The 72,089-nt window shown below is 41.3% G+C and overlaps 1 protein-coding gene across 1 annotated transcript; it reads left to right on the top strand.

Moving 5' to 3' along the window:
- Positions 1-14,579: 14,579 nt before the first annotated feature.
- Positions 14,580-64,813, top strand: fam168b (family with sequence similarity 168 member B). The gene is made up of 7 exons (XM_048542038.2): positions 14,580-14,710; positions 43,255-43,339; positions 43,992-44,072; positions 48,339-48,481; positions 50,812-50,989; positions 56,825-56,956; positions 59,519-64,813. Exons 2-6 carry the CDS (start codon positions 43,270-43,272, stop codon positions 56,935-56,937), a joined length of 585 nt encoding a protein of 194 aa, XP_048397995.1. The 5' UTR covers positions 14,580-14,710; positions 43,255-43,269; the 3' UTR covers positions 56,938-56,956; positions 59,519-64,813.
- The last annotated feature ends 7,276 nt before the right edge of the window (positions 64,814-72,089 follow it).

Raw genomic sequence — 72,089 nt, 5'->3', positions numbered from 1 at the left:
GGTAATTCCTGGGAAAAGTGAATAATTTTCACATACCATTTGGGAACATGCTTATTTCCTGGCAGTGCTAACGCAGACAAAGTGTCAGCACTGCCATGTTTCTCTGAGTGTCTGTACCTAACCTCACACATAAGCTGATAGAGCCCGAGCCAACCTCTCCAGGTGTGATGCCGCCATTGACGGTATTCTCATATAAGGGACAAAAGTGAAGGTTTGCAGCTTGTGACTTATCGGCAGCACATTGTGCCTGCATAAACAAAATCACTGAATTTCTTAACACCAAACTCAATGCTTGAACATTCAGCAAGATATCTGACAGAACAACATCAACCCCATTGGTTGACACTGCATTCACAATTTTGGGTTGAAATGAGTCAACACTTCTATCCTTTTTAGGGCTTGCAAAGCCTTCTCAAATTCCTGAGTCCATTTTCATCCATCGGCCTTTTTACAGCAACCAATGCAGGAGTTTCAGCACAATTCCCAGATCTGAAAAAAAACTTGCCACTGTAATTTACAAGTCCCAAGAACAGTCTCAGTTGACATGCACATTCTCCGGTTTAAGGGCCTTTATGATAGTCTCCTTCTTCTTGGCATCTTGTGTAATCTCTTATGGCTGATTACATGGCTCAGGAAGTCAAAGGAGTATTTTAGAAAGCTTGCATTCTCGTTTTTTTTTATTTCTAGGCTGTGATCCTGCAGCCTTTTTACGGAATTATCTTGGCTGTTCAAATATTCATTTTTGGAATTTTTCAGTGACCTAGACAGAATGACCAAAAAGATTGGGTACCCTATGAACACAGTCCACCAATTTCTCAGCAACAAACCCAAACAAACAGGCAAAACGGGCCCAGAAACCATAACCACTCTCCCCTACATCAAAGACATTTCCGAAATGACTGCCAGACTACTCGGACCTCTTGGCATCAGGGTAGCCCACAAACCCACCAACACACTAAAACAGCAGCTAATGAACTTAAAAGACCCTATACAGACAACAAACAAAACGAACGTCATCTACAAAATACCTTGCAAGAACTGTGACAAACACTACATTGGACAAGCAGGCAGAAAGCTAGCCACCAGGATACATGAACATCAACTAGCCACAAAACGACATGACCCACTATCACTCGTATCCTAACATACAGACGAAGAAGGACACCACTTTGATTGGGACAACACATCCATCCTAGGACAAGCCAAACAGAGACATGCACGAGAATTCCTAGAAGCATGGCATTCCAACCGGAACTCCATCAACAAACACATTGATTTGGTGCCAATCTACCATTCCCTGAGAAAAAGAACAGGAAATGACATCACCAATGCAGGAAATGACATCACCAACCCAAGGAAACCTAACCAGATAAATAGAAAGCGGGACATAACAGCAGCGCTTCGTCGGAGGCTCACTGATGATGTTACCTAGAACGGTGATGAAATGTCTGAAAACTAACCTTCCAGCTCAGCGAACAATCTCACATCCAGGACCTAAACATCATCCAACAACATTAGACACCTGGAAATCCATTAAAAAAAGAGGTCCATGGCCTTCTGAAATAAAGCCAGTGCTCACACGATGCCAAAAGGCAGCCACTTGTAGCGAAACAGTCACCTGTGTGTCACTACAATCAAGAGTGGCGGAACTCCTTTGCATGTCCCATCTGTAAGTAAGCATGCAACAGATCTGTTTTTGAGAATGTCTTTCCGCCATCCACACCACTGAACAGATCCTAAATGCATTGGAAGTGGGCATTGATCCGCACATTTGATTAGGGTAACTGTGATTTTAAAGTCATCATAAATACTCGTGACATCATCTGTTTATAAAACTGAGATGACTGGAGTTACCCATTCATCAGTGGTTACTGGTTCCAACACTGTCAGGTTCACCAGCCATTCCAGTTCTGCCTTCACTTTCATTGACCTGGTTATCAGAAAAGACCATGGCAGATTCAGCCCAACTGACCCTGCAAAGTCCTCTTTATTAACATCTGGGGGCTACTGCCAAAATTGTGAGAACTGTCTCATAGACTAGTCAAGCACAGCCTGACATAGTCATATTCACGGAATCATACCTTCTAAACAATAACCTAGACATCACCATTTCTGGATATGTCCTGTCCCACCAGCAGAACAGACCCAGCAGAGGTGGCTGCACAGTGGTATAGAGTCAGGATTTACCCTGCAAGTCCTCAACATTGACTCCAGACTCTATGAAGTTTCATGGCTTCAGGTTAAACATGGGCAAAGACACCTCCTAGATAATAAAATATGAGGCTGGATGAACACAGCAGGCCCAGCAGCATCAAAGAAACCTCCTGCTGACTACAACATACCATCTTCCCTCAGCTGATGAATCGGTACTCCTGTACAGTTCTGTCCGGTACAGTTACAACACTGGTATCTAACCAGCAATGTGAAATTTTGCCCAAATATGTCCTGCGCACAAAAACAGGACTGATCCAACCCAGCAATTACTGCCCCATCAGTCTACTCTCAATTATCATTAAAGTGATGGAAAGTGTCATCAAAAGTGCTATCAAGCAGAACCTGTTCAGCAATTACCTGCTCAGTGATACTCAGTTTGGGTTCTGCCAGTGCTACTCAGCTCCTGACCTCATTATAGCCTTGGTTTAAGCATTGACAAAAGAGCTGAATTCCAGAGGTGAGGTGAAAGTGACAGCTCTTGATATCAAGGCTGCATTCGATCGATTGTGGCATCAAGGAGTCCTAACATATCTGGAATCAATAGGTATCGGAGGCAAATTCTCTGTTGGTTGGAGTCATACCTGACACAAAGGAAGACGGTCATGTTTGTTGGAGGTCAATCATCTCAGCTCCAGGACATCTCTGCAGGAGTTCCTCAGGGTAGTGTTGGAGGCCCAACCATCTTCAGTGCTTCTTCCATGACCTTCCCTCTATCAAAAGGTCAGAATTGGGGATATCACTGAAGATTGCACAAAGTTCAGCACTATTCAAGACTCATCAGATACTGAAGCAGTCCATGTTCCAAGGCAACAAAAACCCGGACAATACCCAGGCTTGGGCTGACAAGTAGCAAGTGACATGCGCACACAAATGCTAGGCTCTGACCATCACCATTAAGAGATAAGCTAACCACCATCCCTTGACATTTAATGGTGTCACCATCAGTGAATCCCCCACAATCAACATTCTAGGGGTTACCATTGACCAGAAACTAACTGGACGCATCACAGTAACACAGCAGCTACAAGTGCAGGCCTGAAGCTTGAAATACTGCAGCGACTAACTCTTGCCTGACTCTTCAAAGCCTGTCCACTATCTACAAGGCACAAGTCAGGAATAGTCCACAGTTGCCTGGATGAGTGCAGCCACAACAACACTCAAGGAGCTTGAAACCATCCAGGCCAAATCCGCCTGCTTGATTGGCACTACATTCACAAGTATGCACACCTCCACCACTGACGCTCAGCAGTAGCAGTGTGTACTATCTCCAAGATGTACTGTAGAAATTCACCAAAGATCCTCAGACAGTGCCTTCTAAACCCAATACCACTTCCATCCAGAAGGACAAGGTGAGAAGATATACGGGAACACCATCACCTCCAAGTTCCCCTCCAAACCATTCGCCATCCTGACTTAGAAATATATTGCCATTCCTTGACTGTACTGGGTCAAAATTCTGGAATTCCCTCCCTAATAGTATTGTGGGTCAAACCACAGCGGGAGGACGCAGCGGTTCAAGAAGGCAGCTCACCACTGCCTGCTCAAGGGAAACTAGGGATGCACAAGAAATGCTGGCCAGCCAGTGACACCTATATCCCACAAAAATGAATAGACCAAAAAAAAATCCACCCAGCATCGTTAATGAACTGGGCTGCTTTGCTGGTGGCCAATTCCTTTAATGGCAGCAATTTAAAAAGTTGCCTTGAAATCCAGGTCTCTCTTGGTTGTAGTTTTCGTTGGATGTCTTCATGTCAGAAGCCACAAACCAAACGGTTCTGCAAGGCCCTTTACTGGAACCCTTTGACCTTGCAATGTTGTACGAACCCCTTTAAAGCAGTGACAATTGCAATCATCAGTAGCTTTTGTGCAAAGTAGTATGCTCATAGTATGTCTTCACTGTGGGTTTCTTTGGTTACATCAGATCCCTCAGAATCATGAAGGTCTTGTTCCCAATGTTACTTAAGAAAACCCAGTACCGTTGTACATTCAGCCTCATTATTCACCTTTAACAAGCATCAAAGCTTTCAGTGTACACAGTTCAACATTCTGTCTCTTCAGCAAATGTCCCATCTCTTCAATACTGCCCACCATTCTGTATTCCAGCCAGTTGAGTCTACTTACTGTTTGTAACCCAGTCACCTCAGTGAACACTCCCCAACATCAACCCCAGCCTCACCAATTGTATTTGTGTCCTGTCATTTCATAGCAATGTCTCCAGCCTGAGACCTCTCCTGGCCGTTCTCTATTACATCTTCGGTAAACTCCCAGGTCGGCGGCAGCCCAAGACCTCTCACGATCACCGTACACAGCCTGCTGAATACTGTTCTTCCCTGGTATCAAAATAAGCGCAAGGGCCCAGTTCCATTGACATTACTGCTTCAAACACTCTCAAGGTCACCAGCTATTCCAGTACCAACTTCCCTTTAGGCTGCACGGCACATAGTAGTGGGCTTACCTTCAGGCTCGTCAGATGTGCTGCTTGCTTCAAGTGAAGTTTAATTTCTGCTCCTTTCATTTCCCACAGGATTCCCTTGAAGACATATTTTTACCTGTCCAAAATCTCTTGTGAACTTGTTTTTCAGTATGCCCATCAAGTAACCATGCCTAGTTTATCTTTAATTTCTGTAACCAAGGAGGTCCAAATAATGCAGAGTGGTCGTCTTTACATTACGTACACAGGCAGTTCACATCGATCCCTCAGCTGTACTTGAACCAGTGCTAGCAGCACCACTCATTCCATGTATGTCTGTATGTAATTTTGGCAAGCTTCAAGGAGAGTGCTGTTAACTTGACCTTGTACAATGATTTGGGAATCAGAAACACTGCTGCACCCATATCAATTTCCATTTTTACTGTCTTACACTACAATCTGAGAAGAACACTGAACAATCAGCATTTCCCCATAGCAACAGGATGTTTAACCAAAACCTTACTGACTCTGGGCCTTCTGCATCTTGCGTTGACCCAGTTTACTCCCACTCTACTACCTGGTTGGCGGCATATACCTTACAACCTGTCCCCTGAATTGTCTCCTTTAAACACCTTACTCTTCTTGAGTTGTGGCTGTCAATTTTGTGGAATATGGTCCACCTGTTTACATCTGCAGGACAGGGCTTCTCAGGTCTGACATGCAGACTGCTTCTGGCCACTCTTTCCACATTGACAGAGCTCTACTGTTCATACTACAATCTGCTGAGCTTCTGCCATGCAATGCACATTGGCATCACCAATGAACTGGGCTGCTTCACTAGTGGCCAATTCCCTTAAGGCTACAATTTAGACAGTTGCCTTCAAATTCAGGTCTCTCTTTGTTAGTAGCTTCCTTTGAATGGCTTTGTGTCCGATGCCACAAACGAAACAGTCCTGCAAGGCACCCTCTGGCTTTCAATTTTCAGCTAACATCTTCAAGACAGCAACAAATTGGGTGATAAACCCTCCTTCATGCAATACTGTTTTACGAAAACAGAAATGTTCTGTAATCATCAGCGGCTTTGGTGCAAAATAACTCACTTCTTAGTCTGCCTTTTCCATGGGTTTCTCCGGTTGCACTAGACTCTGCAGCGAAGGTCTTGCTTCCAACGGTACTCATGCAACCCAATACTATTCTGCCTTCAGACACCTTAATTGCCTTTAAATATGCATCAAAACATTTCATGTACTTTGTCCAAATTCTGCCACTTCTTCAAATATCCCATCCCTCCAATACTGCCCACCATTTTGTATTCCTGCCACTCCAGTCCAATAGCCATTCGTAACCCAGTACCGTCGGTGAATGCCGTGGCTGGCGGTCTGTATCTTATGATTTGTCCCATGAATCGACTCCTTTAGACAGCCTTCTCTTCGAGTTATAGTTGTCAATTTTGGGGAATATGGCCCATTCATTTAACCTGTAGCACAGGGTTTCTTGGGTCTGAGATGCCGACTCCTCTCGCCACTCTTGCCACACCAAGGCATTCTACAGTTGGTACTGCACTCTGCTGAGCTTCTGACATGTTATCCGCCCGGCATCGCTAATGAACTGGGCTGTTTTGCACATGGCCACTTCTTTCAAGGTATCAATTTAGAATGTTGCCTTGAAATTCAGGTCTTCTTTGTTAGTAGCTTCCATAGGATAGCTTGCAGTCAGAGGCCACAAACAAAATGTTCCTGCAAAGCACCTTGAATGAACCCTCTGAATTTCCAATGTTCCGCTAACCTCTTTAAGGCAGCGACAATTTGGGCAATAATCCTCCTTCATACTGTACCCTTTTATAAAAACAGACACGTTCTGCAATCATCTGTGGCTTTGATGTAAAATAATGCCCCACTTTTTGATATGTTTTCGCTGTGGGCTTCTCTGGTTGCACGAGACCACTCAGAATTGTGAAGATCTTGGTCTCAATGGTAGTGAAGAAAATCCAGTACCACTTATACCTTCAGCAACCTTATTTGCATTTACATATGCATCAAAATATTCGGACCAAACAGTACAACATTCTGCATCTTCATCAGATATGCCATCCCTCCAATATTGCCCACAATTTTGTATTCCCGCCACTTGAATCAAGTAAATATTTGCAGCCCTCGGTAAACACCTTCCACACCAACCGCAAACTTGCTGACCGTATTCATATACCGCTCTTCCCTAGTAATATCTGCAGGCCAAGACTCCTTGTGACTACTCTCCACAACAAGCTGGTAAGCTCCCAGGTGAATATTCCCCTCTTCAGCCAATGGCTGCAGGCCAAGATCCCTCACAAACACCGCATGCAGCCTGCTGTGTAACATTTTTCTCTGGCATCAGCATAAGCCCTAGCGCCCTCATGACTGATTCCCTTGATGTTACTGCTGCCAAACTCTCGGGTTTGTGCAACATTCCACTTCCATCTGCACTTCAGGCTGGATGGTGCATGGCAGTGGGCATGCCTGCAGACTCCATGGATGAGTCTCGTGCTTTAACTGAAGTTTAATTTTTGCTCCTTTCACTTCCTCCAGAATTCACTTGAAGACATCCTTTTACTTGTCCAAAAGCTCTTGTAAACTTGTTTTTGAGTCTGCCAGCCTATTAACCATGCCCCAATTTAACTAGAATTTCTATGACCAGGACTGTCCATATAATGCAGAGTAGTAGCCTTTACATTACATACACAGACATTGTGCCACATTGGTTCCTCAACTGTACTTTCACCAGTGTACAACCCTTCAGTGGCACCATCTGTTCCCTATATATCTGTAATATAATCTTGGCAAGTTCAATGGTAGAGCCTTGAACTTTATAAATTGATGTGGGAATCGGAAACACCAATACACCCACATTGACTTCAAACTTTACTGTCATACCCTCTAATTTGGTAAGAACGCAAAATGATCGGCTTCACCCCAAAGGTCAGGACGTTAATCCAAAACCCTACTGACTCTGGACCTTCTCTGTCTCACGCCAACCTAGCCGATCCACTGGATCTACTACCTGGATGACAGCATTACCTTATGACTTGTCATCTGAATTGCCTCCTTTAAATCACCTTTTCTTACTTGAGTTGTAGTTGGCAATTTGGGGAATATATCAGAAGATATCATGGTCAATTCAATTACACCTGCAGCACAGGGCTTCTCCGGTACGATATGTTGGCTCCTTCTGGCCACTCTTTCCACATCGACCACACTCTATGGTTGGTACCACATTCTACTGAGCTTCTGACACAGTGTCCACCTGACATCGATATTGAACTGGGCTGCTTCACAAATTAGAAAGCTGCCGTGAAATTCAGGTCTCTCCTCATTAGCAGTTTCCATTGAATGGCTCTGTATCAGTGACCACAAGTCTTGCAAGGCACCTCAGTTGAATCCTCTGGCTATGCAATGTTTCCCTAACCTCTTAAATGCAGCAACAAATTGGGCAATCGACACTAGTTTGTGCTGTACCTGTTTATAAGAACAGAAACACTCTGTAATTGTCAGTGCCTTTGGTGCAAAATAACTCCCCAGTTTCTCCATGGGTTTCTCTGGTCACACCAGACCCTTCAGAGTTGTGAAAGTCTTACTGCCAATGGTACTCAAGAAAACCCAGTACCATTATACATTCAGACAGACCTTAAATATGCATCAAAAAAATTGATGTACACTGTCCAACATTCTGCCTCTTCATCAAATATCCTGGGGCTGTTCATAAGCCCATTCCACTCAGTCAACACGCGCTGCAGAGATGGGAACCTCGGCAACCATATTCACTAACCATCCTTCCCTATCGATGTCCGCAGCTCAAGATCCCTCATGATCACTCATAACCACAATTTGGTTAGTTGTGCTCTTCAGACAATGGCTGTGGCCTTAGACCCCTTATGATCACTGCACACAGCCAGCTACACACTGTTCTCCCCTGGCATCAGCATCAGCTCGAGTGCCCTGGTGACCACTTCCCTCAATGTTACCTCTACAATTCTGCGCTGTTTTCGGACTCCATACAACATCCTTCCTCCTGACAAAACAAAGGCATTTACTCACAGTTTTGGCCCAAGTCCCAGCTTCGTCAACAGTTCATATGTTTATGGTTCACTAGAGACCAAAATTAATCACAATGTAGAAGGGTACACTTGAACAGGGAATACTTAATTGTGTGTCCACTCAGTCCCAGAGTCCGTCCTAGACAGCCGCTCTGTCTCCTGCCACCAGGTCACCCAACCCATTCTCATAAACTAGCAAAACACACCCAAATACATACATAATATTCCTCACCTTTTATTTCCACAATCTCCATATCAATATATACACATCCAACAACTTTGATTATTACACAAGGTTTGTAGCAAACAAAGATACATCGTCATGTATATGTACAAGAAAAAAGGAAAAAGAAAATGACCCTCCCACACTTTACTCTGATACGATCAGTCTCTTTGGGGATGATGATTCCTAGAAACCATCTCCAGATCTCAGGAACCTTTTCTGATGTAGTTGCCTGGGTTTCCAAAATATCATGTGGCTCCGTAGGTATGTCTCTGATTGACTCTCATTGCCCTGGCTGTTCATCACAGCATGGTATGGATCTCACATGTCTGATTCTGTGATTTTCCTGATATTTTTCAAACTCATCCACCAGAAAACATTGTCACTCACAACTTGTTCAGAGTTTCTGAACCTGGCAAATTTTTAATCCAGTCCATCTATCATTGCTGACATTGATATCGATTACATGATTGCCATCACGGGCTAGTTGGCGTCAGTATCCATGACTAACAGTAACATCCATCTACTGGTCCTGCAAAATCGCCATGAATTCGCAGCCACAGTGATTTTTGCTGCTCCCATGGGTGAAGGGGGGGGGGGGGTGAACAATGGAGGTCCCTTCATTCTTACAGCATGGGATTCATGTGATCCCATTTTCTTGACAATCTGGGAGCTCATATTCGACCAACAAAAGTCGGCCCTGGATATTTCTTTCATCTGCACCACACTGATGAGCACATATTCCAGCACCTTTCCTTTTATGAGGGGAAGTATAACAACTCTCATTCCAGACAACCATCTGACAGGCACATGTCCCACCTCTGGACAACTGAGGTCATAAATCTGGATGATCTCTGTGACAAGTCCATCCTCTCCGAAACACGTTCACCACAACAGTCAAGACACAGTAAATGTGGGTAGCTTTCTGCACCTGAGTCACTGACACTGGTACCTTGTCTTCCTGGAGAAAGCATACAATTTTCAGGATCCAGTTAGGAACATCCTTATTTTCCGGTAGTACAAACCTAGACAAAACATCTGCATTGCCGTGTTTTTCTGACTGTCAATATCAGATCTCATACGAGTAGGTTGATACAGCTAGAGGCCACCGCTACACTTATGTTGGCATCATTGACAGTATTCCTGTACAAGAGACAAAAATGGAGGTTTGTGGCTTGCTGTTTGTCAGCAGCACAAACAGCCTGCTGTAAAGGAAATGGGTGAACTTCTTAACACCGAGCACAATGCCTCTTCATTCAGGCAAATGTGCAACAGTACAGCGCCAACCCCGTAAGTTGGCAGTTTGGGTCAAAATGAGTCAACACTTCCATCCTTTTTAGGGCTTGCTAAGCCTCCTTCTCGTCCTGAGTCCTTGTCTGCCAGTTGTTCTTTTCCCCACCAACTAATTCAGGGGTTTTAGCACAATTGTCAGAGCTGACACAAACTTGCCATCGTAATTTACGAGTCCCAAGGATGATCTCAGTCGAGATACATTCTCTGATCTAGTGGCCTTTATGACAGGCTCCATCTTCTTGGGCAACTTGTGTAGTCCCTTACCACCAATTATATTGTCCAGCAACTTGAAGGTGTCTTTAAAAAGAGACTCATATTTCTCTTATTTAACTTTTAGGCCAGGTTCCTCAAACCAGTAACCAAAATATCATCCAATAACAGTGGACTACTAGCAATCCATTCAAAATTTGGTCATGGCCCTCTGAAATACAGCCAGTGCTGGTGTGATATGAAAAGACAGCTGCTTGGGGCAGGAAACATTCACCTGTGTGTCATCACTGTCAGCAGCAGCTGAGGCTCCTTCACAAGTCCCATCTCTAAGCAGGCCTGCAACAAATCTATTTGTGAGAATTTCTTTCCCCCAGCCAGTCCACTGAATAGATCCTAAACACATGGAAGTGGTTATAGATCCGCACGTTGGGCTGGGTTGACTGTGACTTTAACATCACCATAAATCTATTGAGCACCATCTTTTTACAAGATTGGGATGACTGAAGTGGTCCATTCACAGGAGGTTATTGGTTCCAGCACTCTCAGGTTCCAGCTGCAGTTCCAATTCCATTTTCACTTTAGGCCAGATGGTGTACGGCAGTGGATATGCCTTCAGACTCCTTGGATGAGCCTCCTGCTTTAACCTAAGTTTAATTCTACTCCTTTCATTTTCAGATTCCCTTGAAGACATCCTCTTACTTGTCCAAAATCTCTTGCAAACTCATCTCTGAGTCTGCCAGACAATTAACTATGCGCCAGCTAAACTTGAATTTCTATGACCAAGAATGTTCAAATAACACAGAGTAGTCGCCTTTACATTACATTGGTCTCTTAACTGTACTGTCACCAGCGCACAGCCATTCAGTGGCAGCACTTGTTCCACGGACATCTGCAGTTTAATCTGAGCGAATTTCAATGACAGTGCCTTGAAATTTACCCTTTACACTGATGTGGGAATTGGAGACACCAATACAATCATATTAACTTCAATCTTTACAGTATTACCCTCTAAATTGGGAAGAACTCAGAACAATCAGCTTCACCTCATAACGATTGGATGTTAAACCAGAACCCTAGATTCTGGGCCTCTGTGTCTCGTGCCAACCCAGCTGACTCCCAGTCTACTCTCTGGCTGACAGCATGTACTTTTAAGTCTTGTCCCCTGAATTGTCTCCTTTGGAAACCCTTCTTCTCCTTGAGTTGTAGTTGGCAATTTTAGGCAATGTAGCCTATTCATTTACACTTGCAGCACGGGGCTTCTTGATTCCAATATGTTGACTACTTGTGGCCATTCTTGCCACTTATATGGTATTCTACAGTTGATACCGCATTCTGCCTAATTTCCACTACTCCATGCACTGAGCATCATCACTTAACTGAACTTCTTCACTCGTGGCCAATTCCACGGAGGTAGCAATTTAGAAAGCTGCCTTGAAATCCAGGTCTTTCCTTGTTAATAGCTTCCATTGGATGGCTTTGTGTTGGAGGCCATGAACGAAACAGTCCTGCAAGATTTCTGAAGTAGGGTTTATGCCCAAAACTTCAGCTTTCCTGCTCCTCTGATGCTCCTTGGCCTGCTGTGTTCATCCAGCTCTACACCCTGTTATCTCTAGTCCTGCAAGTTCATTTGAAGGAAGCCAGCAACTTTTCTATGTTCCACTAACCTCTTTATGGTTGCGACAAATTTTGAGATGGACTATTCTTCATGTCATACCCGTGTAAAGAACAGAAACATTCTGTGATCATCAGTGGGTTTGGTGCAAATAAATCCCCAGTTCTTGGTATGTCTTATCTATGGGCTTCTCTTGTTGCACCACACTCCAAAGAACGATTTAAGTTCTTGCTCCCAATGATACTCGAGAAAACCCAGTGCCATTACGCCTTCAGCCACATTATTTGCCTCGAAATGTGCATCAAAACATGTGGTGTATAGTGTCCAACAAACTGTCTTTCCATAAAATATCCCATCCCTCCAAAATTGCCTGTTATTTTGTTTACCCTGTCAGGAACTTTTCTCACTACTTGAGTCTTGCAGTCATTCGCTATGTGAGTGCTCTTCGCTCTCTGCTCCCTCATCAAATAGGTTAGTGTACCACTCATCCCTAGCATCACCTGCTGCCTGAAAGCCCTCATGATGCTCTCTGAGATAACTTCATTAAGCTCCCGGGTCGGTACTGCCCAGTTTAATTTTTGGCTGCAGCAACAATCTCATTATGGCCATCGCTCTGGGCATATCATTCTTTCTTGGGAGCGACCACATCCTGACTACCCTTGTGACCACTTCCTTCAATGTTACCTCCACAATTCTGTGCTGTTTATGGAGTCCAGAAGACGTCCTTCCTCCTGACAGAAAAGTAACAGCATTCATGCACAGTTTGTGGCCCACATCCCATTCCCATTGCCAGTTATTGTGTTTGCAGTTTACCAAATGACACAGAGTCTGATTAGGGATGTAGATATATTATGTAAATGGGCGACAACTTGGCATTCTGCAGGTAGAGTAAAGGAACTGTGTATTATTTAAATGGCAAAAGATTGCAGAAACCTGCAGAGTGATTTGAAGTTTCTTCCACAGTAATCGCAAAAAACTAGCATACAAATTCAGCATGTAACAGGGAAGGCAAATGAAATGGTGACTTTTGCTGCAAAGGGAAAAGTTAGATCATAACTGGAATACTGTGCATAGTTTTGGTCCCCTTAAACAAGGAAAGATATAGTGGCACCGGAGGCAGTCTGGAGAAGGCTCACCAGCTCATCCTAGGTATGGAATGATTTTCTATCAGGAGATATTTAGTAGGTTAGGCTTATACTCACTGGAAATTGGATTGAAGAATGAGAGGCAACTCACTGAAACATATACAATTTTTAGCGGTATTGATAAGACAGATGCTAGGAGGTGCTTTTCACTTGAGGGAGTTTAAGAGTCACAGGGCACAATCCCAGGATAATGGGCCACTCAGCTAAAAAAGAGATGAGGTGACATTTCCTCCTTCATGTTTGCATTTTTGGAATTTTTAACTGCAATTACAAATAAGGCTAAAATTGACAAAATTTTAAAAAGGGTATCAAGGTCTATGGAGATAAGGCACAAAAGCAGAATAACAGGTTATCAGCTCAGCCATAATCTCATCGAATATTGAGCAGATTCAGGTCTTTTGTCTTTTACTGTTACTGAAGTAAATCCGTTGTGGTTTGTTTTTGCCCTGGTCAGTCGGATAAATTGGGCTTTGCTGGTCTCAGTCTTAATTTTACATGTTTACACTTCCTGTAACAATGTGTGAGCAATGGCGCGTGATTACTGGCGCACCATTCCCAACTAAGTTCTGACAGAAAGAAAAATTATTCTGTTCTGATTAGCTGGTAACACAACACACAGGGGACACATTTTTAAGGTTTTAGAAATGGCAATAAAAGGGGGTTTGTCAGGAAGAACATATTTTTTTAAATGCAGCCTGTAGTAATAAGCTGGAAAACACTGTCCATTTGCATGATGATCGAGGATTTGAATAGAAAACGGGTCAAATTTTGGGGATTGGGGGGAAATCAGGCTGACTGGATTGCCATACAGAAAGCCGACATGGCTCAACGAAAGCAAAATTGAATTTTTTGTTAAAAAATGCTGATATGAACAGTTGAGTGGCCAAACAGTCCCCACCAGTGACTGAAGTCATCGGATAATTACAGCTGCTCATCAGTTTGTCCAAAAATTGTCGCCATTCATTGAAGTCCCGAGTTGTGATATCTCCTCGTCTCCTTCCATTTGCTACAGCGTAAAGCCTAGGGCTCTGGAGGTGCAGTGGTAGGGGCAATGCCTCTGCGCCAGGAGATCCTGGGTTTGAAGCCGCACCTGCTTTAGAGGTGCGTCCTGCCATAAACTACACGAAAACAAAACTCATCGGTTTTGTACCGTCTACTATATCCCTGTAAAATTTCGGACAAAATTTCACACTGAGGCCATCAGCGGTAATTGTCGTTCGTTCCTTCCCCTCTCTCCGCAGGCGATTCAAGACCTTCTCGATCCTTCTCGTACTTTCTGTCACTATCACGTCTGCGGGGTGGGGGGGAATGTTATTGTCACCGCCGCCTCCACCTCACCCGCCCCACCTGACGTCAGCGCGCCGCCGGCGAAAGGACCGGAAGTGGTGTGGGCGTGGCCAAGCTTGGGCTGGCCGGAAGTGGTGGCGGGGAGGTGAAGGAGAGGGAGGGGGTGGTTTGCAGTTGTTGCGCAGCGTCGCTGATGTGAGGTGGAGACAGAGACGAGAGTCTGCATCGCTGGAATCGTTCAGTCAGGGTGGGTTGTTCTCTTGTCCGGCCGTGGCTCCAACCGCTGACACCTCAGGGATCCGGCCTTCTCCCTTTCTTTGCATTCGCCGTCGTCGCTTTGATCGACCCTTTGACACCCGGGGCCTGGGTAGCCCGCCCCCTCCTTCGCCACCTTCGCTCTTCCCCCACCCCCTCCCCCAAATCACCACCTTTTCCTTGGAAGGTGGGCCCCTGGGGCTCTGCGGATGGCTAATTCCCCGGGGACGGGGTGGGGGTGTTGTTTCTTCGAGCCCTCCTATCCTTTGCGGGCCTTGTTTTGGGTGAAGAGGCTGTTGTTTCGGGCCTCGTCTATGGCGATGGTTATTGTGGGCGGGGGGAAAGGAGGCGGGTGTTTCCTTTGCAGTGTCCGCGCTGCCTTCCTCCCTCCCAGCGTCTGGTTGCAGACATTGACAATTGACTGCTTCCTGACTTGTCACGTACAGCTTTGGCCTCACAAATGGTTCAGACTGGCTGATGTATTTATTGGGGGGTACGGGAGTAGGTGGCGAGGAATTGAGATTTGGGAAGATTGCATTGAAAAGGGGTTTTCAGTTGATGCTTGATTGCCGACCTTGCCTCCCCCGCTTTTTAAAAATTTGCTACACTTTGCTTTGTTATTGTCGACAGCTCTTAATATCTTGAGCCTCGCATCCCTTGTTGAAATACACAACGCTATTTTGATTGTCTCTGGTTTTGAAGGATCACCACTTGCAATAGCCACAAAAAAAACGACTGCATTTGATGTTGAGCAAATGGGCGGCACTGTTACCTCACAGCAGGTTCGATTCCAGCCTCGGGTGATTGTGTTTAGTTTGCACGATCTCCCTGAATGTGCGTGGGTTTCCTCCAGTTTTCTGCCGCAGTCCGGAGATGTGCAGGTTTTGTGGATTGGCCGTGCTCTATTGCCCATAGTGTACACAGATGTGTCAGTGAGGGGGAATTAGCCATTGCAAACGCAGGGTTATGGGGATAGGGTAGGTGAATGGGTCTTGGTGAGATGCTCTCGATGGGCTGAGTGACCCGCTTGTGCACTGTAGGGATTCTCTGCAACTCGGTTAGTTGCGTGACCTGACATTAATTTGGCATGTGTGTCGAAAGCACTGGAAATAGTAGTTTGGCAGCATCCGTAGAGAAAAACAATTATGTTTCATCAATGTATTTGAAATTTACACTCAATCTCCACTGGAATTATATTTACTTTTATTTTCCATTTTTGATTCAAGCAAAGGGATACAGTAGCTTGTAAAGCACTTCTGTGTTTAAATTTTGTATTGCACGCATCAGTTGCACTTAGAGCTGCTGAGTTGTGATGTGTACAGTGTCGTAAGGTTCAGTTGGGCTTTTGACAATTTATCTCAATGCATAGAGAGGTGAATGAGCTAAATCACTGGTAGCTAGGTTTGTTGATAAACTCAGATAGAGATCAAAGTGAGGTGTGAGCAAGACATCTGCAGCAGGGTATAGGTAAGCATGTGGGCAAAAGTTTGGCATATAATTTGGGTAAATGTGATTTGTCCGTTTGGCAGGAAGAATAGAAATGCAACTCTGGACTAAGATTGCAGACATGAAAGACAGAGGGATCGGGGTGTCTTGGTATGTGAACCCCAAACTTAGTGTATAGGTAAATCAAGCAATTCAGGAAGTAAATGGAATGTGAGGGCAGTGGAATGTGAAAGTAGGCTTATATTGCTGCAGCACTTTGAGACAGCATCTCAACTACTCTTTACAGTTAGGAGCTTCTTATTTAGGAAAGGATTTAAATGAGTTAGCAGTTCAGCAAAGGTATCTGGAGTGGCAGGGCTTACTTCATGGAAGACTGGACAGGCTGGAAATGTTTCTCTTGGAGTTTAAAAGACTGAGTGGTGCTGTGATTGAAACATTTGAGATCTGAAAGAGACTGTTCAGGGTGGATGCTGAAAGCGTGTTTCCTTCCTGTGGGAGACACTCGAATGAGGTGACACAGTTTACAAATAAGGGGCCTCCCATTTTAGATAAAAATGTCTCATTTCCATGATCAGTTGATTGAATTTGCAGAACTCTTTCCAAAGAATGGTACATGAGGCCTTTGAATATTTTCAAGGCAAATATAGATAGATTCCTTTGTTAATCAAAAGATTCAAGATCCTTAGGGGTTGATGACAAAATAGAGTTGAGGCCTCAATCAGATCAGCCGTGATCTTATTGAACAACAGAGCAGGTTAGAGGGGCCAAATGGTTGTCTACTCCTAGTCAAATCTTTGTCTCTATATAAAAGGTAAAAATTGCTAACAGTCTGGAAAAATGTATTTCGAATATGCTGTGCCTGAAAACAACAAAAAAACCTTCTTAATATTCAAAATCTAAGCTCTTAATTTGCTGGCCCTAATTCCAGTTGGGAGACTTTGGTTTGTCAGCCCATTGTACAACTTCCACCATTCCATTTGATCATGGCTGTACTGCCTCTTAACTCAATTTATGTTCATATCCCATGATATCCTTATTTAACACTGTTTATTAATTTGAGATGGGAATATTTGAATGGCCCATTGTTCACAGCCTAGGCAATTCTAGTTTTGTCATTGAGTTACTATTGCATTGCTTATTGCTATTGACCATTGCATGTGTTGCCAAAATTTGTTGTAGAGCAACAATGTCAGGAGTTTCTGGGTGTAACTGGGGACACAGTACAAAGGCTCATACCAAAGAAAAGAAAGATTATCCGGGGGAGGGGGTTAGACAGCCGTGGCTGACAAAGGATGTCGGGAAATGTGTCAAAGAAAAAGAGCCTATAAAGTGGCCAAGAACACTGGGAAATCAGAATATTGGGAAGGCTACAAAAACAAACAGAGGATAACAAAGAGAAACATAAGGAAGGAGAGGATTGCATATAAAGGTAGGCTAACCAGTAATATTAAAAAGATAGTAAAAGTTTCTTTCAATACATAAGAAACAAACAAGAGACCAAAGTAGACATTGGACCACTCCAAATTGATGCTGGAAGGCTCATGATGGGAGATAAGGAAACAGCTGAAGAACCTAAGTACTTCACAGTGGAAGACATGAGTAGTATCCCAACAATTAAGGAGAGTTGGATGCAGAGTTCACTTTGGTAGGCATTACAAAAGAGACAGTGCAAGAAAAGCTAAAAGGTCTAAAAATTGATAAATCTCCTGGCCCCGATGGGCTTCATCCTCTAGTTCTGAGGGAGGTGGCTGAGGAGGTAGCAGAGGCGTTGGTTGTGATCTTTCAAAAGTCACCTGGAGTCAGGGAAAGTCCCAGATGATTGGAAAATCGCTGTTGTAACCCCATTGTTTAAGAAAGAATCGAGACGACAAAAATGGAAAATTATAGGTTGATTAGCCTAATCTCGGTAGTTGGTAAAATTCTAGAATCCATTGTTAAGGATGAGATTTCTAAATTTTTGGAAGTGCAGGGTCGGGTTAAAACAAGTCAGCATGGATTTAGTAAGGGGAGGTTGTGACTGACAAACATGTTAGAATTCTTTGAAGAGGTAACAAGTAGGTTAGGCCAGGGAAACCCAGTGGATGTTATCTATCTTGACTTCCAAAAGACCTTTGATAAGGTGCCTCACGGGAGGCTGCTGAGTAAGCTGAGGGCCCATGGTGTTCAAGGTGAGCTACTGGCATGGATTGAGATTGGCTGTCTGGCAGAAGGCAGAGAGTTGGGATAAAAGGCTCTTTCTTGGAATGGCAACCAATGACAAGTGATGTCCTGCAGGGTTCAGCGTTGGGGCCGCAGCTGTTCACCTTAATATGTTAATGATCTGGATGAAGGGACTGGGGGCTTTCTGGCGAAGTGTGCCGATGATATGAAGTCAGGTGGACAGGCAGGTAACACTGAGGATGTGGGGAGGCTGCAGAAAGATTTGGACAGTTTAGGAGCGTGATCCAGGAAATGGCTGATGAAATTTAATGTAAGCAAATGCGAAGTTTTGCACTTAGCAATAAAGAATACAGGTATGGACTATTTTCTGAACAGCGAGAAAATGCATAAAGCCGAAGTACAAAGGGATCTGGGAGTGCTAGTCCAGGATTCTCTAAAGGATAACTTTCAGGTTAAATCTGTGATTAAGAAAGCGAATGTAATGTTGTCACTTCACCTCAAGAGGGTTGGAATATAAAAGCAGCAATGTGCTTTTGAGACTGTATAGAGAACTAGTTAGGCCCCATTTAGAATATTGTGCCCAATTTTGGGCCCCACACCTCAGGAAGGCTATACTGGCCCTGGAGCGTGTCCAGCTGAGATTCACATGTATGATCCCTGGAATGGTAGGCCTAACATACGATGAGCGGCTGAGGATCCTGGGGTTGTATTCTTTAGAATTTAGAATGTTGAGGGGCGATCTAATAGAAACATACAAGACAATGCATGGCTTAGAAAGGGTGGACGCTGGGAAGTTGTTTCCGTTAGGCGGGGAGACTAGGACCCGTGGGCACAGCCTTGGAATTAGAGGGGGTAAATTTAAAATGGAAATGAGGAGCCATTTCCTCAGCCAGAGAGTGGTGGGCCTGTGGAATTCGTTGCCACAGAGCGCAGTGGAGACCGGGATGCTAAACGTCTTCAAGGCAGAGATTGATAATTTCTTGATCTTGCCAGGAATTAAGGGCTATGGGGAGAGTGTGGGTAAGCGGAGTTGAAATACCCATCAGCCATGATTAAATGGTGGAGTGGACTCGATGGGCACTTCCACTCCTATGTCTTATAGTCTAAAACCATCAGTAGTTTGATTTTGCATAGATCATGTTGCTGTTTTCAACTAAGTTGTTTGGTTTTTCTGCAGTTCACGTACATGTACTTCCACTCACCATTGTGCACCACTGAAATCCCAGTGACACTGTCTATAAATCTTTGTAAATTTGAGATTCAAATTTCTCCTTATCCTCATAATTAGGAAGTTTGTGTGGCAAGAAAATGAGCTCTCAGTTCGTACATCTGTCATTTGACTGGTGACTTTTTTTGATGTAGTACAGTCAGCAAAGTGAGGGCTAAATTAACTTTGTGATAAACCTCTTTTTTTTGTTTTGTGTGCTTCAGCCTGTCTTCCCCAGAGAGCTAGATGTTCAAAGCACATATACCAGTCTTGGATAATAGTGTTTCCTGATGTATTTTAGATGATGCTTGGATTAACTTGACCATGTGTAAAATGTAGATTAGTGGATTGCAGCCTTTCTGCTTTCTCAGCATTACCTGTCCCTCCACTTGTCTTTGTGTCATTTGCAAACTTAGCAACAATGGCCTCAATTCCTTCATCTCAATCATTAATGCATAATGTGAATGGTTGCAGTTCCAACCCTGACCTGTGATCTGTTACTGGCTGCTGTCCTGAAAAACCCCTGTTTATGCCACTGTCTGCCTCCTGCCAGTCAACCAGTTCTGTATCCTTGCCTGTACCTTGCCCCTAACACTGTGGGCTATTATCTTATTTAGCAGTCACTTGAGTGGCAGTTTATCAAAGGCCTTCTGGAAATCCAAATAGATCATGTTCACTGGCTCTCCTTTGTCTAACTTGCTCAGTACCACCTCAGAGAATTCTAACAGATGTCAAGCATGAACCTTCTTGACAAACTTGAGTTGACTCAGTCTGTTGTACCTTGCACTTCCAAGTACTCCCCAATCTCTCAGTTAATTATGGATGTTAAAATCTTGGCAATAACCAATATCAGCCTAACTTGCCTATAATTTGCTATTTTCTGTCTCCCTCTCTTAAACAGAGGTGCTACATTAACCATTTTCCAGTCTTCTGTGACCCTCCCTGACTCCAGTAATTCTTGAAAGGTCACCCCTCAATACCTGTGCAGTCCTCTCCAGAACTCTCGGGTGCAGACCATTTGGTCTGGGTCATTTATCTTTCTGATCTTTCAACTTCCCAGCTCCTTCTCCCTTGTGATGGTCTGCCTCTGATTCTCTTGAAGTTTTGGTATGCTACTGGCATCTTCTGCCACAAAGACTGCAAAGTACCTATTCAGTTCCTCAGATAACAAGGTGTAGAGCAGCATCAGAGGAGCTGGAAAGCTGTCGTTTTGGGTCTGGATCCTTCCTACTATCTCTGTTCAGTTCTTCAGCCATTTTTGTTCCCCATACTATTCCAGTATCTTTTTCCATTTGTATTGGTTGCATTTTTGTTGCTGTCGGCTTTCCACTGACTACAGAGGTGCAGTAAATAACTAATGTTCAGCATTAATGTAATGGAAATTTTTTGAAAAAAGATTTACGAAAGGTAACATTTAAACTATGATTGACCGTTGTGGTGTGACATTTTGTATTGCATTAATGCTAAATGTGTAGTGGACCATAGGTTTTCATAGAATCCCTACAGCGTGGAAGCAGGCCATTCAGCCCAACAAGTCCACACTACGTTTTTGAAGAACATCTCACTGAGATACATCCCCCTACCCTTTCCCTGTAGCCTGACATTTCCCAGAGCTAATCCATTGAACCTACACACCCTGGACACTACAGGCAATTTCGCAAGGCCAATCCACCTTACTTTTGACTGCCATGATTGGAAACGGTACTGCTTGTGCAAGTGGCTGGCATTAAATTTTGAAATTTGCAGCAAAAAGAAATGGAAAATAGCAGTTGATCCCGTCAAGTACTTTACTACCGTAGGAATTTTTACCTGCTGCTGGAGGCAGCTAAGAAATTCCCTGTATATGGCTTGCATATCTGTGCCTTGAGCCCTGATTAATTTCAGCAGCTTCATAGCGTTATATGACTGTTTGTGTTTACCTGCTAACATCGATGAAATAACCAAGGAGCATGAACTTTGTGTTTGTGTTACAGGCCGTCTTTAAGGTACACAATTGCAATATTGCACCCTTCCAACCTATTTTCAATTATGTACTTGATTGCAGCTGATGCAGAAGGATTGCACAGTTTTAGATTGTGACTCAACATACACAACAGTTGAGATTCAGATTTGATATTGATGTGCATGGCTGAGTGGTGTACAAAGTGTTTGTAACATCAACACAATGCTTGTATTGCAGTGAGAGGGGTTATCTACTATTTTTGAAGTTGTCTGCAGATTGCTTCACTTGTCCAGTCTTGGACTCACTAAGCATTAGTGCTGCCTGTATTCCCCAAGACACTGGTATAACCTGAATCTAGCATGCACCTTGGATTTGATTAAACACAGCATAGCATTGTGTGTTGCCTTGCCTTAGCGCCGACTTCGTATCGACGAAGATATAGGCATCTTAATCTTTTTTGGCACCTTTGTTAAAGAAAAAATGAACAATTTTGCAGTACTGTCGTGATGAAACAAGATGTGATCTAGTTTATACATCGGTGATTTGTCCTCCAAAACTTGTTTAAAGTGACTAGGCCCTTGATAATACAAGTTGTAGCAATTATTCCTTTGTGCTGTCCTGTTGTATCATCTCGCAAATCTAGTGAGCTGCTCTCACTAGAAAATCACCAGTCATTGCTGAGCTTGCATTTCATCCGTTCTGCACAGTGTAATTGGGAGGAGTAAAGCTAAAAATGTCTTAATGAGGGAGGGGAGTGGAACCTCCATAATTACACCAGCAAAATGTGTGAACAACTTCATTTGTTTTTATGGCCCATATCAGTGTATGTTGGACAGTAAATCAGGAATGCTATTTTCTGTGTTCTTTGTTCAGAACTGTAATAAAACTTTAAAATTACTAATTTGTGTTTTTAGTATTCTTGTACTTGACATATAATTTAATCAGTCATGACCTGGCAGTCATGTGGAAAAGTTTCATTTGTTTTATTGAAGTCGCAGTGTGCATGTGACAACAGTAACTAACATTTGGAGTATATTGGTTTCTGAAAGACTTCGGAGCACTTGGAGATCGTTTAATGGGCAAGCATGTAATACTAAAGTTTATGATTGTACTTCCAACCCCTCCCCACCATTACTCGAATCGTTGGTCAATGCCAAGAAACAAACTTTGGAGCATTATAAAAATTCCAGTCCATGAAGTGTATGCTGGTCTAGTGTGAAAATGGGTCACTGAAAGCAAGTCGCCGCACAGTGTTTAAAATGTGTGAACCAATAAATAGCAAGAATCAATGGGTTTTTAAAATCTTCTTGGTTTTTTTGTACGGACATGGGTCATCAAATTAACCAGTTCCATTGGCTAACTACTGAGAAACAGTGATACCACAAATGTTGCAGTTTTAATTCGGAATTGTTAAAAACCCTTTGCGTATTAGCACAAGCATTGTACTTTTTTTACAACAAAAAGAAACATAGGAAACACATGTTTGTGAGGGAAAATTGCATACTGAATTTCTGATTCATTGAAAAACCTTGAAAATCATCAAATTCACCAGGTCAAAAAGGTTCAATTATGAGGAAAGATTGAAGAGGCTGGCTTTGTCTTCCTTGGAGCAGGGGAGACTGAGGGGTGATCTGATTATGATATACAAAATTACAGAGGCATGGCCAGGGTAGATAGTGAGAATTTCTTGCCCTATGGCAGACATGTCTAAGACCAAAGGGCATAAGCTTAAGGTGAGGAGCAAATGATTTAGAGGAGATTGGAGAATTTCTTTTTTTCACCCAGAGGTTTGTAGATATGTGCTGCCAAGGAGGGCGATGGAGGTTGGTGCGCTAGGAACATTTAAGAAACATTTAAGAGCACTTAAAATGTCAAGGTATGGTAGCCTATGGACCAAATGCAAGTAAATTGATTAGTGTAGTTTGAGGTTTGTTAATCACATTTGCATGGTGGGCCAAAGGGCCTGTTTCAATGCTGCATGGACTCTGATTCTAGATAGCAAAGGCTTCTGGAACAAAAGAGTGAAAGAGTAACCAAATAAATCATAGTCATAATTTGAAAAAAAAACTACCTTGTCTCAATTTGCAACAGTTAGCTACAACACAGCTATTATAAATTTAGCTAAGTGAAATGTGGAATGGCATGGTGGCTCAGTGGTTAGCACTGCTGCCTCACAGCACCAGGGACCTGGCTTCAATTCCATCCTTGGGCCACTATCTGTGTGGAGTTTGCGCATTCTCCCTGTGTCTGCGTGGGTTTCCTTCGGGTGCTCTGGTTTCTTCCCACAGTCCAAAGATGTGCAGGCAAGGTGGATTGGCCATGCTAAATTGCCTGTCGTGTTCAGGGACGTGTAGATTAGGTGGGTAATAGGGGGATTGGTCTGGGTGGGATGTCTGAGGGTCAGTATGGACTTATTGGGCCAAAGGGCCTGTTTCCACACTCTAGGGATTCTGTGATCTAAATAGCACAGTATATTGGCTTCAGGCCAGATTGGTTAGAGCAGTGATTGTATGCCTACCACCCAGCACTGCCAAACTTCAAAAAAAAGTGAGGTGGCTGTCCTTTTGCATTGTTCCATAAAACAAGTAACTGAAGTTGCTTTAGTCCCAGAGGACCATTGGGTTGCTACCTTTAGGTCTAGGTGACTGCTGGCAGTTTAATTTGAGAGCCACCAAGCCTCGGTAAGAGGATAAGTTGAGAAGATGTGACTTCTGTGGTAACTAGTTCCACACACACAAGTAATTTCTTAAATGACTGAGAAAGTTTCATGGGACATTATGTCCTTGAAAACAGAGATTACTTTTAAAAGTAGTGTTTAGACTTAGTGATGATTACAGGTCTGAATTAATGACCAACCTAATGATAAGTGACTCCTAAATCACAGTGACTGTAAATAAATTGAACTTGATAATATATTTGATGATTTAAGGGTGAGCCACAAAGTAAGGTTTTCTGTTTTTGGTATTCTAGCCTTCAATCATTATTACACAAGAAATCCACCTTGAACCACAAAATCCAGAAATATCCCCTTGTTTTTGAAGCCCCGCACGGAGTTCTCACTAACTAAATTTAGCTAGGTAATTTAGTCGTTTTAATACCGGAGTAATAATCCAGAGGCTGAACTTCAGGCAGATTGTGAAATTGAACTCAATCACTGGACTATCACTGAATTCTTAAATGTATCTGGGGGGCCTTCAGGACAGGAAAACAGTATTTAATTAATCCATTTTATTTTCTGTACGTGTTAATAACATTTTGTTAAGAAATGTATTTGAGTACCGAAGTCACTCTGGATCTTGTCTGTTTGAAGTGTTAGACCTTTTTAAAAGTAATCTCCTATCTCTTTTCAAGCCCAAAGGGGGTGCCTTTGCCATGGTTTCCTCATTTCTCTAACCTATTTGTATTACCTTTGTAATGTTATGTTCACATCTACATTCCCTAAAATACTGTCCAATGTTGTCATTGACAAATTTGAATATGTGGTTATTTCATCACAGTTGTTAATTAAATGCTGTAAATAGAGGCCCCAGCTTGTTTAGGGTCACATTTACCATTTAGACTACCTGCTAATTCTGTGTACATACTGTCAATAGTTTGCCCTCAAATCTGTGGACTTAAGCTTCGACTAACAGTCTGAGATATTTTATCCAAGGCCTTACGGGAGTTCATTAAAATCATATATGTAGACATTCCTGTGCTCACACTTCAGGCACCTCTACAAAAAAAACTTCTTCGTCAGACGTGAAATACTCTTTTGCGTATATTTGTTCTGTGATTAGATGAATAATTTCATCTCATTCATTCACTGTCACCAGAAGTATTGATCAGCAATTTCCCAAAAACTGATGTTAAACTAGCATGTTTATGATTTCTCTCTTCCATCCTGTCATCTTTTCTTAAATAGCAAAGTGTTATGCACAATTTTCCTATTTAAGGAAACAGTTCTTGAATCAAAAGAACTTGGGAATATAGTCGATAGAATGTCAATGAAATTTAAAATTTTCTGATGGAAACCATCTGGTTCTGAGATTTTGACACTCTTTAGTGTTTTTTTTTTGTAGTTACGTTGTTAATTTTAGAGAGTGCTGTCGTGATTCTGTAATAGTGCCCTTCAATCTTCTGGCTTGTTGACTGCATTCTCTACCAAAATATTGATGTGACATAGTCTTTCAGCATGCTATTTATTAATTATCATTGATAATATTACTGATAGCTTAAGGGCCCAGGTTGTTCCTGATCATCATCTTCCAAACGTAATAGTTAAACTTGTCTTGCTTTGATGTTGCTAACAAGTTTCTTCTATCCTCCCTTTTTGTAGCTTTTATGATCTGTTTTGATACCCTTTGATGTGATTAGTGATTTTCCCATTAGCTGGTTTCAAATTTTTACTTTGCATGTGATTTGCTTAGGTACTGTGTTTTTTCATCTCTTTGTCTGGCTTTTTTGGTAAATAGAGCTCTTCTGTTATTTGAAGGTAAGGGAAACACTATGAGGAAGAAAACTGTTTTGAGTTAATCTCAAATCTGTTTCAAGTATACCTGCATGGACAGTAATTGTAAGAGTTGTAAGAAATAGGAGCAGGTATAGGCAGTTTAGCCCAGCTTAAGTCAGTTCATTCATGCAACAAGATCATGGCTGATCTGTCCCAGACCTCAATTTCTTTTTTGTGCCAGCTCAGAGTGCCCCTCAACACCTAAAATTTCAAAAATTATCTGTTTCGTAAGAACTTTAGTGATATCACATCAGCTACCCTTTTGGGTGGAGAATTCCATTCCATACTCTCGGAGAAGAAATTACCTCCTCCTGTCTCCCTATTTATTTCAGAACCCCCTTCCCTTCCCCCATTTCTGAAGAAGGGTCGAGGCCCGAAACATCAGCTTTCTTGCTCCTCTGTTGCTTGGCCTGCAGAAAATTATAGATCAGTTAGACTAGCATCTGTTACTGAGAAAATGCTGTATCCATTATTAATGAATTTAAAAAATAAACAGCATGATAGAAAAACTGACCAGACTTCATCTAGCTGTACCAGAGATAATGGGAACTGCAGATGCTGGAAATTCCAAGATAATAAAATGTGAGGCTGGATGAACACAGCAGGCCAAGCAGCATCTCAGGAGCACAAAAGCTGACGTTTTGGGCCTAGACCCTTCATCAGAGAGGGGGATGGGGGGAGGGAACTGGAATAAATAGGGAGAGAGGGGGAGGCGGACCGAAGATGGAGAGTAAAGAAGATAGGTGGAGAGAGTGTAGGTGGGGAGGTAGGGAGGGGATAGGTCAGTCCAGGGAAGACGGACAGGTCAAGGAGGCGGGATGAGGTTAGTAGGTAGCTGGGGGTGCGGCTTGGGGTGGGAGGAAGGGATGGGTGAGAGGAAGAACCGGTTAGGGAGGCAGAGACAGGTTGGACTGGTTTTGGGATGCAGTGGGTGGGGGGGAAGAGCTGGGCTGGTTGTGTGGTGCAGTGGGGGGAGGGGATGAACTGGGCTGGTTTAGGGATGCAGTAGGGGAAGGGGAGATTTTGAAACTGGTGAAGTCCACATTGATACCATATGGCTGCAGGGTTCCCAGGCGGAATATGAGTTGCTGTTCCTGCAACCTTCGGGTGGCATCATTGTGGCAGTGCAGGAGGCCCATGACATTCCACATTAAGCAGAGGTTCACCTGCACATCTGCCAATGTGGTATACTGCGTATACTGCATCCACTGTACCTGGTGCGGCTTCCTCTACATTGGGGAAACCAAGCGGAGGCTTGGGGACCGCTTTGCAGAACACCTCCGCTCAGTTCGCAACAAACAACTGCACCTCCCAGTCGCAAACCATTTCCACTCCCCCTCCCATTCTCTTGATGACATGTCCATCATGGGCCTACTGCACTGCCACAATGATGCCACCCGAAGGTTGCAGGAACAGCAACTCACATTCCGCCTGGGAACCCTGCAGCCATATGGTATCAATGTGGACTTCCCCAGTTTCAAAATCTCCCCTTCCCCTACTGCATCCCTAAACCAGCCCAGTTCATCCCCTCCCCCCACTGCACCACACAACCAGCCCAGCTCTTCCCCCCCCACCCACTGCATCCCAAAACCAGTCCAACCTGTCTCTGCCTCCCTAACCGGTTCTTCCTCTCACCCATCCCTTCCTCCCACCCCAAGCCGCACCCCCAGCTACCTACTAACCTCATCCCACCTCCTTGACCTGTCCATCTTCCCTGGACTGACCTATCCCCTCCCTACCTCCCCACCTACACTCTCTCCACCTATCTTCTTTACTCTCCATCTTCGGTCCGCCTCCCCCTCTCTCCCTATTTATTCCAGTTCCCTCCCCCCATCCCCCTCTCTGATGAAGGGTCTAGGCCCGAAACGTCAGCTTTTGTGCTCCTGAGATGCTGCTTGGCCTGCTGTGTTCATCCAGCCTCACATTTTATTATCTTCATCTAGCTGTACACTTTGTTATCACCACTGACACCACATCTTTTAATTTAAGAAAGAAACTGGATTAAGTGGAAACCCACACAAAGATGAGGAGAACATGCAGACTCGACACATTCAGCCACCCTAGGCTGTTGAAGCTAGGCCCCTAGTCCTGTAAGGCAGCAGTGCTGATCATTGTGCCACTCTGCTGCCTCATATCCCAGAGACCCCTGCACATTTTTGGGGTCACCCATTTAAAAAAAGTCTGTTTTGAAGCTTCCTACTCAAGTGTGTAATCTTATGCTTACCCGCGTTAAACTCCACTTGCCAATTTTTTGCACAGTCACTCAACCTATCTATATCTCTTTGCAGAATCCTTGAGTCCTCACCCAACATGACTTCCTGCCTATTTTCATCTTTAGTCAAATCCTTCAAGTCATTGATATAAGTAGTGAGCAATGAGGCTCAATGACAGACCCAACCTGAAAAAATCTGCTAATCCTGACACTGTCTTGTGCGATCGCCATTTACGTGGTGTTTCATCAAATCCTGCCTGGAGCTCCAAGAATGATGCATCTTGGTTCCCCTTATCCTCAAATGACTCTTAACAAATTTATTAACCATGATTTCCCTTTCACAGAGCTATGTTAACTTGGACTGTGGTCAGTTTTTCTATCATGCTGTTTATTTTTTTAAATTCATTAATAATGGATATAGCATTTTCTCAGTAACAGATGCTATTCTAACTGATCGATGATTTTCTGCTTTCTATTTCCTTCCCTTTTTGTGCAAGCTCATCACCTGAGGTTTAATCAAATCCAGGCACCTTATCTTCATTTTGTCCCAGTAGTTTATCAAATATGTTGTCTCTACTAATAGAGATTGTAAAAAGGTCTTTCCTCCCATTAGCACCTTGGGATATTAAGTTTAACTACTTTTTATATGTCAGCAGAAGCATGTTTATATTTTGGATAATTTTTAAATTTTATGTTTCTTGTCAATTTATTTATTGATTTTCTCCCTCTGTATTAGAATTTTAATCATCTACTGCTGATTCCTTAAAATTCTTAGCCCCGTGGCCTAACTTCTGAGTTCAGTAATACTATGAGATATCTCAGCAGAATTGGGCCATCGAGTTTGCTTCACCCTTTGATCATGGCTGTTTATTTTTCTCAACCTTATTCTCCTTCCTTCTCCCTATAACCCTTGATCCTTGTATTAATCAAGTCCATTGAGGATGTGACAGTTGGAGTGTTGATGAAGGGGAACCAAGAGATGTATTATACCTGGATATCCAGATGGCATTTGATGAAACATCACAAAGAAGGCTATTGCACAAGACAGAAGATCTCATCGGGCTAATACATTTGATGGATTGATAGGTTAACACAAGACAGTGCCAGGATTAGCAGGTCTTTTTCAAGTTGGGTCGGTCGTTGAGCCTCATTGTTTACTATATATATCAATGACTTGATATCTCTGTCTTAAATACACTCCATGACTTGGCTTCTACAAATCTCTGTGGCAATGAGTTCCACAGATTCGCCACCCTTTAGCTGAAGAAATTTCTGCTCATCTCAGTCCTAAAGTTTTGTGCCTTCGCTCTGAAGCTATGCCCTGAAGTCCTAGTCTGTTCTACTGTTGGAAACATGATTTCCACGTGAATTAGGTCCAAGCCCCATGGTATTCTAAAAGTTTCATGGAATGCCCCTTAACCTTCTGCACGCCACAGAGTACTGACCCAGAACCCTCAACTGCTTCTAATATGACAAGCCCTTCATTCCTGGGATCATCCTTGTAAACTTCCTCTGGACTAGCACATCGTTCCTTAGACATGAGGCCCAAACTGTGCTCAATATTCCAAATTCAGTCTGACCAAAACCATGTACTACCTTAGCAGTACATCCCTTTTTTTAGTATTCTAGCTCTCCTAAAATGAATATTAACATTGCACTTGCCTTCTAACTGCTAACTGAACCTGCATGTTTACTGAGGTTGCAGACTTGTATGCCAAGCCAGTGTGCTCGATAGGTGATTTTGTCACCCTGCTAGGTAACATTGTTAGTGCACCTCCAGTGAAGCGTTGGTGTTCCGTCCTGCTTGTTATTTATATGCCTCAGTTTGCTGGGGTGGCTGGTATTAGTTCCGGTTCTGTTTTTCAGTGGTTGATATATCGGGTCCTGTTCACTGTGTTTGTTGATGGAGATCTGGTTGGAATGCCAGGCCTCTGGAAATTCCCTGGAATGTCTCTGTTTGGCTTGTGCTATTATGGATGTATTGTCCCCGTCAAATTCATGTCTGTCTTTGTGTGTATTGACATCAGTGAGAATTGGTCAAATCTGGTTGGTGTTTGTATATCACTATTGTAGTTTTCTTCCAGCTTGGCCTCTTGTAATGTTTCTCACAGCCCTTGCATGGTATTTTGTATATTACGTAAGTTTTATTGGTTGTGAGTATGGAGTCCTTTACATTTGTTGGTAGCTGTCGCAGGGCGGTTGTTGGTTTGTGAGCTACCCTGATACCTAAGGGCCTGAGTAGTCTTGTCATCTCTGATATGTCCCTGATGGCTGGTAGGGTGATGAGTATGTCTGGCTATGTTGTATCTATCATCTTGTTGTGGTCTGTTGTAGAGGTTATGGAGGATTGTGTTTTTTGGGTCTCCATTCCTTTCAAAAATTCCGTTCAAGTGCTCCTGTTCTGCTTTGCGCCGTTTCAGGTTACTGCAGTGTGTTGTGGCTCATTTGAATAATGTCCTGATGCAGCTCAGTTTATGGTTGCTGGTACTCCTACATCCCAATACTCAAGACCCCTAGGTATTAGGGTAGCCCGCAAACCATCAACCTCCCTGGGACAGCTACTGACGAACATAAAGGACCCCAAGGACTGAGAAACATTACACAGACCAAACTGGAAGAAAACTGGCAATAAGGATACACGGACACCAACTAGCAACCAAAAGACACGCCCAATTCTCGCTGGTTTCAATATGCATAGACAAAAGACACACATTTGACTGGGATTTCCGGAGACGTGGCATTCCAACCAGAACTCCAACAAATATATTGAATTTGACCCAGTATACAAACCACTGAAGAACACAACTGGAAGTAATACCAACTACCCCAGCAAACAGGCATGTAAATAACAAGCGGGATGGAACACCAATGCTTCACTGGAGTTGCATTGACGATGTTACCCAGAAGGGTGACAGAACGTCTGAAATCAAACACACCGGCTTGGCAAGCAAGTCTGCAATCTCATCCACAGCCCGAGCTACAAGTCTCCTCAACGACTGCATGCTTATTGTAAGAGAATCCTAGATTCTGATTTCTAAATCCTTTTGTGCTTCAGATTTCCAAAGCCAATTCCCTACTTGGAAAATAGTCTGTGCTTTTTTTTCATCCTACCAAAATGCATAACCTCACATTTTCCCACGTTGTGCACAACCTTTCCCACATTATAGTTTGCTCAATTGTATGCCATAGTGTTTGATTGGATGCTTCTCTTGACCACCATTGTTAATCACTGATGGCTTATTCCCTTCATTGAGTTCTTCTTTGACTGGAACACATCTTTGATTGTTATAAATTTATGTCTGTCACTGCTCATCCATTGACTTCCTTTTTTTTCTAGTTTGCCAGCCCACTTTAGATTTACTTTTTCTCCAAATGCCTGTAAATGCAGTTACTTAAGAACACTGTTTGACACTCGGGTTGCTCTCCCTCAAACTGAATGGAAATTCTACCGTTTTTGCATTCTCTGGTCCCATGAGGATCTCTAACTACTAAGAAATTAAGATCTCCTCTTAATCCCACCTGATGACACATTGCTAGATGTCAAACGGTCTCTTTCAGGTAATTCTGCAATATAACTTTAGAAACAAGTCTTGATTAATTCTACAAATCTAACATACATGATAGCCTTGCCCAGCTGATTTTCCTGGTCAATACGCAGATTAAAATCACCTGTCACGATTGTAGCGCCCTCCTTTAATGCCTCTATTATTAATGCTTTGCAGTAGAGTGAGCTCTTCGAGACTCCTACCTGTGACATATTTACCTTGCAAGACCCTATTTCTGTCCAAACTAATTCCACATCATGATTTATCACATCGATCTCACTGATCCCTTTTTTTCATTTTGTCAGGCTGTTCCATCTCCTTTTTCTTCCCCTATTCTTTGGAAGTGTCAAATGTCCTTGAGTGTTGAATTTCCAGACAATCATTAATTTCTGTTCATGCCATCAATTCATCCATCTTGATACAAATGCTGCATGCATTCATATAAAGGATCTGGAGCTTTGATTTTTTTAAACTGTTATTTCTTTTGTTCTAATTTCTACTGCATCCTGTATATTTTCTAACCTTTATTGTCATATTTTTATTATTACTCCCCTCTTTAAAACCCTACACCTCTGGTCTTGTTTCCTTTTTAAACTGCCCTTTGATTGAACTACCCATCCTAGATGCGATTATCAGTAAACTGATCCGAACATTGTTCAAATGCAACTGTCCCAATTGCGCACTCTTTCTCCATTTCTGGTGCAATGTATTACGTGAATTGGAGTTTATTTCTCTCACCAATGCTTGAGCCATGTATTAACGTGTCTCATCTTATTTACCCAATACTTGCTTACACATCACTCGGGTAGCAATCCAGATATTATTACATTTGAGGGTCTGCTTTTAATTTCTCCCTCAAGCTGCACATAATGCCTGAACAGAATCTGTTTCATGGTCCTACTCAAGTCATTTTTACTTCCGTGGAACCATGAAAAGTTGGTCTCCTCTTCATTCCAAGTTCCTTTCCAGTCCAGAAGAGATGGCCTTAAGCTCGACACCAGGTGAGCAACAATGCATTTGGGACTCTTTGCTGCAGTGTGCAATATCTATTCCCTTATCTGTACTGTCCCCAATTACTGCAACATTTTTCTCCCCTCATTTGAATGGCACTTTGTACCATAATGCTGTAGTCACTAAGCTCTCCTTCTCTGCCTATGTGGTGCATGACTGCTTCCTGAAACATTGTGGCTCAAAGATTGGTGTGAGAAATATGTTCCAGTTCATTGGCACTGGTACCAGCAGTGGGGAAAGAGAGCTCTTGCATTGCAGCAGGTTTCATTTGAACCATGCTGGGTTTAGGCTCCTGGGAGAAAACTCCCAACAAGAGTTGTGGGGCAGACTTCAAAGGCCTGCTCTTGCTAATGAAGATCCTTGAGCAGCTAACACTTGCTGCAGATGTGATCGCCGTGGATTGCATCGTGTCAACCTGTGGTCTCATGGTTACAGTTGTGGTGTTTTGCCAACTTGGCCATCTCTCTTCTGTTAGTTAATTTGGTTATTAAACATGTTAAAAGTGAATATCCTAACTGTATTCTTCAGGTTAACAAAGTGTAAAGCTGGATGAACACAGCAGGCCAAGCAGCATCTCAGGAGCACAAAAGCTGACGTTTCAGGCCTAGTCCCTTCATCGGAGAGGGCTCTGAAATAAATCAGGAGAGAGGGGGAGGCGGACTGAAAATGGCTATCCGTCTTCGGTCCGCCTCCCCATCTCTCCCTATTTATTTCAGAATCCTCTCCCCATTCCCTTTTTCTGATGAAGGGTCTAGGCCCAGAATGTCAGCTTTTGTGCTCCTGAGATGCTGCTTGGCCTGCTGTGTTCATCCAGCTTCACACTTTGTTATCTTGGATTCTCCAGCATCTGCAGTCCCCATTATCTCTGTATTCAGGTCCTGGTTTAAACTATTCTGCCAATGAAAGATGTAGAAGGAATACCTGCCTTTTTTCCCCTCTGGCATGGCACTTTTTTTGACAAAAAGAAACCTATTGGTGGGGCTCCCTGACACTGATTTTTATCTCCTGCCGCTGCTCTCTGATGCAGGCAGCTTTTCCCTTTATGAAGTTATAGCCCCACATTCCGTCAGTGTTTTTCAAACTGCTGACTTTGCTTTATTTCAAGCATGTTATGAACCTTTCATGCTGGAATGTTCCTGCACTGTTTCTCTTGCTTTGTGTCCTCTCTCCTGCTGTTTTTCTTGTCAAACAGGAGGAGGCTGTCTGAGCATCAGCATCCCTACTGTAAATGATGGCAGAATCCAGTTTGTGAATGTAAAAGACAAGGCTTGAAGCATCTACAACTACGTTCAGCCAGAAGTGCCAAGTGAATACTGCATCCATTCTTAAGTCTAGGTTTTCCACCATTACAAAAGCTGATCTTCTGATTTAGTTCGCTTCATGTGAAATTGGGACAAAAAAATGCATCCAGTGTGCTCCCAAAAGCTGAAGGCCCCATGCATGTTCCCGCTGTAGTGCTGAAGAATTGTGCTTGAAACTTAGCCTTGCCTGGAACCAGTTAGTTCTATTCTGGTTACAGCAATGACATCTAGCTGGCAGTGAGAAATTAAATAAAAACAAACCATTGCAAATGTCCCAGACAAGTAACATCTTCGAAGAGAAATATATTGAACACTTCAGATATCACTAGTTTGAAATAGAAGCAAGGAAAATGAGAAAGGATGGAATTGAACGAAGAGAAGGTCTATGATTCGTTGAAATACATTCTGCTTGCCTGAAGAATGCAAATCCGACAACATTCAAAAAGCTCAATACTAGTCTAAACAAATAAACCGTATCCACCAGCTTATTTGCTCACTCCATGATTGGTGCAACATGACTACGTTTTTGCACCATCGAAGGCAGGCTAGAAGGATGATTGCTTTAGCTTCATGAAAATACTGCCATCTACACGTTACCTTCCTAGTTTCTCGGCATGCAAACTTGAAAGTATATTACTGTTCCTCCATTGTAAGTAGATGAAATTTTAAAATATCTTGCCTCAAACATAGGTGCACATACATCCCATCAGTTGTGGTAGTTCAAGAAGGCAGCTCTTTGAGCACCACCTTGACAACAATTAAGTACAGGCGTTAAATGCTATCACTGCTCATTACCAGCATTCCATGAATGAATGAAAGAATATTCTTTTAGACAGAACTTTTAAATTAATGCTGAATTGGATGCTGTTTGGTTTATACTTAGAAAAATTTCTGATTTCTGATTTAGGATTGAAATGTCAGAGTTTTGAGTTTAGATTTAACTGTCTCGAGCTAATTTACCTCAGTGGATCTGATTGAAATCTTTATAACATGGGAGGGAACTATCAGTTGAACTGATCTAATGACAAGCAGGCACCAGATAATTTAAAATTAATGCTTGATAGGTTAGGATTGTGGGTTAGTTTCTATCTACATATTGGATCTTTCTCAGTAAAGGATATACATGTCAAATTGCAAGGTGATGAAAAATTGCATCAAAATTAATTAATTGCAATAGTTATCAAATGAAAGTAGTAGTTAATTGTGAGCTGGGTTTCCAGCTAGCAAAACCAGTACGGGATCGGGACAGGTGACAGAAGCATCAAATCTGTCTTGCAGAAACCATAGCAACACAAAATAGAATTTGTTACAGGCCTAAAAGCCATTTAAATATAGCACTCATGACTGCATGTGCTACTTGTGAGGAGAAAAGCTGAGCGTGTGTTAAAAATGATTCATTCAGGTAAACTGGACTGCCCTCAGAACTTGATATTCCTTGCATTGCTATATAAAAGCTGACTGATATGCACTACATTGTGTTTAAAATGCACGTTTCACGACAGCTTATGTTAATTTTATAAATGCAGTTGCAGTTAACACTCAGACTTTCCTCTAAACTCAAGTAAGTCACTCAGTTTTCTGATCATGTGTAGGAGGTTGAGAGGCAACCTTAAAAAAATTTATAATATAATGAGGTGTATAGATACAATTAATCGTAGTTGAAATGTCTCATCCTAGGGAAATGACAAGACTAGGGAACACATTTTTAATGTGGGGGAAAGAGACTTTAAATAAAACATGAGGGAAACATTTCTTTTAAACAGTGTGGTTTATGTATCGTGAACTTCCTGAGGAAGTGGATGATGTGGGTGTAATTACAAGATTTTAATTAAAAAATGTGGATAAATACATGAATAGCAAAGGTTTGAGGGGATACACGCCAAGAACAGGCAGGTGGCATTAGTTTCGTTCGAACGATTTTAGGCATGGACTAGTTGGACCAAAAGTTCTGTTTCTGTGCTGGATGACTGTGATTCGTGGATTGCCCCATGGTTGCATCTGAGGGATTTCTGCAATATGATTGGTAATAGCCTCTCCTTACCCATCACTCCAATCGGACAGTTATCTCCCAAAAGTGCAGTTTGGAGTTATGCTCCAGTGCAAACAAGAGCAGTAAATGTCATTTATACAAATTCATGTAAAGTACATCATGAATTAAATCATTCTGTTTAATTCACTCACAGGATGAGGGTGTAGCTAGTATTTATTGCCCATCCCAGAGGATAGTTTAGTTTACCTCATTGCTGTGGGTCTGGTTTCTCGTATTCTAAACCAAATAAGGATGGCAGTTTCCTTCCCTCAAGAACCAGATGGCTTTTTTCAACAATTGACAATGGATTCATCAGCATCATTAAACTTTCAATTCCAGATTTTTATTGAACTCAAATTTCACCACCTTCCATGGAAGCATTTGCTGTTCATGTATGTGAATTTAGAGTATGATGAGCTGCAGGTGCTTGTCCTTGTTGGAGGTAGAGATTATTGATTTGAAAGCTGCAGTTGAGGGAGCCTGATTGCTGTATGGCACCTTGTAGGTAATTTGCAGGTTGTCATTGTGCGCTAGCAGTAGAAAGAGTATATTTAATGTGATGAGCGAGGTTCAGCGCAATTCAGTGTTTTGTCTTAGATGGTGTTAAGCTGCTTGAGTGTTGTTCAAGCTACCCTTATATAGGCAAGAGGAGAGTATTCCATTACGCTCATCACTGCCTTGTGCCTTGCAGATTGTAGTCAAGCATTGGTGAGTCAGGAGGTGAAATCTCAGCCTCCTGTCTGCTCCCTGGCTGCAGATTTTCAGTTCATTCACAAGTTTTTTTGGACAATGGTGAAACCCAAGTTATTGACAGTGAGGGATCAAGCAATGGTAATACTGATAAATGTCAAGGATAGATGGTTAGATTCTCGTTGGACGTTGTCATTGGCTGGCACTTAAATGTTATTTGTCACTTTGTAACCCGTGCTTGAATGTTGTCCAGTACTTGCTGCACTTGAGCCTGTCTGCTGCAATATCTTAGGTGCAAATAAACAGAACATGTGAACATGTCAGTTCTAACTTTATCTTTGTCATTAAAACAACCTAAAGGTTGTTGGGCCTAGAACTAAATGGAGCCTTGCTGTAATGTTTATCTTCGCATGCCTGTGCTCCAGCAACCAGAACTACCTGTTTTTGTGCTAGGCATCAGACCATGCAACAGAGTTTTAAAATGAGAAGTGCTGGAGAAACTTAACAGTTTTTGTAGCACCTGTGGTGGAAGAAACAAGAATTTAGCTTTAAGTCCAGTCTGACAAGTACCTGCACCTGAAAGGTAGAGAAAATTGTTTTTTATGCTGTAGACAGAGTTGGAGGACGAGGAGGAGGAGCAAGTAAACAGACTGAGTGCTCAGAGCCAAAGATGCAGAGTGGCTAATGGTGGTGAAGGGAAGATGGAGATGTAAAAATGGTCAAAGGTCAGAAAATGGAAAGTTCAGAGTTCTAATTTGGTTCATTTGTTTGGCGTTTTGGCCAGAGTTCTTTCTGGAGTAAACAGTCAAAATACTGCCTTGATGTCAAGAGTGGACTCGTTCTTCTCTTAAGAAATTTGACCTCTGTCCATGTTTGAGTCAAAGCATTTATATGATACCAGTTTGGGATTTGCTGTGTAATTCTGTCCACAAATGGCAAAATATTTTCAATGGGTCATTGTGTTAGCACATTGTGCGGCACAATACAAAAGCATAGAGGTCAGGAAGGACCCTTATGCAATACATTTTTTGCGAAATCTTTTGCATTTGTTTACAGTAGTGCAAGGACTTTAACTGATCTCCAGCTATGGGCTAGTGAAGGAGAAAAATAACTTAATGTCTGTGTTCCTGATATTCCAGTAAATTGGGTGAATGCATTTTTGAATGTCACCTAATAATCAGGTCATGTTTTGCTAAAAATGTGCAAAATCAAAGAATGGCTTCCACAGGAAATGTTAGAATGCACCTCGAGGTTGTACAGATTTCTAAGGATGAAGCAGTAGGGCAAAATTAATTTTGTATTTCTAGGGCAAGGGGAGGTGATAGCATTGTGGTATTATTGCTGGACTGTTAATCCAGAGACCCAGAAAACATTCTGGCGACCTGGGTTCAAATCCTGCCATGATAGATGGTGGAATTTGAATTCAATAAATAGCTGGAATTAAGAATCTAATGATGACCATGAATCCATTGTCAATTGTTGGAAAAACCCATCTGATTCACTAATATCCATTGGGGAAGGGAACTGCCATCCTGACTTGGTCTGGCCTACATGAGCGCACACACATAGCAATGTAGCTGACTCTTAACTGCCTTCTGGGCAATTCGGGATGTGTAATGAATGCTGCTTGATCAGTGATGCCCTCATCCTATGAATGAATAAAGGGATTTAAAACGAGTGTGAAGTCAATGGCTGGAGAATGCATTCAAATACTGAAGTTTGAGTCCTACCAAAAAAAATCTGGAATTAGGAATTTAATGATCATGGATCCATTGTCGATTGTAAGGAAGAAAATCCATCAAGTACTTAAAGTCCTTGTATATTTCAGTAAACTCTCCTCTCGTTCCCCTTTATTCCAGTGAGTACAAGATCAGCTTACTGAACTTTTCCTCATACGACAGCCCCTCAATTACTGGGATCAGCATAGGGAATCATCTGTGGGCTGTCTGTAATGCCAGTATGTCTTTCCTTAGCTGCACAGAATTATTAACAGCTTTCCAGATGTGTTCTTGACTAGTGCTTTGTGTAGTTTTAGCAAGAGATCCCTATTTTTGGAGTCCATTCCTTTTGTAATAAAACCCAATGTATTTGCCTGCCTTATTGCCGGCTGAACTTGGGTACTAGATTTTTGAAATTTAGACACAAGGATTCCCAAATCCCTCTGTTCTGTAGCCTTCTGTAGTCTTTCTCCATTTAAATAATATTCAGCTTCTCTGTTCTCCTTGCTAAAGTGCATAACCCCATGTTTTCCCACATTATAAACTATCTACTGAATTCTTGCCTGCTCGCTCAACCTGTCTATATCCCTCTGTAGGCTATGTCATCTTCATAACTTGTCTTCCTTCCTATTTTTGTCATTTGCAAACTTCACTATACTGTGTTTACTTTCACTTTGTTAATATATTCTTTGTCAATAGTTATGGCCCCAGCAGTGATCCCTGTTGTTCTCCAGAGGTATGGTATTGGGCGAGTATATGAGCAGTGACAGCCAATACTAATCTATGCAATGATTGGGCATAAATTTGTCCTCTGAGGTGTAGGTTTTGCACCAGTGATCAATCTGCCCCCTCTTCCTTCCTGCCCCATTTCTTTAAAAATATGAGAGAAATAAACCAGCTAAATCATACTTGCTGCATATTGCAGCACTGCTATTATTTATCTATAATTTTGAAAAACCAAAGCAGGGTGAACAGAATAGAGATGGTAAGTTGTACTCTGGCTGAATTATGCCATCTTGGAGAAGGAAATGTCACAAACTCCCTTGTGTATAATAAAAAAAATCTAATTGGTGGTCAAGTTTATCTCCAGAATCTTGACGTACCACGCGTTTAATTTTTAATGCCTCCTCCCTCAAGCCTGATGCTGGAAGTGTCATTTTGTTTGGAGGCTGTCAATCTCGCCTTAAATGCAAAACAACATGCTTTTACAAGTGTTGGTATAGTCCTTTCGCTAGTGTCCACCTTCTGTTTAAAACAAACATAGCTAAATGTACTTTTAGATGTTTGAGCTTACTGATGTATGCAATAATTTGCATAGGATTAGAAATAAATTCAGAATTTAACTGCTGATCTATAGTTATTGTCTACTACAACAGTGAAATTTACTTCAGTTTTATCTGAACTTGCAAAAGCCAAGATTCTGTCAAATTTGATGTGGTATCTTTTGGTTGTTAAAGGTGCTTTGTTAACTAATGACAATTTATCCTGTCAGATATATTTAGGAAGCTACAATCTACCGTCAACACAAGTTTTATGTCGACCTTTTAATGCTTGTCCGGATCATTATAAAGTTGGGTAATAGATTCTTCACTCAGTTCATTCATACAGACTAGATACCCTAACTGATCTAGTCCTATTTGCCAGCATTTGGCCCATTATCCCTCAACCCTTGCTGTTCAAGTGCCCATCCAAAAATTTTGCCATACTGTAGAATCCTGCAGTGTGCAAACACACCATTCAGCCAGGCATCTAGTCCTATTTGCCAGCATTTGGCCCACCTTTTATATGAACTATCATTTTTGGATTTGGCGGCTGGTTTTATAGCCAGATGTCCTTCCTGCCAGTGGTCCTCTGTATTTTCCTGGACTGGGGACTGGTGCCACTTGCCGCTGGACTGCCTGCACCACCAGCTGGGTTCTTTTATTGCCATTAAGCATGAGAAAAAATTTTGCCATACTGTAGAATCCTGCAGTGTGCAAACACACCCTTCAGCCAGGATCTAGTCCTATTTGCCAGCATTTGGCCCATTATCCCTCAACCCTTGCTGTTCAAGTGCCCATCCAGATGCCTTTTTTAAATGTTGTAATTGTACCCACCTTCTTCTTTCTCTGGCTGCTTGTTTCACAAATGTATCATGTTCTCTGTGGAAAAGGTTGCCCCTCAGGTCCCCTTTTAAATCTTTCCCCTCTCAACTTAAACCTATCCCCTCTAGCTTTGAACTCCCCTATTTGTGAAAAAGACCTTGGTTGTTCACCCTGTTCATGCCCTCATGATTTTATAAACCTCGATAATATCACCCCTCGGTTTCGGACACTGTAGGGCCTAAAGCCCCAGCCAATTCAACCTTTCCCTATAGCTTAAACCTTCAACTGCCGGCAACATCCTTAAATCATTTTTGAGCCCTTTCAGATTTAACAATATCTTTCCTATAGCAAGGAAACCAGAATTGAGTGCATTATTTTAAGCAGCCTCACCGATGTCCTGTATAATTGCAACATGACATCCCAAGTCGTATACCCAATGCTCTAACCAATGAGAGCAAGTGTGTCAAACACTACCTTCACCACTCTGTCTCCCTGCAGCGCCACTTGAAAGCAACTGTGCTCCTGTACCCCAAGGTCCCATGGTTTGAAAACATTTCTCAGGTCCCTACCATTAACTGTACAAAGCCTGCTCTAATTTGTCTTTCCAAAATGCAACACCCCACATTTATCTAAATTAAACTCCATCTGCCACTCCTCAGCTGGCTGAGCTGGTCAATATTCCATTGCATGCCAAGGTGGCCTTCACTGTATACTACACCACTGATTTTGGTGTCAGCTGCAAACTTACCAAGTGAACCTCCTGTATTCACATCCAAATCATTTGTATAAATGACAAAGCAGTTCACCTAGCACCAACCCTCGCAATGCACCACTAGTCACAGGCGTCCAGTCCAAAAAAAACCCTTTATCACCACCCTCTGTCACCTACCTACAAGCCAATTTAGTACCCAGTCAGTTCCAAGGAAGGATCACCGGACCTGAAACGATAACTCTCTTTTTCTCCTTCACCGATGCTGTCAGACCTGCTGGGCTTTTCTGGCAACTTTGTTTTGGAATCCAATAGACGAACCTCCGTGGATCCCAAGTGATCTCACTTTGTTAACCAGTCTACTATATGGAACCCTGTTGAATGCTTGCTGAAGTCCACATCCCATGAAGGCTCTGCCTTCATCAGTATTCTTTATCACTGCTTCAAAAAAATGTCAGTCAAGTTAGTGAGATGTGATTTCCCATGCACAGTGATGTTGACTGTCCATGATCAGTCCTTTTCAAATTCATGTAAACCTCATCCCTCAGAATCCCCTCCAACAACTTAGCCACCACTAATGTCCGGCTCAACAGTCTATAGTTCCATGCTTTTTCCTTATCATCTTTCTTAAGTAATGACACCACATTAGCCACCCTTCAATCTTCTGGCAATTCACCCGTGGCTTTTGATGCTACAAATATGTCTCTGCAGGGGCTCAACGATCTCAGTTGAACCAAAGTATTTCAGTCGAGGTTGCTCACTTGGTTTTTTCCAATGCAGCTTAATACAGAATTTAAACTTAGTTTTCAAGCCATTCCTGTACGAGAAATACCCTGGAAATGTTTGTACACTCCTCAGTTTTTTCCCTTTTCTCTTATAGCTTTGCTGATGTTACGTAGCTTGAGCACCTTTTATATGAACTATCATTTTTGGATTTGGCGGCTGGTTTTATAGCCAGATGTCCTTCCTGCCAGTGGTCCTCTGTATTTTCCTGGACTGGGGACTGGTGCCACTTGCCGCTGGACTGCCTGCACCACCAGCTGGGTTCTTTTATTGCCATTAAGCATGAGAAAAAATTTTGCCATACTGTAGAATCCTGCAGTGTGCAAACACACCATTCAGCCAGGCAATTCCACAGTGACCCTCCAAAGAGCATTCCGCTTTCTTAGCCTATCGTTGTAACCTTGCATATCCCATGGTTAATTCATCCAACGTGCAAATCCCCGGAAATTGTGGGTAATTTAGCACAGCCAGTCCACCTAACTTGGGCATCTTTGGACTGTAGGAGGAAACCAGAGCACCTGGAGGAAACATGTGCAGACGTGGGGTCAGTGTGCAAACTTTACACTGACAGTTGCCCAAGGCTGGAATTGAACCCAGGTCCCTGATTCTGAGGCAGCATTGCTAACAATTTGAGCCTCCATGACTTCCTTACAGAAACAAAGTTAACTTGGTGAGATACAGAAATCTGAGGATCTGTCAGATTCTCCAGAGTTTTTGGAACTCCACTCTCCCCACAATACACCCAAAACAAAAACATGATTTGAAATTGTTTTGTAAATCAGGGTGCTTAAGTGGAAAACTAACCCCTGTCATTTTTATGTTTGCAAGTCCTTGTATCTTTTTTTAAACTGCTTACCAGTGTGTTCATTGTGTGGGTCTAATCCAGTCATTTCTATAGTTGAAGAAATAAATTAGCTAAAGCCCCTTCATTGTGCAATTCCAGCTAATGGAATGGAATTTACTTATTCTAAAACTTGTATTTGTTTCGCAGTGGAACATTTTGTTTTACTACTCTAGCTAGTTTGAAATTTTCAAATTGTCTATTATACATTCATGGGAATGAGTGGTATCTGGAGAAATGTGAAATAAAGCTCTTTTTCAAACTTCGGTTTAATTTTGATCAAAAATGGGTTATTTAATACTCACTCGATTGAATTATTTGTCAGTAGAAATAGTAAGGTGCTGAATATGTTTTGTTTTTGCACAGCTCCTTAGAAACACCATGAACCCAGTATACAGTTCACCTGCTTCGGGGGTTCCATATGCAAATCCAAAAGGAATTGGATACCCAGGCAAGTTGATAAATTAATGCTATTCCAGTTAAGAAATGTGGTTAATTATTGCTGGGGAATGCAGGAGTCTAATGGCGAAAGGTTACATAAAGTATTGAATGCTTGTGACTTTAACTTCAAACATGCATTGAACTAGTTTAGGGAGCTTGACTAAAGAACACCAAATTCTTGCATTCTGTTGGAAGATTGGGCCAGCATGGTGCCTAACATTTCTGGGACTGGGTTTGAAACAGGCTGTTGGAGGCGTTTTATTACTGTGACTTCAAAACTTTCGTTAGTCATGTTCATGACTCGTCGTAGTTCATTGTCCATCGCCAATGTCAGTGATTTCCTCTAATCCCGTTTACTTCCATTCACTCTGCCGTTAGAATTTAGAATGTGAAGAACTGTGCTTGAAAATGGGCATGTTAGTCAGTGATCATTGTCATGTTTATAAAAAGGAGTGCATAAGATGAATTTTAAACCATTGTTTCTTCTCTCTTTAGATAATGATTCTGAAACAGTTGAAACATAGCACATGGTATAGTTTAGCTTTATATTGGATAATACGACTAATCTGTATGGTTAGTTTCTGTGTACTGAGCTTGATTATTTGTCTCCTTGGCAATTCTTTTGGCTAATTTTAAATTCACATTTTTTTTAAACTATGCAGGTTTTCCAGTGGGTTATGCAGCAGCTGCTCCTGCCTTTTCTCCTACAATGTATGCTGGTACAAACCCAGCCTTCCAGACAGGTATCACACTTGTTAATGATTACATTCACATCAGTCACACATAGCAAAAATACCTTTTTAACTTTAAAGCACTGATTTTCAAGCCACAATTATTTTCTTAGCGTTTGTTTTTGGATTGAGGTTGAGCAGATTAAAATGTTGTGAATATGCAAATTTAATCTTAAAAGGTTAAAAGTAATAAGTAAATGGTTGTGTCTCTCTAAATCATTAAAGGCATTGTTTGTAAATTTATGTACCAATTTAGTTGAGCGATATCGGCTCAATTTGTTCTGCTTTGACATGAAGCTTAGCCCCAAATCCAGAGGACCTTCACCTCGAGTGAGATCCAAAGCTTACATCCTAAATGTCCCAAAACAAGAAATGCTTTGAAGCACACTAATTATGATGGAAAAAGCAAGAGCTATTTCATAAACATAATACTGATACTTGTAGGATATGTGATAATTACCAGTAAATCAGACTTTGTGTTAATAAGGTCGTGCCAATTATGTTAGCTAAATCATGGGGTGGGGGAGATCTCAGCTCTTAGAATAGGGAAGTCATTTCTATCCTACTTTGCTGAAATCTAATTTTTGATTGTGCTGAAAGCCAACTGGCCAAACCGTAGGGCAACTAGTGCGCTACATTCACACTGTCCAGAATCTTCCTTTATTAAGTTCTTGTGCCTTTCAAAATAATTAGCACAGGATCAGTAGTACTCCCAGTAAATCTACAGGGAGTTTGAAGCAGGCAGAGAAGAATCTTTGAATGCAATTCATTTTTCACTTCAGCAAGTAAAGAAATCAACCTGAAGCCCCATTTTAAGTTCAAATCCCATGTGTGTTAGAGAATAAGGATTTGTTTTTCCAGTCTCACATTAGCAAAGCTGTCTATTCCAAGAGGAGATGTGCACTGTTCTGAAATTCAGAGGTGATCATAGTCATAATTCCTGTAAGTTAGATCTGTTTAACATTTTCTTAAAATTGCTAAACATGCTGAGAAGTGGTCTAAAGTTAGGAATTGTAGATAATTGCAGTCAGGGAGTTGTTAAAATAACTGAGGTATTGAGTGTGAAACGTTAGTGGATTTGAGAATTAAAATGCAGGTTTCATTAGATTTGTTGCATTTTTCTTCAGCCTGTTATTTATTTGAATAGGTAAAGGCAATTGCATATGGCTGCTTATCAATTTGCTGATTTACGGTCTACAGCTGTGTGTTTTTGATCGGAAGAGGTCAATTGGAGAATCACTAACATGTTGTCATCATAAAGTTGGGAATGATGGAAATATTATGATTGAGTATGCAATATTGGTTGATATTGTGTGCAGAGGACTCCCATGTTTCCAGAGGGATATGGATTAACCGAGTTGGCGAAGGTCTGGTAGATGGAGTTCAATGTAGGTAAATGTGAAGTCATCCATTTTGGTTGTAATAACAGTAATAGGGACTATTACTTGGACAGTAAAAAATTGCAGCATGTTGCTTTGCAGAGAGACCTGGGTGTCCTTGTGCATGAATCGCAGAAGGTTGGTTTGCAAGTACAGTAGGTAATTAAGAAGGGAAATGGAATTTTGTCCTTCATTGTTAGAGGCATTGAGTTTAAAAACGGAGTTTATGTTGCAGCTGTTTAGGGTGCGAGTGAGTCCATAGCTGGAGTACTGCGTGCAGTTTTGGTCTCCTTGTTTGTGAAAAGATGTACTGGCAGAGGAGATTCACTAGGTTGATTCCAGAGTTGAGACAGTTGGCTTATGACTAGAGGCTGAATAGATCTGGATTACATTCATTGGAATTTAGAAGAATAGAGGAGATCTTAAAGAAATATCTGAAATTACAAAGGCAGTGGATAGATAGAAGCATGAAGGCTGTTTCCACTGGCGGGTGAAACTAGAACAAGAAGGCATTGTCTCAAAATTAGGGAGAGCAGATTTAGGACTGAATTGAGGAGGAACTTCACAAAGGATTGTGAATCTGTGTAATTCCCTGCCCAGTGAAGTAGTTGAGGCTTCCTCGTTTTATAAAGTAAGACTTTTTGAATAATAAAGGAATGAAGAGTTTTATGGTGAGAGGGTGGGTAAGTGGGACTGAGGTCACAAAAAGATCAACCATGTGATCTTATTGAATGGCGGAACAGGCTCAAAGGGCCAGATGGCCGACTCTTGATATAACCAGAGTGAGAAAATAAATATTAAAGGGCTCAGCATCTTTAGAAGCCTGACCAACCTACTAAGAGAAGCAAGGGATGAAACAGCAGAAGTTCTGAACATTGTTTTGCAGTTCTCTCTGGGTATATCTGTAATACTCGAGGTCTGTTAACCTTGTGCCGTTGCTTAAAAGGGAACATGGAATGGATCAAATAATTACAGACTAACCATTCTCACCTTGGCTGTGGCAAACTGTTTCAATAAAAGACTTCCGAAGACCCAAGTTGTCATTTAGAAAGATGACAATCAATATTTGTGTTTATCAAGAGAAGTTGTGTTTTCCTAATTTGTGTAAATATTTTGAGCTACCGAAGAACATCAATGCGAGTTGCATGCTGGATGTATGGATACCTGGATTTTAGCAACAAATTTGACATGGCTGAGGTATATGATGTAAATGTAAGCAGCATGATTAATTTGTTTGCAGGTGAAATGAAAGTTGTTTGAGATTAATTGTGAGGAAGAAAGTTGTTAAACTTATCAGTGCATGTATCCGTGTAGGCTTAAATTGTCAAATAGAATCCATTCTGGAAATATGTGGGTTGAGGCTTTCGGGAGATCAAACAAAACAAAGCAAAAAACACAAGTAAGGATAGGTAACTAAAGTGTAGAGTATCAAAGGGTCATCGAAATGAGTGTCCTTAAGTGTTTGTGTCCAGATTGCTGAAGATAATCATAAGTATAGTGCTGTCTCCCTTGTCTTGGTCTTGCAAAAACTATGTGATTGCTTTAGACAGAGCACTGAGGCGATTTATGACAATGTTGCTTGAAACGGCGAATTCTAGCTGAGTTTGTTTTCTCTGGATCAGAGGAGGCAGAGACTAGACTTAATTTGTACAAAATTAGGTGAACCTAGATTTACTCCAGGGCTGCTTTTTGATCTTTGAAAATTATTTTAGTTTTCAAGGGCTCATTTTTAACTCTACGTACAGATTCATTTATAAAGTGACTCAATCACGTCACAAATGTAGTTTCTGTATCTCTCTTGACATAGAAGGAGAAGCAGATTTAGAAAATTTGTAAATATCTTAAATAGTTCTATTAACTCTCCCTTACACTTAAACCACCAGATAGAAGGAAAGCATTAATTTCCTGTATTGTTTAATTTGGTACAAGACAATAGACATAAGTTAATAACAAACTTTTTCAAAGTAACTGGTGCACACGCACCCAATAAGCCATCACTCTGAACCCATCTTCAGACTGTTAATTACACAGTGAGTTTCCTTTGCATACACCAATCTGGAACATGTTAATTAGGAAGCTACTACCTATTTTACTGCATCTCCAATCTCAGCCTCACTTAATTTAACATAAGATGCGCACTGTCCATTGTAACAGCATCTATTTACACTTTTCACTTTGTAGAGTTCAAGAATCTCTGCAGTCTTAAACTCAAGTATTGGGTTTCATTAATAAGAAGTTAATTACCTCCATCGTTTCATGTTCTTCTGGCTCCCAGTTTACTGAACATTTTTTTTTGACAGGCTTACGATCATTCTTTTCTTTGCAGCCACCATTTCTTTGCCCTCCCTACAGCTTGTTTGTTCCCTAATGGCACCACTCACCTCCCCCTCATCCTGTTGCACCACCCATCTACCATAACCCCTTTTGCAGGAGTGTTCTTCTGCCTCTTCACTCATTAGTCGCCACTCACACCCACTTGGACCTGGCAGATGCCCTGCCGGGTTAAGTGGCACAACTGTTTGCAAACGCTGTGACGTCTGGCCCATTAACACACACACACGTACGGCTTCATTTACTAATTGCTTTCTGTTCCTCCAATCGCAAACTGTTTCTCCTATTTTTGTGATTCGAATCTTGAGTGTACTTACCAGCAGCAAATGCATGAGAGAACAAACCTGTATTTGGAGGAGCAGGTCTGAATTGATTCTGTCTATTTCACTTTTCGAGGTGATTTTTCGAACAATCATTGCCATTGTGACTGTGTTTCTGGGACACTTCTGGTGTCTTTTGGGAATGAATTGTTCTGTGCAGCTTTCTCGACCGTAAACTTTGCTTCTCAGTGACTTTGAACCTCTGGTTTGGTATTGTTCTAAAATTTCTGTATTATGTTTTGTTTCAGGTTATACACCAGGCACACCTTATAAAGTATCATGTTCTCCAACCAGTGGAGCAGTGCCACCTTATTCCTCCTCTCCCAACCCGTACCAGACAGCTGTATACCCGGTTCGAAGTGCCTATCCACAGCAGAATCCTTATGCGCAGGTCAGGGTTGGGTCTTTTGCTGAAAAATCTGTTAGATATGGCATGAGTTTGAAAGCCAACAGCTTGGGCTTTGTCATTTAATAAAGCTAGGCAATATCTCTTTTAAAGAATGAACTAATTTGCTTGCTTTGAAACTCTTAAGGTTTCAGAAAAATAACTTTGTGTAGGCTGATGCCAGTTATTGTATTACAAGTATTCTTGACTTGTTCATAATGAAATATGAATGTTTGCTCAAACTCACAAACTCACCTGTACTCATTTACAACAAATTGTTGTAGCTTCCTTAGATATGATCCTTTACCACTTCTTTGTTTTGCATTTTGGTTTATGCAATTTTGAAACATACTAGAAATCCTGAAAACTTAATTTCTAAATTGTGTTCCATTGCATTTCCCAAGTTTACATCAGGTGCTTCTGAAATATTGATCACTAAAATATGTTCTATTTTTGCATTATTAATGTCTGCAGGAATGAATCACAGATCACACGCAGGCATATCACTGTATAAACGTGGTGATATTCATGCATAATGAAGATTGTTTTGCGTCCCCGGCTTGTTCAAAGTTGCCTGATTAACTACCATTTTATTTAAAAATTCTTCAAGGTAGACCACAGAATGGCCCACATGGTTTTAATTATTGGATGATGAGGAATACATTTAATTTCTAAAGAAAATAACTCTCTTTAGCTTGTTTTGAGCTGGCTGATTGCATGCTGTTTGACGTCATCCTTGTGGTTCATGGTTGGATGGAGCAATGTGAGCAGTTTCACACCCTCCGTTCTCAGAACAGCCCTCGAAATTGTTAATTCCTAAAATCAGCAATTTAGAAACATCCCTTTCTTAGTACGAAAGAAGCAGACGTATATTCCCACAAATGATTTAAGCTAAACTTCTGGACACTTCTTTGAAAAAATTATTTGGGTTTTTTAGTTAGAGACAGGTAAAAAAACTGCAGATGCCGGAATCCAAGGTAGACAAACAGAAGGTTGGAAGATCACAGCGGGCCAGGCAGCATCTGGAGGGAAGTAGCAGTTCACGTTTCGGGTATTACCCTTCTTTAAGACTTGGACGAAGAAAGGTAATGACAGGGTAATAGATAAAATGTGGACTGCTCCTTTCCCCCAGATGCTGCCTGGCCTGCTGTGTTCTTTTAGCCGTCTCTTTGTGCATCGTATTCGGGTTTCTACCTAGTTAGCATAATTCCAACATTGAAAACTCAACTAATGATTTTCTTTTTGCATGAACTTGTATGGAAGAAAGGGCATGCAGTTTCTGCAGCTCAATTTATTGAAGTTACTGCACAAGATCAGAGTTGGGTGTTGGCTGTAGCTTTTTGTGTTTGGGAAATGGCAGTGTTTCTGCATTGATCCTTAAGTTCTGTGCTCTTCAATGATGGGAACAGTTGGGAAAAATATTTCTTGCTTTGGTTCAGTGAGCTGCCTCCACAGTGTTCTACTCAAATGCTTCATCAGAAAACATAACTTGGTCAGAAATTCATGCTGCTGGTCATGAATGTAAAAGGATGGTGAACATTAAATGACAAAATAATCAAGTTAAGTGGCTCACAGTAAATTAGCCTACTAAAACCCCAGCACAGTTATCCACCTGAAGCAAAAGATTGTACTAATCCCTGCATCTAAAAAGCAGCCAAAATTGCTGAACCTTAAAACTGTGATGCTGAAGATCCTGAAATCGAATTGCACAGTTTTTGTGTAGATCAGATTTGGAATATATAACTGAAAAACTGTGTATCTGCTGAATTTCCTATTGTAAATTATTCTATAAGAATGGGAAATGACTTCTCGTTTTCTTCGCGTTGCTGAAGAGGAGCCGAAATAATGTTGTGTGGATTAAGGCTCAAAGTATCCCACAGAATTAGTAAAACCTGAAGTGTTTGCCAAGATAGAGTAAGTAGGGGCAGTACTCACTGAATCAAGAAAATAAAACCTATCCAAGTACAGTTCACTGTATACTTCAGTCTCTCAAATAATTCTCAAATCAAATGAAAGCAAGTCTACGAGTTGAATTACAAGATGGTTAATTACAACCACTTCTACTAGCAAAAGCATCTGCAGCTACACAGAAACACAATTTACCTTTTCTGACTGCAGTAACTACAGTGGTGTGTCATTGTTTAGCATGTGACTAGGGAGCAGGTTGTGGTTAAACTTTGTTTTCCTGTGCTACACTGTCTGCAGTATAATATTTCAGGGCTATTTTTGTGGTAGCAAGACATTTGAAAGAAAATTAGAGTTTTGATGCAATTTAAAGCTTTTAGTATATCATGACTTACAGTAATTGTGCTAATTTATTATTTCTCTTGCAATAGCAAGGCACTTACTACACACAGCCTCTATATGCTGCGCCGCCTCATGTAATTCATCACACCACAGTTGTTCAGCCGAATGGGATGCCTGCTGCTGTGTACCCACAACCAATTCCATCACCCAGAGCAAATGGTGTTGCCATGGGAATGGTAGCTGGGACCACTATGGCAATGTCAGCAGGTGTGTAACAGCATAAACTAAATTCTTGTACATTTTCTTGCAGTGTTCATTACGATTTAGCAGGCAACTGTATATTAAGTATAATGTGCTTCAAATAGAGCTACTTGAAAATGTGTATATTGAAAGATTAAGTAAGACTCATGCATAAAAATGTTAAATATTTTAAGGTGTCCAGTTGGAGGATATATTTTTTAAAGAACAAAGTCACTTTTGGCGTCAGTTATGGAATGTTTAATCCTTAGAACGTTACGTTTCTAATTCAGTGTATTAACATTGCTAGCTCTGTTTTTACAATTTCCAAAAATTGGATTTTAATTACGAAGTTACGGGTTTTTTGCCCAAATCAACATCTACCCATTCTCTCAAGTCCATAACTAAATCTCTCCAGTTATATCCCTTCTGCTGCAGTAATGAAATGGCTGTTGGAAAAGGCACAAATGATAGCCTGTGTAACTATGATCTTAGCAAATATCCCCCTTCATTTGCCTCAGACTGATTGAGACCAATAACATCTTTCTTCAGTGTTGCACCTTTCTTGCCCAGCTAGCTAAGATTACTTATGCCACATTTATTCTCCTCTACCTAGTTGTAATGAATGAATCATCTGCAGTAGCTTCTGCTATTGTTCATGAAGAGTTAATCACTGGAGTTCCCCAAAGATCTGTGCTTGACCTGTTCCTCACGTCTGTGTTGTCCATCTGCAATGTCGTCCTCATAACCAACTTTTCCGATCTCACCACTGTCTCTCATCCATGACATGTTTGGCTGACATCTAATACTGAAGGAGCAGAAGATTCCTTCAGGCGAATCTTAAGAAAGCTGTAGCCATTGACTCAGGTCCCTTCTGCGTACACCAGCCCTGTGCTTGGCAGCTGATTTGAGACTTAATCATAACGTTCAGAATTGTAGTATCATATTTGACACAGGTGGGTTTCAGACTATATTCTGAGCCGTCACCAAGACAGACTACTTCCACCTTTGTAACAATGCTGATCTCACCGCTTTCACCTCATCTGTTGAAGCTTTCATCCATTCTTTTGATCAATCTAGACTTGACAGTTCTAATGCTCTGCTGGGCCATGCTTCCATTTCCTATTCATACAGAATGCTGTGCCCCATTCTAACTTGTTCCAGCATATTTGGGCATCACTACTATATTTGTTGACCTGTATCGGCTGCTGGTCTGAGATGCCTCAGTTTCCGAACTCGCCCCAATTTCCAAATTCCTTCAAGGCCTTTCCCCTCTACCCCTCTCCAACTTCTTTGAGTCATACAGCAAAGCTATTTGCTCTACTATTAGAACATAGAACATTACAGCACAGTACAGGCCTTTCGGCCCTCGATGTTGTGCCGACCTGTCATACCGATCTCAAGCCCATCTAACCTACACTATTCCACGTACGTCCATATGCTTATCCGATGACGACTTAAATGTACCTAAAGTTGGCGAATCTACTACCGTTGCAGGAAAAGCGTTCCATTCCCTTACTACTCTCTGAGTAAAGAAACTACCTCTGACATCTGTCCTATATCTTTCTCCCCTCAATTTAAAGCTATGCCCCCTCGTGCTCACCGTCACCATCCTAGGAAAAAGGCTCTCCCTATCCACCCTATCTAACCCTCTGATTATTTTATATGTTTCAATTAAGTCACCTCTCAACCTTCTTCTCTCCAATGAAAACGGCCTCAAGTCCCTCAGCCTTTTCTCGTAAGACCTTCCCTCCGTACCAGGCAACATTCTAGTAAATCTCCTCTGCACCCTTTCCAAAGCTTCCACATCCTTCTTTATAATGCGCTGACCAGAACTGTACGCAATACTCCAAGTGCGGCCGCACCAGAGTTTTGTACAGCTTCACCATAACCTCTTGGTTCCAGAACTCGATCCCTCTATTAATAAAAGCCAAAACACTGTATGCCTTCTTAACAGCCCTGTCAACCTGGGTGGCAACTTTCAAGGATCTGTGTACATGGACACCAAGATCTCTCTGCTCCTAAGAATCTTACCATTAGCCCTGTACTTTGCCTTCTGGTTACTCCTACCAAAGTGCATCACCTCACACTTGTCTGCATTAAACTCCATTTGCCACCTCTCAGCCCAGCTCTGCAGCTTATCTATGTCTCTCTGCAACCTACAGCATCCTTTGTCACTATCCACAACTCCACCGACCTTAGTGTCGTCTGCAAATTTACTAACCCATCCTTCTACGCCCTCATCCAGGTCATTTATAAAAATGACAAACAGCAGTGGACCCAACACCGACCCTTGCGGTACACCACTCGTAACTGGTCTCCAAGATGAACAATTCCCATCAAGTACCACCCTCTGTCTTCTTTCAGCAAGCCAGGTTCCGATCTAAACTGCTATGTCTCCCACAATTCCATTCCTCCACATTTTGTACAATAGCCTACTGTGGGGAACCTTATTGAACGCCTTGCTGAAATCCATATACATCTACCTGTTTCGTCACCTTCTCAAAGAACTCAATAAGGTTTGTGAGGCACAACCTTGCCTTCACAAAACCATGCTGACTATCCCTTATCAATTTATTCTTTTCTAGATGATTATAAATCCTATCCCTTATAACCTTTTCCAACACTTTACCAACAACTGAGGTAAGGCTCACTGGTCTATAATTACCAGGGTTGTCTCTACTCCCCTTCTTGAACAGGGGAACCACATTTGCTATCCTCCAGCCATCTGGCACTATTCCTGTAGACAACGACGAGTTAAAGATCAATGCCAAAGGCTCGGCAATCTCCTCCCTGGCTTCCCAGAGGATCCGAGAATAAATCCCATCCGCCCCGGGGGACTTAGAAATCCTTCAGAGGGTGAAGATCGATAATACCTCTTCCTTGTGAACCTCAATCCCACCTAGTCTAGTAGCCTGTATCTCAGTATCCTCCTCGACAACATTGTCGTTTTCTAGAGTGAATACTGTTGAAAAATATTCATGTAGCGCTTCCCCTATCTCATCTGACTCCACACACAACTTACCACTACTATCCTTGATTGGGCCTAATCTTACTTTCGTCATTCTTTTATTCCTTAAATACCTATAGAAAGCTTTAGGGTTTACCCTGATCCTATCCGCCAACAACTTCTCATGTCTCCTCCTGGCACTTCTGAGCTCTCTCTTTAGGTCTTTTCCTGGCTACCTCGTAGCCCTCCAAGTGCTCTAACTGAGCCTTCGCATCTCATCCTAACGTAAGCAGCCTTCTTCCTCTTGACCAGAGATTCCACCTCCTTCGTAAACCACGGCTCCCGCACTCTACAGCTTCCTGCCTGCCTGACAGGTACATACTTATCTAGGACACACAGGAGCTCTTCCTTGAATAAGCTCCACATTTCTAATGTGCCCATCCTATGCTCCCTAAATTTTGCCTAATCTCATTGTAATTGCCTTTCCCCCAGCTATAACTCTTGCCCAGTGGTATACACCTATCCCTTTCCATCACTAAAGTAAACATAACAGAATGGTGATCGCTATCACCAAAGTGCTCACCTACTTCCAAATCTAACACCTGGCCAGGCTCATTACCCAGTACCACATCTAGTGTGCCTTCGCCCCTTGTTGGCCTATCTACATACTGTGTCAGGAAGCCCTCCTGCACACACTGGACAAAAACTGACCCATCTATAGTACTCTAACTATAGTGTTCCCAGTCAATATTTGGAAAGTTGAAGTCCCCCATGACAACTACCCTGTCTCTCTCACTCCTATCGAGAATCATCTTTGCTATCCTTTCCTCTACATCTCTGGCACTGTTCGGAGGCCTATGGAAAACTCCCAACAGGGTGACCTCTCCTTTCCTGTTTCTAACCTCAGCCCATACTACCTCAGTTGACGAGTCCCCAAACATTCTTTCTGCAACTGTAATACTGTCCTTGACCAACAATGCCACACCTCTGCCCCCGTTACCATCTTCTCTGTTCTTACTGAGACATCTAAATCCCGGAACCTGCAACAACCATTCCTGTCCCTGCTCTATCCATGTCTCCGAAATGGCCACAACATCGAAGTCCCAGTTACTAACCCATGCTGCAAATTCACCCACCTTATTGCGGACGCTCCTGGCATTGAAGTAGACACACTTCAAACCAACTTCTTGCTTACCGGTGCCATCTTGCTTCCCTGAAACTTTATTTCGGAGCACCCTACTCTCAACCTTTTCTATAGTCGAACTACAATTTTGGTTCCCATTCCCCTGCTGAATTAGTTTAAACCCACCCGAATAGCCTTAGCAAATTCCGCGCCCCCCCCACCCCCCCCAAAATATCGGTACCCCTCCGGTTCAGGTGAAGACCATCTTGCTTGTAGAGGTCCCACCTACCCCAGAAAGAGCCCCAAGTATCCAAGAATCCAAAACCCACCCTCCCTGCACTATCCCTGTAGCCACATGTTCAACTCCTCTCTCTCCCTACTCCTTGCCTCACTAGCACGTGGCACGGGCAACAACTCTGTTCGTCCTAGCTCTCAGCTTCCATCCTAGCTCCCTGAATTTCTGCCTTAAATCCCCATCTCTCTTCCTTCCTATGTCATTGGTGCCGATGTGGACCACGACTTGGGGCTGCTCCCCCTCCCGCTTAAGGATCCCAAAAACACGATCAGAGACATCACGCACCCTGGCACCTGGGAGGCAACACACCAACCGTGAGTGTCTCTTGTCCCCACAGAACCTCCTATCTGCCCCCCCTAACTATGGAGTCCCCAGTGACTAATGCTTTGCTCCTCTTCCCCCTTCCCTTCTGAGCAGCAGGGACAGACTCTGTGCCAGAGACCTGTGCCCCACTGCTTTCCCCTGGTAAGTCATACCCCCCCAACAGTATCCAAAACGGCATACTTATTGTTGAGGGGAATGGCCACAGGGGATCCCTGATGGTTATGCTTCAAACTATCTTGCTCGTAATTTTGTTTTCCATCCCTGAGCTCCACGACTTTTAACTTCTTTAAAATTAGGCTTAAAACTTTCATCTTTGACCTCCAGCTTTTGGTCTTCTAACCTGATGGCTCCCATTGTGGCTCAGTGTAAAATTTTGAACCCTCTTGTAAAGCACTTTGAGATATTTAACTATGTGGTACACTGTATGTAATCAGTTGTTAACCCGTTGGTGTGATTGGAACCCCTGTAAAAATGTATGAAGCTTCTGGCTGCGTGTAAGAGTGTTAATAATCTGGTTTGCCAGACTTCATGTGCATGTGTCAACTTGTTTCTGGAAACTGAACCAACCCAACTTCGTATCTATGAAAAATTGTGGTCAAACACAAGTTGAAAATGCCAAAAACTGTGTGGCTTGTTTTTGAGTGGTGAATACAATTGGCCTCCATCAAATTATTTTTTTTCGTAAAGCAGAAACAGTGCTGGAGAAACACTGGGTCTGGCAAGATCTGTAAAGAGAAAACAGTAAATATTTTGGATTGTTGAACTTGAAACATTAACTGTTTTCTTTCTACAGTTGCTGCCAGATCTGCTCTGCTTCTTCAGCACTCTGTTTTTGTATCACATTTGCAGCATCCATAGTTCTGCGTTATTTTTCTTAATGACTTTGTCTTGAGCTGATTGTCATTTTGAAAAGGAGAATTGACTCGAACGTCAGCCTGGTTTCTTTTCTGCATTCAACTGTACGTCCGTAAGATTTATTAGAGTTTGTGGCAGGAGAAAAATGTGTAGCAATTAGAATTCATCTTGTCTGATCCTTAATTAAAAATTTACCTGTCACTCCAGTTTTTTCTGAAGGTATAGATTATTTTGTAACCCTTTTGAGTGTGTCTAGTGCTTGAACAAAATTTGGCATTGAGATTGCATTTCATTTAAAAACAAATTATTTTCTTGCAGGCACTTTGTTGACGACTCATTCCCCAACACCAGTAGCTCCTCATCCAGTTTCCTTGCCTGCTTATAGGACTCCGGGAACGCCTACCTACAACTATGTACCCTCACAGTGGTGATCAACCAGTAACTGAAAATGCAAGTCTGCCTTCTTTCATTGTAGAGCAGTCCCTTTTTAAAGTTTCGGCAATAGTAGCAAACTTAAGGAATCAATATTTTTAGTTATGGTAACGTCAGATTTCGGTTCAATTTTAGGTGAAAAGCAAATTCAAGTGCAATTCAGTCAGCCAGATTTGTGTTGCACTGCTAATTGTATCATGCCTGGAATATTACATTGTCAGGATTGCTGTTAGCTTTGGACATTGAATTTGCAAGAGTTTCAGTTCAATTAATACAACTGCTTTGGATAGACGTCAAGCTCACTTCATTAAAATGGGAATAAATGCTTCACAGCTATGCATGGGGATGGTAGCTCCATTTCTTCGGTGTACTAGTTGATGACTGTTGCACAGGAAATCTCGACCAATTGTGGTCATCAAGTAACACTTGCTGGAATAATGTACATCTTGGTTTACGGCATCGCTGTGATGTGGTTTTTCCACAATATCAGGACAGGAGTGATTTGCATTGTTACTTGTGCCAACAACACACGCACACTTCCTATTCCGCTGCATACCCATGAACCTTAGCATGAAATAATTCAATGATATCCAATTTGCTGGATAACAGAGTTTTAATCGTGGCTGCCCCTTTAATTGGAGCAGAGGATGCTCTGACTTTGTAAATGCAGATTGATTGCTTTACCTTAAACATAGTTGGCTTTTTATCAAGCTTTACTAAGTTATCTGGTGAACACAAAAGACTTAATTTCACAAATACTGACTGGACTGTGGTCTGTAAAATCAGATTTAATTTTCAATACCTATTGAACACTTGTGTCCATTCACCAATATCTGGTTCCTTAACATAACTGATCACAAAAATATAATAGAGACAACGTGCAGCTGTTCTGAAGTTGAGGGTAGTAACACCTGAGAATGAGTTATGAAATAATTACTCCCATCAGAGGTTGCATTGAGACTTTAATGTGTTTCTGTGCAGAAGGCAGAACATGTGTTTTGAAATGCATGTGTCTCTAACATCTGAAAGCAACTACAAATGAGAAACCTTCAGTTAACTCAGGGCGCATGCAACTATGTTTGCTGTCCATATTACGCCTAGGAATTGATTTACGCAGCCTTAAAAATTAACATAAATAACACATTAGATTTGTAGGAAATTTGTAAATTAAGGCTCATGTCAAACACATGCTTTTACCAAAATAAAAATGAGGTGCTCACGTATTCAAAATCACAGCTGATGGAAAATGTTTTCTCAATTGTTATTTCCAATCATTGCTATTTTGACTTTGATGTATCCTAATACATTCTAGGCAAATTCTGACTGATGTTTGTCAATAGAGTATCAAGGAGCTCCATTGTCCCATAGTAGCTAGGGCCAAATTTGCCATTTAGGCAAATTTTCTGCTTCTATCTTTATTTTAATAATGCTTGAATTTTGTTAGTTCACCAATAGATTTTGACATTCTTGGCATTGGAGCATTGGTTTTCTCAATGGCATATTCTGAAGAGCTAGGAGTTAGAGACAGCACGTCCTTGGTACACGGGCACAGTTTCAAGTCAGGTTGACATTTCATTTTCCATTATAACTGTAGGCATAGGAACTAATGCTGGGAAAATTTGTTAGCAAACGGTGGCCCGAAAGGAAAAATTTGAGAGTCAGGAATCCTTGCGTATACATGTACTCTTATTCAGGAATCTTCCCTCTGGCTCAAGCATGAGATATTCTCACTTTTCCTGTTCTTCTTTGTTTCGAGAAATATTAGAAGTAAATTCAAGTTTCAATAATTCATATGCTACTTGCAGTAAGAATACTTTTCAGCTTCCAATCCACTCATAAGTAATGGGTCCACAATTTGATGTTTGCAAAATGCAAAGAGACTGAAATATGACTAAGTAAATCGTGCAGTTCTAATTTTCTACATGCTGCAATAGTTAAGTCAGCATAGTTGGAAATCTAATTTGAACTTTTACTGAACTATACAGCTCAGTTCATTTTGTCAATTAAATTATTGTGAATTTCCTCATTTTTTTTGGCATACAGAGATCAATTGATGAAGTGCAGAAAAAAAATTATTTGCCAATGAGACAAGTGTTTATGTAGAAAATCTCTTGGTGTCTCTACCTTGTGTTTGCTGACACGGTCTATGACTAAAATGGAATTTCACTGGTTGACATTTTCATTACTCAAGATACTTTTGATATTTCTTGATTGGCTTAATTAAGTCTTGATTCCTGTATGGTTTGGACTTTTGGGCAGACTTGTTCACTGGGAAATTCGATTCGCTGTTTATGCCAGTGTGCCCTGCTTTTACTGTTGCAGCATACATATGATGAACAAGGAAAGATAAATCCATGTTTTCTCCAAGACCGGCATAGAATAGTTAAATCGGAGTTACGCATGCTCAGAATTAATAACTTTTCAAATAAATCAAGCTCTGACTATTTTTCAATAACTGCTTAATCTGTAGCTTTTTTGAAAAGCAGCTTCTGTGTTCAGTGGTTGTAGTTCAGTTTGGCTTGGGATCTGGAATAGAAATACTCACAATTAAGTACTTATTTAAAAACATCTCTTTCACAGGTTGAAAGGTGGGAGATATGCAATCAAACAAGTCTTAACACTTGGTGCTGAATCCCACATGCCTCCAACCAGGATCCTTCCTTCCAGCACATCAATGCTCTCAACACTTGCCAAACACTACCAAAAAAGTCTTGGAAGATTATCATGGCTGCATATCTTGCATCTTGGAACTCAGCAGTACTCAAGTCTTATGGCAAAACCTGTTTTGTGGACTGTCTTGCAATTTTATAGATTACACGAAAGGGAGTATAAGCATATTTGGATTCATATCTAGTTCAATGCATGTTACAAAATGCTTGCTCAAATCTACCTGCAGTGACTAATGCAAACCATCATATGCAAAATCCAAAGGAACTGAGGTTCAAAAATATTTTGCAACTAAATTTCGAGTCCTATTGTTATGTAATGTTTTTAAAAAAGAGTTGTGCAAGTGAATTTATGCAGCTCACCAGAAGAGAGCCTCTGGCTGACCTGTTGGCCAGGATTTTTTTTTAATGGGAGCAGTGAAATTTCTTTAGCCAGAGTATTCATTTGCATTTACAGCACAGCACCTGGAGGTGGAGTTCAAGTCAGCACAAAATAAAACCTATGGGCATTGTCTTGACAGTCCTTTTTTCATTTTAAACTGTTCGATTCAGTGTGACATTAGAGACGAAGGCAGCAGTAGAGATTAAAGTGAGAAAAATGGAGCAAATGTGCAAGCATACTTTAAATGCATCTTGAACAGCTAGTAATTGGGGGGGAAAAGAAGTATTTTTCTATTCTTTGATTTAATATTGCAGTATTGTTATAAATGCCTGATTTAAAATCATGACATTTGATGATTTTTAGGATTTTAATTTGGTAACTATTTTATCTTTTTTTCCCGTAACAAGTTTTTCCTGTGGGTTTTTGTGAAATGCAAATCACTGATTATCATCTTAGATAATGGATAATATAAAATACAACTTTTTTCAAATTTGTCTCATATTATAGGCCTCGTTTCTTTTAAGCATTGTATGTTATTGAATGCTGCCCAGTATTGAATGCGTAATATTGGCAACTATTTATAAAGTCCACATATAATTTTTATCAGTGTCTTATTTGATTTGTTCCAGGTTGCTTATCACATAGGGTGACTTCATTAGTCAGGCAAAGTTGAATAGCATTTTGAAGGCATTTATGACTAATGCTTCTGAATATTTAAACTGTAGTATGAAACCAAAGGAGGTAACTTTCTTAATGTTGGTTTGGAAATCTCTCTGTTACATGATCCCATAATTTTCATTGGATTTTCATAGGAGTTGTTGGTTTTTGCAGCAGTCATGTTTGAATTGAGCAACAAACTGTGACTGTCAGATAACATCTGCTTATTACCTGGAGAAAAGGCAGATGTCAGCTTTCTCCCCAATCTCTGCATGCAATTCAATGAGCAATAACTCTTCTTAGTCCCAATGACCAGGGTAATGCCATTCTTGAGCTTATTGTCAGAAGATACAAGTGAACAGCGTAGGCTGGCTTATCCTTCAGCTTTCCTTATTGGGTTTATTGCCTTACCCAGGTGACTTGACTAAGATCCAGACCTCACTGCATTGGATGAGGAATTACAGGGAAAATTAAACTTGAAAAGCTTGAATTATGATATCCAATGTAAAAATCCTGAGTTCCACTTACATACTTTATTCAATTGTTATATCCTGTTCAAAATAAATCAATAGTGCAAGTCTAAAGAGTCAAATGGGCAAACTAACTGCTACTTTTGTTTATAATGGCCAGGTTAATGAGGAATCTCTTTAATGCATTAATGTTTCAAAGCCCCTAAGCACACTGCACGATAACTTCAATACATTATCTTTTGTGACAGTAAGAAACTAAGAGATAAAATTGAGTAAGATCTGGTCGCGTCACTTTCCAGACCCTCTTGGAGATTGATCATGCACAAAGCCTTCAGTTACCACAAAAGTTAATTGCAGAAGTGACAGCTAATCTGATGAAACCTAATTGTATCTGTGAATTAGGATTGTCTAGCAGGATGGCTGAGAGCATTCAGCAGTCCTCCTGGCTGTGCTTGTGATATGAGTAATGCAGGGGAGGATTTTGGATTGCTTCTGGCACCATACATGATGCAAGAGGATCCAACTTCTCGAATTAGTTTTTATTTCTAGACTTGTCAATTTTACCTGAATTAGCACAAATTACGAAAGTAGTTATGGACACCATTGAACAACTTATTTTAATGTAGAGGAATTAGTCAGTTTAATGAATTAAAATTGTTTTTGATAGTAGCTAGCAAAGAAATAGTCAAGGGGAACAAGCACATAACTTTTAGAATTCGTATCTTTCCTATTCCATTTTTCTATATTGAACTTTTATAATGGATTTAGCATGTATGTTAACTTCATTTTAAAATACTTCCACGACCAATTTCTTAACCCATTTTTGGATAGCCAGCAGCATTGCTGCTGGCAATGTAATGATAAATACATCTAACTTTAAAAAAAAAGGAGCAGTATGAAATTACTGTTTTGTTTATTGAACATAAATTCAAACTTTCATATATCTGATTGCACTCACTGCCGTTTGTGTGCCAAGTGCAGTAGTTATGCAGAGGTTTCACAGATAGTGGTGTCCTGCAGGCCTACAGAGCAACTGTTTCAGAAAAGCAATGCATGTTTGAACAGGTATCTCTAAGGTTATCTTTTACAAACCCTGCATTAATATAGCATGAACAAGGAGGAAGTTAGGTAATGAAGTCTTCACATGCCTTCTCAGTAAAGTTGTACGTCGTGGCATCGGTTAAGGTTTGTTTTTTGATCTCGTATTTACAGGGTTTGAAAACTTTTGAGATACTTAGTACTATAATATGGGCTTTCATTATATAAACATGCATCATGACAGACTACATCAACATTATAAAAGATTCTCAAAATACAAAGATTCAAATTTTAACACATAAAAATTGAATACAGGAAGTAAATTTTAAAGGAATGGTGTATTTGATAGTTCCTTTAAATGTTTACAGGTTGAAAATCAGTGCTTAGAATGAAATGAAAATTGAACCTTAAGTGGCTAACCTATAATCAACACTGTACACTGGACTAATACTATCTCCTTTACTTTGCTTATTTTTAACTTTTTTTTTCTTTTTACATTCTTCTCAGTGCTTCAGCTCACCTGTGGTGTGTTGTATGCTGAAATAGTTTCTATTGTGGCATCAGTGTGGACTTTGTAACTGAGTGCAGCATGGAAATTTTATTGTTCAGTGTGGCTTTTCAAATATGCAGCCCTTTCATCTTGATCACTTGACATCAATTCTGCTTCTGTAGTACTGTTGCATTACAGAAGTAAGTGGCTGATTAAGTAGTGAAGGCTAAATCCACAGTGCATAGCTGCTGAGACAGCATTTAGCGTGCACAATTCCCTTTTCTTAAAATGTTTGTTTCAAGGAGAAAATAATGGGTAGTGAGGATAAGAAAAATCAACCATGGAAGCCTGCCATGGACAATGTTTAATGTAGAGCACTGTTTAAATCTGGGAGTTTCTTCATGTTACACTGCTGTACATGCACTCATCTGAAATAACGCAATTTATGTTAAATTTTAAATTTAGTTGCTTTTTGTATTTAAAAAAAAACTTGGTAGACCAAATTATGCTTTGTTGCACAAATTTTGACAAAACACTCATTTGGTGCTTTGGCCATTCTTTAGTATTCATACTGCTTATTTTTGGCATTTCAAGTAGTTCCTTGGGATGATTACAGTGTTGTTTCATTAAAATGGATGGAAGAGAATCCAACATTTCAGTCTCTTAACATCCGGAAACTTCTGGGTGCCCAAGTTTGGAATTTTTGAATGGCCATCCAACTTTCTGCACTTTGGATTGGGAGACATGCAAGTTCATTCTGAGCTATTGTTGCATTGTTGAAGGAACATGCAAACTTGGCATACTAATTCTAATTGTCCTCTCAAACGTTCTGGTTTGAAGAAGGTATTGAACTGATTTGTAGAATTACATTGGGGATAAAATATACTGCAAGATCTGTAGCCTCATGCATTTTTGAGACTTGGAAATATTCTAAAGCATTTGTCAAAGCTGCTTAGGATAACATATATCATATGCTCAGGGACAGATTGAGAATGACCACCTTGTGTTGAGCTGAAGATTGTGTATTTCGCCATGGTTCATGAATACTGTATGTTATAGAAGTGTAATTTCTATTTAACCTAACACCTCATCAATTCCCACACTCAAACTGGGTGTGTTCCTTCAAATGTAGTTCAGTATTCAACTGAAGTGATTTACAGTTAAATACTTGTTCTAAATATTGGGTTGGGGCAAAAGAAGATCTGTACGATAAAAATTAGTAATCAATACGGATCTATGGGCAAAATGTCTCTTTGTACATTGTATATGTTTGCATGGTCTTTTAAGCAGTTAACAACTGGGTTGACAGACTCGACAAGTGTTGAATCCCAGCCAAGCGATTTAAATGCTGTTTTTCTAACTTTTTTTAAAGAGATAGAGATTCTGCTTCCCCCCCCCCCCCCCCTTTCCTTTTTGCATTGAGCATTTATTGGGAAGCAAACACCATGACCTAATTTGAATTTAAAGACCCTTTTAAGGAAACAATATGAAGGAGCTGCCATCGGTTCTCAGAATCTTCCATCTAACCCTGACCACCACTCCCTCTCTCTTCCCCCCGCCCCCCCCCCCAAAAAAAAAATTGCATTCTAATCAGACTTGGTGTGATTCAGTGTACACAGCTGCTCAGCAGTAGTCTAGGTGGATGTGATCTGAACTATTTCCCTGTTATAATCTTTAAAAAAGTTGGGATTTTGAATAGCAGCATCTTACAATGCGTAGATTGTGTTTGGTGTGCGGTGTAGTGCTGTATGACAGCTTTTCTGTTCAAAATAAAATGAGCATATGCAACACATAGGCACAGCAGAATCACCCCAGTGAGAGTTACGTACATTTTTGTTAGAGGCACACTTTTTAAAAAGTTTGACTTTCAAACACTATGCTTAATTAAAAAAAATATTATTTTGGTACTTATTTAGTCTCGGTCAGTGTCGTCTTCCGGAAATTAGTTGTAAAGCACCATTTTACATTGGATAACATAAACCAGAAATTCTGACAATTCCTTTCTGAGCCAGTTCAATTATGTGTAAATTCATACATTGTTATTTTTTTAAAAGCAATCTGACAAGTAGATGAGCTCAGATTTAAAAAGAAACTTCAAGGCATGTTTATTGTAACAAGAATTGTTATGTATTAATACTTAAGTTTTCAATAAAGATTGACTTGTGTTGCTTACCTTGTGTTGTGAAGTTATTTGTGCTTTGATCCCGAGAATGGATTTACAGTCCATTAGACAGCATTTAAAGTTTGAGGTCAGCATAATTTAAGTTAAATTCATGCCTGCATTGGGCAGAGTTTTTTTAAATGCATAGGATTTGACCATCACAGCCTGGGCCAGCGTTTATTGCCCATTCCTAATTGTCCTTAAAAGGTTGGTAGTGACCTGCCTCCTTAAGAGTCATCTAGACTTGAAAAAATTAGCTTGCTGTCTTTTCGTGGATGTTGGCTGACTTGCTATGTTCTCCAGCATTGTAGATGTAGATTCCGCCATCTACAATCTGACCCCACCACCCAAGACATTTTTTCCATCCCCACCCTTGTCTGCTTTCCGGAGAGACCACTCTGTCAGTGACTCCCTTGTTCGCTCCACACTGCCCTCCAACCCCACCGCACCTGGCACCTTCCCCTGCAACCGCAGGAAATGCTACACTTGCCCCCACTCCTCCTCCCTCACCCCTATCCCAGGCCCCAAGATGACTTTCCATATTAAGCAGAGGTTCACCTGCACATCTGCCAATGTGGTATACTGCATCCACTGTACCCGGTGTGGCTTTCTCTACATTGGGGAAACCAAGCGGAGGCTTGGGGACCGCTTTGCAGAACACCTCCGCTCAGTTCGCAATAAACAACCGCACCTCCCTTTCGCAAACCATTTCCACTCCCCCTCCCATTCTTTAGATGACATGTCCATCATGGGCCTCCTGCAGTGCTACAATGATGCCACCCGAAGGTTGTAGGAACAGCAACTCATATTCCGCTTGGGAACCCTGCAGCCCAATGGTATCAATGTGGACTTCACCAGCTTCAAAATCTCCCCTTCCCCCACCGCATCCCAAAACCAGCCTAGTTCGTCCCCCTCCCCCCACTGCACCACACAACCAGTCCAACCTGTCTCTGCCTCCCTAACCTGTTCTTCCTCCCACCCCAAGCCGCACCTCCATCTCTTACCTACTAACCTGATCCCACCACCTTGACCTGTCCGTCTTCCCTGGACTGACCTGTCCCCTCCCTACCTATACTCTCCTCTCCACCTATCTTCTTTTCTCTCCATCTTCGGTCCGCCTCCCCCTCTCTCCCCATTTATTCCAGAACCCTCACCCCATCCCCCTCTCTGAAGGGTCTAGGCCCGAAACGTCAACGTTTGTGCTCCTGAGATGCTGCTGGGCCTGCTGTGTTCATCCAGCCTCACATTTTATTATCTTGGATTCTCCAGCATCTGCTGTTCCCATTATCAATGGTTGAAAAACTCAGACCAACAGACTACTGATTTCTTTGCTCCTAGAGGGACAACACCACATCACTTGTTCTGAGTCAATTGATTTTAAGGCAGTGGTTATGTTATTTGTCTATACTGTTAAACCAATTCAGAAGGTGACAATGTACCATGGGCTTTATTCTCATTGCAATATATGTAATTACGTGGAAGACCACTTTCCACAATTGCAACCATCATTTATAATGGAATAATAACTGAGATATATGCATGTGACAATAAAGCAGCTAGAATTCTTACAGTAATAGTGTTGCTTGAATTGTCAGTCTGGCACAAACCGCTGCTTTACATTTCCCTTGTGTAATTTGAACAAGGCTAAACTACACTGGCCCATTGTACATAATATTCTCAAACATAACATTAAACCTACTTTGGTATTAAACTATTTTTCTTCTCTAACATACAAAAATGAGCTTTGTCAATGTACAGCAGTAAAACCCCTGCAGCGAATATTTGAAATAAAAGCTGAAAAAGTTGTGATGCACACTTCTGTGCGTTCAAAAAGTTAACAGTCTGTGACATTTGTTCTGTCTGTGAGCTTGATTGGAAGTGAAATACAGCTATCTGTATTATTTGTTCCATAAGTAAGAAAAATTCCAAAAGATAGACCTACCATCCATGGTTAACTAGAAATGTTTAAGGTAGTATCAACCTTAAAGAAAATACACAAATTGTGCAGTGGCTGCCCAGATGACTAGATAGAATATGTATATTTTTAAAAGAAGTTAAGGACAAGTAAACCTCACCAGAAAGTGAGCGAAAAAGTTTTTATAAATAATTAAGCAAGCATTAACTAAATGGCAGTTGGTCCGATAGAAAGTGCATCAAGGGAATAAATAGCGCAGAATATCAGGAAATATGAGATGGCATGAACAGGTATTTTCCTTCAGTCTTCACTACAGAGGATACAAAACAAATCTCAGAAGTAGCAGTAAATCAGGAAATGGAAGGGAGGAACTGAAGAAAATCATGACCACCAGAAAAGTGGTGCAGGGTAAATTGTTTGAGCAAGGTCTGGCAAATGTCTGAGTTCTGGTGGACTTTATTATGAGGCCCTTAAAGGGCTAGTGAGATAGTAGATTCATTGGTTTGAATATTCCAAATCTCCCTTGAATCAGGGATGGTCCTATTTGGTTGGGGGGAAATGTAACTCCTTTACTCAAAAGGAGGGGAGACTGAAAGCAGGAAACTATATTTAGTTTAATATCAGTCACAGGGAAAATCTTAAACTGCCATTAAAGAAGTTATAGCAGGGCACCCAGATAAGTTCAAAATAATCAGGCAGAGTCCATGCTTTTTTTAAAAGGAGGAATTACATTTGACGTTTTTTCTAATGAGCTCTTTGAGGAAATAATACACGGATAAAGGGGAAACCTGTAAATATACTATACTTTGATTTCCAGAAGGCATTTGATAAGGTTCGACTAAGAAGGTTATTATGGGAAATAAGTCATGTTGTTAGAGGTAGTATATTGAATGGATAAAAAATTAGCTAACTGTGGAAAATATATAAATGGGTATTTTAAAGGTTGACAAGATGTAACAAATGGTGTGCCACAGAGATCAGTGTTGAGTCCTCAACGTTTTCCAATTTGTAACAATGACACGGATGAAGGGCCTAAAGTCACAATTGCCAAATTTGCTGTGAAAGATAAGTGGAAAAGTAAGTTGTGAAAAGGTTGCAGGGTTACCAAAAAGAAAATTGACAGGTTAAGTATGAGAAAAGATATGGAATATGTGGGAAAATGTGAAATTGTCTTTGTGGGAAGCATATAAAAAACATCTAAATGGTGAGGTTATAGAGCTTACAATGTGGAGAGAGGGTGTACTCATGTATGATTCTCAAAATGTTAGTGTGCAGGTATAGCAAGCAAGTAGGAAAGCTAATAGAATATGACCATAAGACATAAAAGCAAACGTTAGGCCATCAGCCCATCAATTTGTGCTCTGCCATTCAATCTTGTCTGACAAGTTTCTCAACCCCATTCTCTTTCTTTCTCCCTGTAAGCATTGATCCCCTTGACAGTCAAGAACCTCTCTCTGTCTTACGTATGCTCAATGACCTGGCCTCCACAGCATTCTGTGATAGTGAATTCTATAGATTCACCACTCTGGCTGAAGAAGTTTCTCTTTATCTCCATTCTGAAGGGTCTTCTCTTCACTCTAAAGCTGTGCCCTTGGGACCTAGTCTGTCCTGGCAGTGGAAACATTTTCCTAATGTCCACTCTGCCCAGGTCATTCAGCATAATGTTAGTTTCAATTAGATGCCCTCACATTCTTCTAAACTGAGTACAGACCCAGAGTACTCAAATGTTCCTTGTATGTTAAGACCTTCATTCCTGGGATCATTCTTTTGTACCTCCTTGGGACCTGTGCTGGGGCCAGTACATCCTTCCTGAGATGTGGGGTCCAGAATTGCTCACAATAATCTAGATGTGGTCTGATCAGAGCTTTATTAAGTGTCAGAAGTAGATCGCTGCTTTTATATTCTCGTGCTTTTGAAATAACTTCCAATATCGTATTTGTCTTCCTCACTATTGACTCAACCAGCAAGTTTACCTTAAGAGAATCCAGGACTAGGGCTCCCAAGTCCCTTCACACTTTAGATTTCTGAATTTTCTCCCCATTTAGTCTGTGCCTTTTCTTCCCATCAAAGTGCACAACTTCACACTTAATCACTGCCGTATTCCATATGCCACTTCTTTGCCTACTCTCCCAACCTGCTTAGATCTTTCTGCAGCCTTCCTGACCCTTCAATTCTACCTGACCCTCTACCTATCTTTGTATCATTTGCACACCTATCCAGAGTGTCCTCAGCTTCTTCATCTAGTTCATTAATGTATAAAATGAAAAGTTGTGGACCCAACCCAGACCCTTGTAGAATACCACGAATTACCGGTTGCCATCTTAAGAAGAAACCTTTTTGTCCCCACTCTGTGCTTTTTGCCATCAGCCAATCTTCTATCCATGTTAGTACCTAGCCTCTTACACCATAGGCCCATGCCTTACTCAGCAGCCTCCTAGGCGGCGGCTTATTATTATGTCAATTATTACATGGTACTGATGAGGCCATGCCTGGAGTACTGTGTACAGTATTGGGCACCCTACTGAAGAAAGGATATGAATATGTTGGAGGCATTTCAGCGAAGGTCTACTAGACTAATACTTGGAATGCAGGGGTGCGTGTGCATTGTCAGGTTGCACAGGCAAGGCTTGTGTAAGATATTGTGTTTGAAGCGCACAGCGACCTGAAGGGTCTTGATACGGACATGTGGAGAGGATGTTTCCTCTTATTCAAGAAAGATAACTTTTTTTTCTGAGGAACATGTGTCTTTGGAACTCTTCCTCAAGGTAGTGGAAGCAGAATCTTGAATATTTTTAAGGCAGAGCTAGATAGATTCTCATAAGCAAGGGGCTGAAAAGTCACCTGTGCCAAGTTTTGGTAATAGCTACAATGTCCCACGTTCACAAGCCTTGAGTCCATCAGCCTTACCTATAAAACCTCTTTCATTGAAGTGAATGCAGTTTAATTCTTCAGTGTTACTTTGGTCTCTGACATGCTCTTAACTATCTCTTCTAATTAACTGGCTCTTTTCTAATTCAGAACAGTCCTCATCTTTGTGTGCTTTCACCGTTAGTTAGAAAGCCACCAACCCAGCCTGTCAATGTTTATAGGCACTCAAAACAGAACTGGTAAAGTTTACAACCAGGATTTTGGTTCCTTTTCAGGTCATGTGAAACCCATCCTTTTTGAACATGTCTTTTCAGTACCAGAAGAGATCCCAATGATCTAAAAAAAACTGAACCTCTGCACACTTTGGTGTAGGGGGAATATCTCCTTCACAAATGTAAAAATGACTCCAGTTTTTGTTCCCTTCTCCTCATTTTTCTTTTGAGTATGTTTTTAGAAATATAGAAATTTAAAACAGAGAAATCTCCCTGCTGATCAATGCTGGACATGTATGTGGAGGCCCCTCCCACACAAACATTTTTTTTAAAAAACTACTTTTGTGCTTTTTTAAAATTATTTGGACTACAAGGGTTCCAAAGTGATGCAAAATAAAAATCTTATCATTTTCACATTTTGGAATCAAAAGAATTATACAAGAAAATCTGCAACCCAGGAGAAGCTGCAATATCCACACCACCAGAGATAATGGGAACTGCAGATGCTGGAGAATCCAAAACAACAAAATGTGAGGCTGGATGAACACAGCAGGCCAAGCAGCATCTCAGGAGCACAAAAGCTGACGTTTCGGGCCTAGACCCTTCATCAGAGAGCTCTCTGATGAAGGGTCTAGGCCCGAAACGTCAGCTTTTGTGCTCCTGAGATGCTGCTTGGCCTGCTGTGTTCATCCAGCCTCACATTTTGATATCCACACCACCATTTTGGTACTACATTTGTCTAGGTTAATTTGAATCTTTGCACCTTATTCTGTACTCTAAATGTGCATCATTCCAGATTTACCATATCTGTTACATGAGCACCCGTGTTCTGACTTAATACAAAAAGGGTAACATTTTGCTTTTGGATTTTAGATGCTAAGGTGTGACAGAAACTGACTGCAATGCTTGAGCTGCAGTTCAATTAGAGTATTGCAGTTTCAACATGAAATTCTGTCTTGTGCTCAGATTTGGCTAAGTCAGTAAGCATTACCTGCTCCTTTGCAATAGCCAGATATATGGATTGCTAAACACAATGCCCAATCTCTGAAATTGTTATCTGTTTCTGCACAACACATCAAAATACAACTCAAATGAAAATTTGATTATTTATCATGTAGCTATTGTTAGTGTTCAATTACTTACGAATGGAGGCATAAAATATAAATTGAACAATAAATAACACCAGAGGTTTCTGAATTTTTCAGTACTTAAAATTAGATGTATAAGAGTTAAATTAATAAATTAATCTCATTTTGAAATAAAGTGACAGCCCAAAAGAAGCAGCTGATTGGTGAGTGACCAGTATATCTTTATTGAAGTCTTAGATTATTAATTGACTTTGCAAAAAATAAAGCTTAATAAATGGAAATATAGCATAGTATTTCAATAAGGGAACTCTGAGATGCCCCTTGCATCTTAATGAGCGCTCATGTAGGAAGTGTTACCAGTAACAGCAATTGATATATCTGATTCATTGACAATTTCTTGATGGTGGCTACATTATAACATGCAAATAGTTAGAGAATTGGGGAGCTGCCAGCAAGTCAAGGAGAGCCAGAGGAATAAAGAAAGCCAGGATAAAGAAAGCCAGAACTCTCTGGATGTTGAGAAAGGTAGAGCATAAGGGAAGCAGAAAATCAGCTATCAGTTTGATGGTACAGATGAGAACCAGTCTGAAAATAAAGTTCTGAGGCAACCTGAAGAAACTAATGCGAAACAATGAGGAAATATGAGATGCGGTTGGCAGCTAGTATAAAAATAAATCTCAAAAGTCTTCAATGGACATAGAAACAGTAAAAGAAGGAATAGGACAGATTAGGAATCAAATATGGATTACAGGAAAGGGAATTGCAGAAATGTGGGATAATATTTCACTGAAGAATTGCTCAGGCTCACCCTTGCGCAAGAAAGGGTTCATGGATAATTTCACAAACCACAGGGCAGCCAGTTTAACCTTGGTGTCAAGACAGCTCAGAAACATTAATATGGGACAAAATGAACAGTTATGTGGACAATTGTGGATTAAGTAAGGAGATCTGCCTTGGCTTTCTTAAAGACAAGCATGGCTAGTGTATTTGAGGATTTTTTTTAATGAGCTATCAGGTTTCATGAAGGTAATGCAATTGATCTAGAGCACATAGACTCCCAAAAGACGTATGTTGAATTGCCACCTGACAGATTTGTTAACAGAGTTAAAGCCCATGGAATAAAAGGACAGTGGCAGCACTAGGATGAGTGACAGGAAATCATGTGATAATATTGCGAAGTAGGGTATAGTACTCGTGGATTGGA

Source organism: Stegostoma tigrinum, chromosome 14 (assembly GCF_030684315.1).
Source record: "Stegostoma tigrinum isolate sSteTig4 chromosome 14, sSteTig4.hap1, whole genome shotgun sequence".
Classification (NCBI taxonomy): domain Eukaryota; kingdom Metazoa; phylum Chordata; class Chondrichthyes; order Orectolobiformes; family Stegostomatidae; genus Stegostoma; species Stegostoma tigrinum.
This window is presented reverse-complemented; position numbering and strand designations above follow the sequence as displayed.

Bases quoted from the DNA above. Each gene is read 5' to 3' on its own strand.
- fam168b (XM_048542038.2), top strand. From the start codon at position 43,270: ATGAACCCAGTATACAGTTCACCTGCTTCGGGGGTTCCATATGCAAAT. The intron at 48,482-50,811 runs GTCAGGGTTGGG...CTCTTGCAATAG, and splicing joins AGCAGAATCCTTATGCGCAG to CAAGGCACTTACTACACACA. The intron at 50,990-56,824 runs GTGTGTAACAGC...ATTTTCTTGCAG, and splicing joins CACTATGGCAATGTCAGCAG to GCACTTTGTTGACGACTCAT.